The following is a 72,089-nucleotide window of genomic DNA, read 5'->3' on the forward strand; positions in this document are numbered from 1 at the left end:
CACCAATCGCCATTAACTCTTTGATAGCAATTTCCTGCATTACTAAGGCATTGATCGCGTATTCAGGCATTTGTATCTTAGGTCCTAGTGTACATATTACTTGTGCACAACATCCTCCTATCATGGAACATATGACAAGCAGACATTGTATACAACAACAGCAGAACAGAACAATACCAAGGATCACCATTAAGACTGTGACCATTTTCCAACCCCAAGATTGCAACAAATCCCAGAACCATGTACTTAGATTCCAATTTCCCTCTGGGACATGTACTTCAGTGCTTAAGGTATGCAAATTCTGAATTGCCTTAATTATGGTGGGGGAGGAATCGGGTACAAAAACACAACATGCAGATCCCACCATTTTGCATATTCCACCACGCTCAGCTAAAATGATGTCTAACACCATTCTATTTTGGAGGGCTACTAATCTAATTGCCTTTTGCTCTAGCGTCATGTTGTACAAAATAACAGTGGTCCTATTGATGGTTTTCTCTAATACCCTTACTAATCTTCTGATATCCTCCGAAATCATTATCTGTCCCCAGAATGGCACAAAGGACTTTGCAACATCACCCAAGACTTGTGAAGGAGTATCACCATTATCATCCCGCCTTGGATGAGCTCAAGAAACTTTGGTGGTTGTGGCAATATATACTCCTGGCAACAATATCCCCAAGTAACAAGTACCCTGCCAATCTCTGGGTAACCATGGATAGGCCTCATTGCCACAAACAAAGTAAACAGGATCTCCTACATACAGAGGTCTATCCTCACTAGTCAACACTGCAATATTCGTGCATCCCTCAAATGTACCCATTGGTCAGGAACCCTCTCTCTGTATGCAGAATGAAACAGTTTCTGGACTATGGTTGATAGTATAAGAAGGAGGCATAGCATCCCTATTACCTAAGGGAGCCATCTTGAAGGTGATTAATGATTGAAAAGGTTTAGAAAATCTGTCAGAAGGCCTAATAGAAGCAACATTGAGTTTGCATCTATTTGCAAAGAGGTAACATCCTAAAGGTGTTAAGACTTGTTTCTCAAATTCATTTAGATTAGTCCCATTAAAGTTCCAAGAAATACTGTCATTCCAAAAGCCAAAGAATAGTGCCCTGAGCGAGGCATAGCAAGCAGTAGTTAAAGGGAGAGGATGAATATACCAGCCTAGTCCCTTTTCCCCATGTTGTGGCAAATGCGAACACACCCAGCAATTCGTTTTGTTTACAATCGCATGGATAGCGTTCATAATTATTAAAAGAGTGTTATTATGATAACCTCCTCTGTGTTGGAGTTCTCGTGGAGGAAGAGTGTGCAGATTCACATAAGGCAAAGGCACAGTAGGGATGCTTGCAGTCGGTAAGAAATTATCAAGCGGATGCACACTTTCTAGATACCAAAACCCAAATGAAAATATGACTACTAAACAAACTGCTATTGTGACCAGTAACCATTTGGTTGTCGGGGACCATGACCCTTGATGGGCAGATTCATCATCAGAGAAGTGACCAACATTCATTTTCGTAGGAGTGGCTTTAAAATTGGGCTTTGTTCTCAGAGTTTGTTAAGAATCCTCTCCATTAGGCTTTTTTAGTTCATCCGTTAGTGGCTCCTGACCACATGGCCTATGTTGATTGAAGGTAACTTTGCCGGTCCCCACCTCTTATCTTTTTTCAACAGAAGAGTGATGAGGGACTGGCTCAACGATGGTCTCTTGTAGGCACAGCCAATGCTGTACAGTAAGTTCGATTTCGTGGTCGCAGATCGTACCTTAAGACTCCTTCTTAAGAATTTGAAGAAGAAGCAACAATCTCCCCAGGCCCCACTGGTTTAGGAAGGTCTTTCGTAGACAAAGCAGCAGTCTCCCCAGGCACCACGGGCTCAGGAAGGATTTCTGGGACGCCATTGGTGTTGATTAGAGTAGGCTGGTCGTGAGCATCAAGATCACCAATTCCCTTCTCCTTGCCTTTGTCGTAGGCCAGAGGAAAAGGAATCCTATTCACGTACATCGTGTGAATACAGTTCTTCTTGTCGGTGACTCGACCAGCAGTCTTTGTGGCCAATAGGACTTTATGTGGTCCTCTCCACTGAGGTGCGAGACACTAGGCTCTTTCAAAGGCTTTTAGTAGCACCCAGTCACCAGGTCGAAGTCAGTGACCTGGACCCTTGTACTTTACTTCTCGCACCTGTTGATGAATCAAATACAAGTTTTGAGTAAACTGGTCACAATATTCAGAAAGAAGTACATGCTCAACATCCTTTAATAACTTGGGTTTTGGCATCTTCCATATGTTGGCTGGTCTCCCCATGACAATTTCATAAGGAGAGAGCCCTGGCTTTGATTGTGGAGTCTTCCGCATTGATAACAAGGCTATTGGTAAGGCGTCAGGCCATTTCAAGTTTATATGAGCGCAAACCTTCGCAATCTTGTTTTTCAATATGCCGTTATGGCGTTCTAGAAGTCTGGCACTCTGATCATGCCTGTCTGAATGGAACCGTTTATCGATCTGCAATCCTGCACATACTTGCAGGATGACAGCAGTGATAAAATGTGGACCGTTATCAGACCATATGACTCTCGGCAAGCCAAACCTAGGACAATATTCCTTAAGCATGACTTTCGCCATTGACATTGCTGTGGCATCTCTTAGAGAAAAAGCTTCAACCCATTTACTAAAAGCGCAGATGACCACCAAAACATATTTATAATTTTGAGAACGCTCCATTTCGATAAAATCAAAATGTAACGCCTCAAACAGCATGTAGGGGGGACCAAAACTACCCTTTTTGGTGTTGATGTACCTTTGCTAATATTATGCTGTAAGCATACCATGCAACTTTGGACAAGACGCTCAGCAGTTTTTTAAATATTGGTATTATACCATACAGTATCTAACAATTTGCAAATCTTTTTGGCGCATATGTGTGTTGGACCATGAGCCATTGTCACCATAGCGGTAACACATTGGGTAGCATCCATTTTTGTTTTTCATTATCTACCCAACAACCCTCATCATCTAAACTTGCTGGACCCTCAGCCCACTGTTTGATTTTAATTTAATCTGGAGTGGCGTCAGCCTGAATTTCTTTTATGCAACCAATTCCTTCATCTATCACACAAGTGTTAGTGACCCCTTTTGTTGGTTCTAACACATACATTTTGGAATGCAAATCAGTGGCAGTCTGTTTGGCTATTCTTTCAGCAAAAGCGTTTCCTTTTCCCTCATCGTCCGTTACTTTCTGGTGTGCTGCGCACTTCATTATTGCTAACTGTGTAGGAAGCACAAGTGCTGAAAGTAGCCGACCTATTAGAGTGCCATGCTGTATCTTAGTTCCATGCAAGGTCAAAAACCCTCTCTCAGCCCATAGTGGAACAAAGTTGTGAATTACCCCAAAGGCATACAGGCTGTTCGTGTATATGTTCACAATAAGCCCTTGAGAAAGTTCACAAGCTCTAATCAACGCAATCATCTCTGTGTCCTGGGCAGAATTATGCGGAATTTGTTTGGTCTCCACTATAGTGCTTAATGTAGTGATTGCGTAAGCAGCAGTGCATGTACCATCCGGAAGTTTGAAGCAGAAGCCATCACAAAACAGCTCCCCTTGTGGATTCCTTAAAGGTGTATCGCTTAGGTCAATTCTGCCCTTAGTCTCTTGTTCTGTGGTATAGATGCAGTCATGTGACATTTTGTCACTGCAATCAATTTCTTGTGGAAGAGGCAATAGTTCGGCCAGATTTAAGAGCAGCATCTCTTAATTTGAATATGCGGTGCAAATAGAATCAGCTCGTACCTAGTTAGTCATGCTTTACTTTACTTTACTTTACTTTATGCTTGTTACGCGCCGAAAGCCCGCAGGCATCAGGGCGCGGCGGAGCACAAAGAGAAACCACTAGCGGTTTGTAACTTACAGTAATTTGCTGGGAGAAGGACTACGCAGCGTGAAAGAACCAGGCTGCACTAATTATTGGAAAAGTCTGTTTTTCAGGGCTTTTCTGAAAGTGGAATAGTTTTCTTGTTGTCTTAAATTAGCAGGGAGCTTGTTCCAATATTTGGCTGCCTTGAAAGGGAAAGATTTGCCCCTTCCCATTACCCATTTGGCTTCTGGGATATTTAGACGGCCTGTATCTGCTGATCTTAAACCTCTACAGGGGGCATACCAGGAGAAGTGCTTTTTAAAGTAGGCTGGCACCTTTCCGAAGAGGCATCTGTGGACAATCGTGATTGTGAGCCAATGTAGTTCCCTCCGACTATCAGATATATGGTCCCTTTGTTTTTTTCTTTTTAATGATGCGAACTGCATCGTTTTGCATGACTTGGCATTTAGCTAGCTCCTTTTTTGAGGCTCCCAGTAGCAAGGCATTTCCGTAGTCCAGGCGTAATAACAGGATCGCTCTGGCTACCGAGGCTGCATTAGCTTCATTGATATATGATCTAATAGCTCTTAGGAGGTGCAGGTAGTACAAGTTGTTTTTATATAGGTAGCTGACCTGTGCTCCTGATCCCAGTGAGGCTTCAACCATCATACCCAAGGTTTTTACCTTGGGTACCACTGGTATGGCAGCATCTTTGATAAGAAATGTCTTATATTGGGGCTCGGCTTAGACCTGGCTTGGTTTGATCCGAAAATCATTGGGCCTCATTATGACCCAGGCGCTAATGGGTTGACGGCGCCGTAAAAGGCTGCGGCGCCGTTAACCTATTAGCGCCTAATTACGAGGTCCCTTTGCGGGACCCGACCTTAACGGCTGGTTTTACCAGCCGTTAAAGTAGGGACCCACAAAGGGACCTTGGTGCTAAGTACGGTGCCGCAATTTGCGGCACCGTACTTAGCGCCTTCCCCATTCCCATTGAGCCCTGTGGGGCAAAAATGGGAATGGGGAAGGGCCCATGGTGAATGGGGAATTACTGCCCCGCCAACCTTGGAATGGGGCGGTAATTCCGCCATTCACCATGGCGGACCCCGTCATGGACCATGGTGCTAATAGCACCATGGTTTAGCGCCGGGGTCGTAATGAGGCCCATTAATTCAGTCTTAGTGTTGTTTAGGCACATCCAATGCCTCTGCATCCAGTTGTCAATGATATTGTATACTTTCTCGATCTTGGCGCTGTCCGCTGCATGGTCTCCTGTTAATCCAAAAATTAGCTGCGTATCATCAGCGTAATTGGTGAAAATCACGCCAATGTTTTCTAACAGCGAGCAGAGACTTCTTATGTAAAGGTTAAAAAGGAGAGGGGACAAACTAGCACCTTGGGGAATTCCAAACAATATCGGGGTTGCTTCGGAGAAATTTTCGCCCCAGTATATTCTTGCCATTCTGTCCTTCAAGAAAGAGGCCAACCAGGCCTGCGCTTTTGCTGAACACCCTACAAGTTTATCCAGTGCTGATTGTAGCAGTTGGTGGTCTACTGAATCGAAAGCAGCGCTGAGGTCCAGCAGCATGGGTAACCCAGTCTTGGCTTTCTCTGTCAATTCTAACATGTGTGTCTGTAGGTCTAGCATGGCAGACTCTGTGCTGTGAGCTGCTCTAAAGCCAGATTGTTGGTCATGTAACACGTCTGCAGTTTCCACATGTTTCTGCAGCTGGTTAGTGGCAATTTTGTCAAGAATTTTTAGGATAAAATTGGAGTTGGTAATCGGGCAGAGGTTGTTGGGGTCCTTGGGATCCAATCCTGCCTTTTTAACAAGCGGTGTGATAGTCACTTTTTTTAAGTCCTTAGGGACTACACCTTCTAGGAAGGAGGCATTGACTAGTCTTGTCAGTACCGGGGGGAAGAGTTCTTTGTTGTCCAGGATGATCTTAGTAGGGAGGGTGTTTTTTCTGCACAGGAGGTGGGTTTCATGCCTGACATTACCCTACATAGTTCTTCCTCTGAGACCTCTACAAAACTGAAACTTTCCCTTTCTGCGGATAGAGGTTTTTCCCCAACGGGGGGCTCTATGCTGGTGGTATCTCTGGCCAGGATTATGTTGTTCCTGGCTTTGGTTATTTTGGCGGCAAAACCCTCTTGGACCCTTTCACAGTCCTCTTTAGAGGGGATATGAGGAGGGGAGAGGATTTTGGGCTTTTCCATGTCTTTAAGAATATCGAAAAGTTTTTTAGTCGATTTTGGGGCTGCCTCGATTCCCTTATTGTAGTAATTGGACTTCGCCTCTCTGATTGCCTTCCGATACGTTTGATCGGCGCATTTCCAATTCTCTCTGTCTGCCTGAGTATGGGTCTTATGCCATATACGTTCTTTGGCGCGTTTAAGCTGTTTGAGGGCGTTTGTGTGTTCATTATACCATTTCGCTTTGCAGCTGTTTTCCCTTACCAGCTTGTTTTTAAGAGGTGCATATTTGTCGATCATCTCTTGCATAGATTTGGTATATTTAGCTAACATGTGTTCACAGTCATCATCTACTGAAAAAGATTCCCGAATCTGGAGCAGGCACGGTTTTAACTGTTCAGGTCCGATTCTTTTAAAGTTTCTGTTTGCGACTTTCACATGTGGGTTCTCTAAGAGCTTGATTGGGGAGATTAAAGTTATTTCCAAAGTCACTAAACTATGGTCCGACCAAATGCATGGCTCCGTCTTTATCTGATAGGAGAGCCAATTATTGGTAAAGACCCAGTCTAACTGGTTCCCCTGTGGTGTGGTGGGTTCCTTATTTACTATTTGAAAGGCCAGGTTATGCAAAGCATTTTCCAGGGCAATGGCCTCTTTGTCATCAGGGTTTCCTCTCCATTTGTTCATGTCCCCTACTAACAGGGAGGATGAGTTATCAGAGACCAGCATACTTAGCTGCGAACCTAATTCACTCTCAAAATCGGAGATCAGGGAGGGGGGTCTGTAAACCACAATAATGTTCAAGCAGTCATTGGGGTGTGGGTCAGCTTTAGTTGCATGGTATCCCATCCAATGCAGTCAAAATTGGCTTTGAAGAGATGCAACGCATCTTTTGCTATAACTGCTACACCTCCGCCTTGACCCAACTCTCTATTTTTGTTGTATAGGATATGTCCTTCTGGCGTGGCATTAATGCCAGTTGGACCAATGGGGCCTTTGCACCACGTTTCCGTGATGCACATAACGTCCAAGTCCCTTTCTAGAATGAGATCGTGGACACTGTGTGCATGCTTGTTCAACGAGCATGTGTTAAGTAACCCTATTTTCAACATGGAAACCTCCCGAGAGTGGGTTACTTTCGAATTCAAACCACTGTTCTGCATAGTACTTTCCAAAATTACCAAGGTGGCCGAGTGCTGGATGTTACAGTATAAGGTTATCAAGTTCCACTATTCTGACCATGAACAGAGCAAAAGACACTTGTCTCTAGGGTTAATAGCACGGGAAATGACAGGGGTTTAAGAGAGACTCACCTCACTTTCACCTCCTTCACAGATTGCAGCAGACTGTGCCTGCCCGTGTGCGCCGGCGCGTTCGCGCCGGGTTTCTAGTCAAAAGGAGGCTAGAGAACTACAATCCAGCTGGGGATTGTAGTTTTTCTATCGCGTGGAAGAAAGGAAACTTCTTTCTTAACACTTGTTAATGCAGGGGTCAAAAACAGATCAAATTCAGAACTAGGAGGCCTAGAGTGTTTCCAAAAATAATGCTGATTCGCCTGAAGTGCTGATGTGAGATGTTGCACCTGCGTTCTGTTTAATAGAACATCTACAGAGTGAGGTAGCATCACGGTTAAAGAGTGACCCAGAACCATACCCTCACTTTGTTTTACAGATGCAGTGGCAGCAGCAACAGCTCTCAAACATCTCGGCAAAGCGCTAACGTGGAGGAAAAATAACCGCATTGGTCGATTTGTACCCCCATGTTCCTGTGTTAAAACAGCCAAAGCACATCCAACACATTCATGCACATACAACACAAAGGCCTTTTCGTAATTTGGTGTGCCCAAAACTGGTGCTGAACACAATGCAGCCTTGAGCAGATCAAAAGCTTTCTGGCAATCCATGTTCCACTGTAAAGGCAAATAAATGCCCTTCTTTGTCAGTGCCAACATACTTTGTAAGTGCCAACATAGGTTTTATCATTAATTAAAAATGTGGTATCCACTGCCTACAGTATGAAGCCATGCCTATTAAAGCTCTGACCTCTTTCTGTGTATTTGGGACAGACATGCTAGAGATGCTTTGTATCCGTACAGGTGTCAGTCTTCTTCCCTCCTTCGACAGGAGGTTGCCTAAATAGGCAACTTCCTGTTGACAATACTGAAACGTTTTTTTAATGAAGCCTTATGCCCATGTTCTGCTAAATGAATAAGCAGCAACACGGTGCCCTCCTTGCAAGCAACTTCAGAATCTGCAGCTTGAAGCAAATCGTCTACATACTGCAACAACGTGCAAGTAGAAGGTAACTCAAGTGTTTCAAGCTGTTCCTTCAATGCTCTACTATAAATGCTTGTACTCTCAGTGTACCCTTGTTGCACACGAATAAATGTAAACAAGCGTCTCCCTAGGGTGAACGCGAACAAATATCTACTGTCAACATGTACAGGAATACTGAAAAAGGCATTATTTAAATCCACAACACTAAAATGAGTAGCTGAGGCTGGAATCATGGTCAATATTGTAGTAACATCAGGTACAATCAGAAACTGTGGGGCAACAACCTTATTGATAGCGCGTAAGTCAATAATAAAGCGAAAAGGAATCACATCATCCCCTTTCTTATACACAGGTAGAATCGGACTATTACACACTCTCCCTGAAATTTCCTCAATCACACCTATGTGTACAAAATCAGAAATAATACTCTTCAAAGCCTGCTCACCTTCAACTGAAATCTTATATCGCACAATACGCGGTAATTTAACACCTGGTTTCAATACAATTTTAACTGGTTCAATTTGTAAAATGCCAACGTCATTGTCATTAACTGCCCATAAACATGTCGGAACCTTATTCAATTTGGGTGGTAAAGGTCTAGACAAAAATTGTGGAAAGGAAGTTTGTGGAGGCGAAATGCACTACATCCGGAGAACAGTAAATTACAGCATTCAATTTTTTCAACAAATTCAATCCCAACAAATTTTTACCACAATTTGTCATCAAAGCAAATGGACATGAATCAGTAAATGGCCCCAGTGAAATCGGTACCGGCTGAGAGACCGGACTAACCACTGGCGTACCTGAGAACCCTACAGAAATGTTGTTCTGCCCTAACAGGTGAATGTCTGGAACCCGTGAATGATCAATAGAACACTTCTGTGCTCCTGTATCTATCAAAAGTAGATGCTCCCTATTCCCCGCCTTCATTTCAACATAGGGCTCTTTCTGATCGACGGGAATAGGTACTGGTTCCAGACTCTGCTTCGGGCTGTCATGGCAGAACAGTAGATCATCAAATGCAAGATCCTCAGAAAAATAGACAGTCGAAGGATTATCGAAAATGTTCCCACTATTAACACTATGTTGCTGACTAGCCTGTGAAGATGACTGTTGATTCTAAGCAAACTAACTTCTACCAGGTCCCCCTATCCCAGGACGGCTTCTGGATCATCTACCCATGGCACCATATGTGCTATTCGATCTCTGCTAAAGGATCGCGCATTGTGCTCGCCAATGACCTTCCTGTCTACAATAGGCACATTGGTTCATGTTTACAGGACCCAGTTGCGTATTACTCTGTGATATAAATTGGCCTCTAAACTGTGTATTCCCACCTCTGGCTCCTCTAGCGATCTACTGCAACAGTACTCTAGTTTTCAAGTCTCCCTTCTTCTTTTCCACTCTTTCCTTCTCTGAATTAACTCTATTTTCATAGTACTGAGCCATATGTAATACTTCAGATTGTGATTTTGCTTGCCAAGCGCTTTCAGAAGTCATTATCTGTGATTGAATTTCAGGCAATAATCTGCGTACAAACTTGTCTACAAATAGTCTTTTCCCTGACTCCGTACTCAAACCTTGGCCACTGAAGTCTCAAAATCATTGCTAAAATACTGAGTTACACCCTCTGAGTTCAATTGTACGCAAGCTGTAAGCTTGTCCCATATGATTCTTTTCTCGGGAACCAGAGTTTTTAATTTACCTACTATTCTGTCTGGCAACATCAGTATCACTTGTGGCGGTTTCTCACCAGCATTCCTTTCTCCGTCTGTCCGTACCAAGTTATCCAATGTATTACCCATCCCTGCCTGATCGTCTACAGTTCTAATCTGCTTCCATAAATCCGCAGGAAGGATCATGGGAAACAGCAAATCTATTTCACTCAGCATGAAAACTGATGAATGCAAGACAAATTCAATTTCTTTATAAAATCCTGTTGGATTCTTTCTAATATCTGGAATCGTTTGTCTAATGGTATTGACTTCCTGTCTAGAAAATGGGACATGGACAAAATGTGAGACATAATGTGCTTCAATGGTAGTGGTTGGTGTGCCTACTGCAGCATTTGCTGGAATTTCTATTTTCGGAACAAATGTCGGAGGAACCTCTCTCATTGGCAATTGAAAAATAGGCAATTCTGAACGCTTATTAAGCAACAAAGCTAAATCAAGTGACAAAGTAGTCAAAGCAGTATCGGGCGAAAATGCTCTCTTATAAATGACCAGCAAATCTGCGGGACAACAAACCTTTCTCTTCATAAACTCATCTTGTATATACTCTACCATCACCTGTAACACTTTCCTTTGCATTGCCGGAGCATACTGACTAAACGTGTCATGCACTTCAATGGGAGAAATTGAAACATCCGAAATCCATCTAAGAGCGTGTCTTGTGTAAATGCGCATTTCTTCACTCATTGGGTTCAGTGGAGGAAGAAATTGTTTCTGCACATAGGAGGCTTCCAGTCTATTACCATCTAATTCATCATACCTTCTCAACATGCTCATGTACTTTCTCCGCAGTGTCCCTTGAGCGGGCAAGGACATTCAAATCCCTCAACCTCTATGGGACATTCATGTCCGTCAAATAACTCCAAATATCAGCCAAATGCGTTGCCATTCCTTCTTTCAAAATAGTCTGTTCGGGAATACTTTCTTGGACAGAAATCGCAACTAAAACAGCTGATTCTTCACACTCTTCTATATATTGTTGAACCCATGTATACAATTCTCTTTTTCTAGCTTTAGATACTGTACCACAAGTCACTATTCTTGAATCAGCTCCCGCCCCTTCAATCTCTACAAGTAGAGCAGAACCACTTGGTAAGGAGTCAATAGGTAACTGAGGCAATACTACTGGAGGTGTAGGCAAAACTATGGGGATGGCAACTGTCGGGTGGGGTGGAAGTGCAGGAGGAGGAACAACAACAGGAAGAGGAACAACAGCGGGAAGAGGAACAACAGCGGGAGGAGGGGAAACTACAACGGGAGGAGGCGCAACAGCGGGAGTTGGCACATAAGGAGGAGGTGCAGTTGCAACAGTTCTACGTTCATTCAATAGTTTGATAATTAGTTCATCTGATGTATGAAAATCCTTAGACAGATATGTCTTCTGTACATCCAGTGAAAAAGCCCTTTCCATACTTCTAATAGATTCTGACTGTTTCTGTTGATCCTACAATAGTGCTTTTTCAGCATTAGTCATGTGCCTACGTGCATGCTTTTCTTTACTTCTGAGTTGCTGCATAGCTTCCTTTCTCCAATTTTTTATTGCATCAAATGCTGCAGGCCTAGCCTTTTTCTTCAACACTATAGATTCTAAATAATCTAAACAGCAATTTCAAAACTACCATAGACTGGCCACTGAAGTTTGGAAACATGTCTAGTTTGTCTGTGCCAAATATAATTAAATATGATACTATTTAGGCCGTACTTATAGTACATTAAACAAGCCGGCGACCCAATGTGTGGCGCTGGTTGGCCTTGTCCAAAAGATTGTCTATCTCTGCGGAATAATACTCTGAAACAGGATGACAATATCCCAGGCAGGTCAGATTACTGGTGTTACCTTGTGTCGTTTGTACTTACAAGTGCAAAACCGCAACCAATATCAGGATTCTTAGGAATCAGGCACGACTCACCTCATTTCAAAACAAAGGAGGTCCAATCGGATTACAAAGGATCGTTGTGGCTGGCCATTTCCGCAAAGAGCCCGCCTCGATATGGGGACCCTCGTCAAGATGTCCTCTCGAACTACTTGATCAATATCCAGCGATCGGATCGTGCAGTACTGTCGAGGTGTCACATCTCATACAAGGGGCCCCTTCACTCTCCGATCCCGGTCTGATAGCTGCATCTCTTTGCTCAGCGAGGTGACATCAATCTTGAGGGTCCCTATTCGGGCGCCATCTGAAAGACCAAAGGAAATATCGAGGCTTAGAACAACCAAAATCAAATACGCCAAACACGAGTTCAGAGTTATAAATATACTTTTTAATCAAAGTACAGATAGCTATTTGGCTCTCAAGCGCCTCGTAGTGTTTACCAGCAGACACCGTGAGGGAAGAGAGTGCTGGACATCACGAAGCATGAATTATTTATACACAGTCCCGGCCATATCATCCAGCCCTTCTCCAAGTTAATATTTTACAAGGATTCATGCCCAGTTCACATGACAAATAGAATAATATTGTCTTTAACTACTTCAAATGTTTTCCACTCTACAAAATACAATGGTTACAACTTTGTTCTGTCTGGTCATGTTGGTTCTGCACCTTAAAGTAAGTCCAGTTTCAAGAAACAAATTCAATGGATTTCTGCAAAGGCACATAGTTTTAGTTGTGTTTGTATAAGGGTGAAGCTATTGGCGCAGACAACACTTGAATTGAGGTTCAATTTGGCTCCAAGGTTTCTTAGCACAAGACAAACATTCTGCTCTCAGCAGCCTCAATGTTGACATAGTTCAAAGTTCAGTTTGCTATGCTACAGCCAAAAACACGGTTTAACATTTTAGGATAGAAATCAGGAGTTAGAATCAAAATGGCGGATGGTTCTAAGAACGCAGCAAAGTCAACTCTATTCAGGTCTGTTTAAGCGTGGTTTTCGGTACAAATGCGAATGCGCTTAGTTCATAATCAGACGGTATTATGCGAATATATTTTGACAAAGCAGGAACAAAGTAAGTATGATGAGCGGGCCTCCTTGTGGGCCTTGTTTGAATGGGCCAGCTCCCGCCTCCCGGCTGCATTGATTGGCTTAAGAAGCCATAAGAAACCAATGGGAGGGGGAGCAGGCCAGGCCAGGCAAGCAGGACCGATGGCAGAGAGTGCAGCCATGTTGGAAAGCAAAGCACACTGAGGAAAATACTGCAAGGATACTGGCAAGGGATGTGAAATCACCAGAAAGGACATACTGTCCTAATAAAGCAATCCTTGCCGTATGCTTTCAAATGCTGACAAAATAAAAGCAAAATTTGCATTTTCGTTTTTTGTTTTTCCTGCAAAATGCCATTGCAATAGACTATTTGTCATTCTTTTTTTTAAGAACTTTATTTGTGATTTTCCAACTGTTACAAAACAATCACACCCACATTAGGGCGTGTTCCCCATGCATCGTCCGGACCCCCACTCCCCCCCAGATCATTCCCTCTCTCAGTCTGTTGAATTGATGGTATGTTGATTCATCCTCCTCGTGTATCATTAAGTGCGCTGGCTTTAATTATTGGGCAAGTTAAGTCTCAGCGTCCTGGGTGCTGTGTCTTTCTGACGAGAATGATGTGTCCTCGTCTGCCTCGTTTATTAGGTATGTCATAAATGGGCCCCAGATATCGGCGGGGCGTGCGTGTTGGGGCAGTGTCTTGATGAAGTCAGATTCTATGTCCTGGCGGTAGAAAATGTCTGTCCGCCAGTTTGTAACCGTCGGAGCCGGTCCTCGGCCCCACGACATGGCGACTCTTCTTCACGCTAGAGTTAACAGTAATCCAGCTTGTTTCCTCCCTGCTGGCGAAAGCTGTTTTGTCATCCCAACAAGGCTACCATCGGGATCGGCCGTGTTTCCTCTCCTATGATTGATGATGTCATCTGCAGGACCTGGGTCCAGAATGGTGTCAGCTTCGGGCAGTCCCATGCTAGGTGTATGAAATCAGCTGTGTGACTTCCACATCTTTCACACTTTGCGGGTACATCTGATTATTGTCTGCTCTTTTTGGCGGGGGTGACGTACGTTTGGTGAAGGAAATTAAAGTGGATTTGCTTGAGGCATGAATTAAGAGCGATTTTTTGTGTTTGACGAAGGATAAATGTCCAATCTTCATCTGGGATTGTGAATTGGAGGGAGCTTTCCCATCTTGCTTTTGTGCGTGGGTTGGCTGGTGCTGTATCTATTAGGAGGGATTTGTAAATGGATGAAACTAGTCTGCCCTCGCCTTGTGCCTGGATCACATTATGTAATAGTTGCCAAGTTGGGGGTTGCTGTGGAAAGGAGGGGAATAGTGCTTGGAGAGGATATTGGGTTCTAAAGTATAGGAACTTGTCTAGGGGGGTGTCGCATCCTCTTTCTGTTGCTTGTTGGGGTGTAATGAAGGTCCCTTCACTTAACAAGTCGCCTAGAGTGTTTATCTGTAGCTTCTCTACCCATTGGTGAAAAACCTTTTCAGAGGTCAGAGGGATCCCGGGTATGAATTTTACTGGGAGGAGGGGCGAATATCTCACTTGAATTTTGTACTTTTGTGCGAGCTTCTTCTAGATCCCATAGGTCGCGAGGACCACATTCAAATGTTAAAGGGTACCGGGAGCTGACTGATAATAACCGCCCTCAGTAAGTGGGGGGTTGCCAGGGCACGCTCAATCTGCATTTGTGGTGTGATGAAATGTGTTGCATAGCAGTGGCTGAGGAACTGTGCTTGGGCCGCCCAAAAATATCGCTCTAGATCGGGGAGGGCTAGTCCTCCGCTGGATACTGGAAGTGTCAGTGTTGAATGAGCGACCCTGGCCTGTTCGCCTGCCCATAGCAGCTCGAGGACCAAGCTTTTGACTCTCTTTAAAAAGGATTGTGGGATCAGAATGGGGATGTTAGTAAAAATGTATAATAGTTTCGGCAGGATCACCATTTTGACAAGTGAGGCTCTTTCCCCAGGGTCAGCGGGAGAGACTGCCAGCGGTGTGCTTTCTGTTGTAGTGTTTTTGTTTTTTTTAAACTTCTTTTTATTGTTTTATTAACAAAGAGAAACAAATAAGGTTCAACAATGAAATAAACCCCCCCTCTCCCCAACCCCCCGTCACAGACCCTGTAGTCCTTCCCTCCAACTTTTTTCCCAACCATTCTGTCAGTTAAAGATGTCCAACAGTTTAAGTCTTTGGGGGCACCATTGTTCCCTGAATTCCCCTTTCAAGTATTCCAGGGTTTCCCTCCAATCTGCATAGAAGGCTTCCAGTTTGCTGTCGGCTGCGTATGTTGCCCATTCCAATGAGACAATGTCCCACATTTTCCTTAGCCATTCCTGCTCTGTAGGAGCCGTGGGGCCTTTCCACTTCTGCGCAATGAGGGACATAGCAGCCAATGTAAATATGACTTTCGCCTTGGTACATCCCCTCCTTTCCAATTCATTTTCCCGCCCGCCTATCCCCAATAAGATCTCCCGGGGTTCCTGGTGAGCCACTCCCCCCAGAGCCTGGGCGAGCATGTTCATGGTTACGCTCCAGAAAGGTCGTATAACGGGGTAATCCCACCATATGTGCGTAGCCGTGCCTATTTCCCCGCAACCCCTCCAGCACTCCCCTGAGGTAGCAGGATACATAGCGTGAAGTCGGGCAGGAGTGTAGTGCCACCCATACAGATATTTATACCAACCTTCCCGCAGCTGGATCACTTTTGCAACCTTAGGAATCTGTCGCCAAAGCCTCTCCCAGTCCCTCTGCTCCATTCGAACCCCAGAGTATCGCCCCCAGTCCTCTATGTAGGTCCAACTGACACTCGAGCCGGATCTCTCCAACTGTTTGTACAAATCTGAAATTAACCTCCTAGATCCCTTGTGGGTTGTTACGAATCTTTCAAAGTGGGTTAAATCTCTAGTCGCAGCTCTCCGAACCTCCGCAGACATAACCCAGTGCCTGATTTGGAAATACCAGAGCCTCTCCCGCTCCCCCAGGCCGAACTCCTGTTTGCATTCCTCGACTGTTTTCACCCCCTCCCCGGTGAACATGTCCCTCAAGGTTCTACACTCCCCCGCTCCCATGAAAGGAAAGCCCCCCTCTCCAGTCCCAACGAGAAGTCCTCATTATTAAAGAGCAGGGTAAACGGCGAAGGGAAGGTTGTGATCTCCCTCTTCTCTACCGCACGATCCCAACTGTCAACCACACTTTTAGTGATGGCACTCAAATAGAGGTGGGCCGGTCTCAGCCTGCGTGGGAACCACAAGACCTCCCCTAGGTGGTGTCGGGCAACTGCCCTAGCCATCTTCACCCAGTGCTTCAGGTAATCCTTCGAGAACCACTCCTTGATTACCGTAAGCTGTGACGCTTCATGGTAGCGGCAAAAGTCGGGGAATGCCAAGCCCCCCCTTTCCGTAGATGCCGTAAGTAACTGCCTGGACAGACGCGATCTCTTCCCACCCCAAACGAATTCCCTGGTCACCCGGTCTAGCCTCCTGAAGAAACTCTCAGGGACCCTCAAGGGGATAGCCTGGAATAGATAAAGTACTTGAGGGAGGATCACCATTCTAAGGACTGCCCCCCTACCCAACCAAGAGATGAGCAGGGCTCCCCACTTCCGTAAATCTTTTTGAATTGCTAGGAGAATCGGCTCGTAGTTTGCCCCGTACCACCCCACCAACGAGGGGGTTTTCTTTACTCCCAGATACCGCAACCCAGACAGGCTCCACTTGAACGGGGACATCTCCCTCATCTCCCTCGCTTCCTGAACCCCCAGAGACAAATTCATCAATTCTGACTTTTGGAAGTTAACACGCAGGCCTGAGATTTCGCCATACGTGGTTAGCAGGGCCATGCATGCTTGAAGGGACCCTTTTGGGTTAGTTAGTGTGAGCAACATATCATCGGCGAAGGCCGCTACTTTGTGTTGGTTCCTTCCGAAAGGAATACCCCTGATGTCTTCTGCCTGATGGAGTGCCAAAAGGAGTGGCTCCAGATAGATAGCGTAAAGTAACGGGGAGAGGGGACACCCCTGCTTCGTCCCCGCTGGAGCCTAAAAGACTGGGACATCTCCCCGTTAACCAGGATGCGTGATGTGGGGTTCTTATAATTAGCGGCAACCAGGTTTATGAAACCCTCTCCCAGTCCCATCCTGCCCATCACCTGAAACAAGAACGACCACTCCACCCGGTCAACCGCCTTTTCGTAGTCAAGTGCTAAAAGGACAGCCGGAGTGGCCGACTTACACGATTTCTCCACCAGGTGAGCGACCCTCCTTATGTTGTCGGCAGTTTGCCATCCCATTACAAAGCCCGACTGGTCTTGGTGAATTAGCGTGGGTAGGTGTTTTTCCAGACGCCTAGCCAAGATTTTCGTGAACATTTTTGCCTCTGTGTTGCTGAGGGCAATGGGACGATAGGAGATGCATTCCTCCGGATCTTTCCCTGCCTTATGAATGAGAATAATTTTAGATTCTTCCATCGTCGGGGTGATTCCACTTTCATATCCTAATTAATTAAATAGCTGCGTTAAATGTGGGACCAAAAGAGAATGCCTTGTAGAAGGAAGCGGGATACCCTTCAGGCCTGGGAGCCTTGTTACAGGGAAGGGATGCTATTGTCGCCCTTACCTCGTCCTCTGTAATGGGTCGGCCCAGCTCCTCGCCCTCCTCTCCAGACAGCTGCGGGAGTGGTAAATCCCTTAGGAACTCTTTCTGTGGGAGTGGAGCTGGGTGCTGGGAAGAGAAAAGGGGTTCGTAAAACTCCACCAACCTCCTCTTTATTTCATCAGCTCGGGTTAGTCTCCTACCCCCCTGGTCTTTAATGGCCGGAATTACTTTCTGTTCCCTCTGACCCCTCAGGAGGCGAGCTAGCAGTAAGCCTGCCTTATTGGCCTTAGCATAACATTTTTGGCAGACCCTCAACATGGCTTCTTCTTCCTTCTTAGTTCTTAAGATCCCGAGCTGACCCTCCGTGAGCCTGTACTCCCTGTATACTTTCCTCGTGGAGGTTTCCCGCATCCGGGATCTAGCAGCCTCAACATCCCTCTCGAGCTGAGCCTCCAGCCCCCTTAATGCTTTATTTCTTTCCGCCTTTAATGCAATGAGTTCCCCCCCTCAGAGTAGCCTTGAAGGCGTCCCATCTTGTGCTCAAACTCGTGTCCATGCAGGTGTTCCTTACAAAAAACTCCTGAGTCCTGCCCTCCAGCTCCCGCATATCACAGGATCCCTCAGAAGCTCCCCCGGGAATTTCCAGCCCCACACCCCCGGCCTTCGCCTTCCAAGCCAAGTCATTTGCACAAACTTGTGGTCGGCTATTCCCAGAGGGCCCACCTCCACCGCCCCTACCTCTCCAAGTAGACTGGCAGAAACCCAAATATAATAAATACAGGACTGGGTCCTGTGAACATCCGAAAGGAAAGTGAAACCTTCCTCATCTCCCCGTAACACCTGCCAGACATCCCGCAAGCCGGCCTCTTCCCACCTCTCCCTCAATAGAGGAGAGGCCGTCATGCCCGCCCCCTCCCCTTTCATGACGGGAGCAGTCCCAACACCTATCCCATGCCAAATTAAAATCCCCCATCAGAACCACTTGACCCCTCGCAGAATTCTCGAGGACGCTCAAGGTATCCCGCAGGAACTGATCCTGGCCCACATTGGGGACATATACCGACGCAATAGTGCAGCACGACCCCATTATTGTCCCCCTAACCATGATATACCTTCCATTACTATCTCTGAGAGTCTCTTGTAGCCTAAAATCGACTCCCCTTCCAAAGGCTAGGGCAATGCCCCCCCTCTTCATGGGACCAGACGCAAACCATATCTGCGGGAACCCCTTTAGGCGAAGCTGGCCTTGATCTTGCCACCTCAAGCAGGTTTCCTGCAAGGCCAGCACGTCCGGCTTGTGGGATCTAGTGAATTGCGCCAGTTTCGTACGCTTGAGGGGGTAGTTAAGCCCCCTCACATTATGTGTTAGCCACCGAAAAACACCGTCTGAAAATGTGGCGCCCCCTTCCACCAGCCCCTCGGCACTCCCCGGGTGCACCCCGGCCACCATCCTCCCTTCCTTCCTGGTGTGGGCCTTGGGCTTCCTCCTCCCCCCTCGGTCCCCGTTGGCCCCCCACCCACTATCCACTTGAGAGTTACCTTCCCCATTGTCTGCTGTGACCACCCCCTGTGCTGCCCCCTCCCTTCCAACCCCCCTTCCCACCACCAACTAGAATTAGGAACGAAGATCCGCCTCATATGAACTCTCAAACACCCCGTGGAAGGTGCCGCGCGCCTGCTGACCCGTTCAAAACCCGGAGAGCAACCCCTCCTGCGACTCGGCCCCCCTTGTGTCGCCTCCAGCTCTCTCTCGTGGAGAGCCCCTCCCCATACAGATACGCTGCCAGCTCCACCACGCTGGTGGGTTCCCCTCGTTCCCCCCTTCACCCCCTACCCTCCGAACTCCAACTTAGAAGGCAAACCGAGGCCCCCCACCCCCCTCCCCGGACTCACTTGTCCTTGCGTGTTCCAAGAGGTGCACTCCCGCCCCCCCAGATCTGTAAACAGCCTATACCCCACCACCCCCGATTTAAAAACTGCCCTGGTTCGACGCTGCAACATTATCCCAACCCAGACGCTGCTCCCTCCTCCTCCCCCGTGCACTCCCCCCTCTCCTCTCCTGCGGACCTCTCCGTCCCACTCTCTTCCTTGTTTTTTTGCCAGCTGTAGACCATGACCATGGTCTGCTACCTTCGCCTAGGGCTGAGGCTCTCGGCTGGGCTCCCTCGGTGGCCCCCCCTCCATCCTCAAGGTCCATGTGAATGATATTGGCCGACTCCTGCAAAGTAGTAGCCCTCCCTTGGACTCCCTCCCACTCGAAAACAATCCCAAATGGAAAGGTCCACCTGTACTTAATGCCTCTTCCAGTGAGCTCTCTGAGGGCTGGACCCATATTCCTCCTCTTCACTAGGGTGCTGTATGCCAAGTCCTGAAACAGGGCGATCTCCTGACCCTTGTAGTGCACTGGTTCCTGGAGCCTCACAGCGCGCAGGACCGCCTCTTTTGGGCGTACCACTCAAATGCGGCCAGGACGTCTCGAGGCCTAGCGTTGGGCCGCTAGGAGAGCCGACCCACTCTGTGCACCCTGTCCAACTCAATCGCTTCGGGGTCCCCCCTCACCCAAAAGCCCCATGAAAAGTCTCTGAATTTCACCCTTCAGGTCCTGATCTCCTACCGATTCCGGCAGGAGCTTCACCCGGATATTGACCCTTCTTGATCTATTTTCGAGATCCCCCACTTGGGCTTCTAAGTTACGCGTCGCCTAATCCAGACGATCAATAGCTTCCCCGTTGGCTGTCGAATCCTTTTCCACCTCCTGCAGGCCCCTTTACAGCAGGTCTGTTCTCTCCCCTAGCTGAGCCATGTCCTGTTTTAGCTCTCCCAGCGCAGCATTCAAGTCAGCTCTCATTAACTGAAACTGATCCTGAAACGTTTTAGCTAGGGTTTCTCCTAGAGCCTGCATCTCCCCTCTAAGGTCCTGTCGTGTCAGAAGCTCCTGGTCCCTCGCTTCCTCCCGGGCCGGCTGCTTCTTGTGTTGTCCATTATCGTCCCCTCTGGTATCTCTAGTGTCCATCGTCGACCACATGGAGGGGAGCATAGCCAGGGGGTCTCCCATGCACTGGCCGGACCGTGACGCTTTGCCCTTGGCCCTGGTGGGCATCAGGATCCTTGTGTCCTCAGTGTCCTTAGGGCCCAACAAGACCGGGCTGGATATATCCAACAGCTCCCTGATGCCTCTCAGCCCTCTCCACAAACCTCTCCAGAAACCTTCACTGCTGGCCACCAGGGGGGGGAATGATGCCACCCCCGCTCTTACCAGGGTCCCCCCTCCTCCAAACCCCTCATCATCCAGGGGGCTAGCTCCAAAGTAAGGCACCCGCTCCCCCCGAGGGCCCTGTCAAGTCCAGGCTGGCCAGGGGCCCAGAGGCCAGCCCCTCCAGCTCCCGGGGCTGAGCAGTGTCCACCTCAGAGCCAATGTCTCCCTGGGCCGTGGGAGAGCTGCGCCAGAGAAAAGAGAAAAAGGGAGAAATCCCTCCTCTCGCCTCCCACGGCGCGCCCGCTCCTCACCTCCTCTGGCAGTCGCCTCGCCTCAGGCGCAGCCGCTCTGGCACCTCCGCTCCCCGCTCCCTGGATGCTGGGGATCAGTGCCTCTTCCGCTGGTGGGGCGGTCCGGGCCCCGGGTGGCGCCAATCCAGAGGGATGCTCGGGTCTCCCCTCTGCAGGCTGCGTCGGTCCCCGCGGGGCTCCAAGCCGCCCACGCTGCCACTGCCGCCATCACGTTCCTGGGTCGGCCCTCCGAGCCAGCAATCTCCCCCGACGTACCTGGCGCAGCCGGTCGAGCAGGGGGTGTTCGTCGCCGCGGCCAGCAGCGCTCTCCTATCATGGCCAAGTGCACAGCCGGCACCGCGCTCGAGCTGGGGCCGTGGCACCTAGGATTGTTCGCCGCTTGGCCCCCGCACGCAGCCCCTGTCTTCCGCTGCTGCCTTATGCCCCCAGGGGTGGTGGGTCCCGAACACTGGCCTCAGGGTACGGGAGCTGCCGTCGGCACATCTAGTCGTTGCCGGCAGCCATCTTGGAATACCTCTTTTTTTTTTTTTTTTATTAAATGTATTTTATTTTATAACCACACAGTGCAACAGAACATAAATAGAACACATCAAGCCACAACAAAGGCCAAACAACAGATATGAAAAAGAAAAGAAAGAAAAAACAGAACAGAATTAACTTAACAATCCCCTTCCCTCCCCCCTATGAGCCTGTAGGGTGTCCACCATCATTGTCCGTTCCGTGTGGTGGGGTTCCGTCGCTCTCAGATCCAGCCGAGGTCGACCCCGTACTAAACAGTTCAGCCAATAGCACCTTCCATGCCGTGAGGGAGCTCACCTCTTCCTCCCCTCCCACCCTGCTGGCCTCCCACCATGCTGTCGTCTCGGCAGCAGCCCATTTCTGGAGGTCACGCCACCATACCTCCACCCGTGGCCTCTGGCAATTCTTCCATCCCATGGCTATTCTGCGTTTGGCAAGTGTATAAGCCAAATCTTTAAGCTTCTCCACGTGCCGAAGCTTGCGCGCCCTGGGGTACCCCCCAAGCAAACAGGCCCAGGCCGAATCTATCTTAAGTACAATGCCCCTCCCTGCCAGCTTCTGCGCCACTTCACTCCAGTAGGTTGCAATCACAGGGCAGGCCCAGAACATGTGAATCATATCAGCGTTCTCTGTGTTACACTTGGGACACGCCTGGCGCCCAGCGTCTCGAAATCTGGAAATTCTCAGGGGGGTCATGTATGCCCTATGCGTGATATATAGTTGTATCTGTTTAAACCTGGCATTCCTCGATACTTTTTTGTGGTACCCCAGGGCACGCTCCCACTGCCCATCCGCCATCGGGGCCCACATCTCTGTTTCCCATTCCAACCTCAGGTACCCCAAATCCTTCCCAACCTTTGCCATCAGCATCTCGTACAGCCTGGAGACCTCGTGCCCGCCCTCGGATGCGTCATACATAATCTCCAGCGTCGCATCCGGCTCGTCAGCCAATACGGTCTCGGGCCAAGTGCTCCGGACCTCCCTGACCACTCTGTGGAACGTCATGTATTGCCCCGCATGCAGCCCCACCCCCGCCTCCAGATCTGCGAACTCCGCCAAGGCCCCATCCTGCCAAATGTCCCCCAAAGTGACCAGCCCCACTGCCTCCCAGTATGTTCGCAGGATGGCCCTAAGCTGTCCGTCTTCCCCTGCCAAGGCCACCAGCGGCAGCTGCGGCATGCACGGCAGGGGATCCCCCATCATCCGGCAGGCTCTTCGCCACATGTTCCTGCCCAACGCTAGCATCTTAGGACGCCCCCTCATCCATGTGCTGGATACCCAAATAATCTCTCGCAGGTAGAAGGGGGAGCAGTCCTTTCCCAACAGTCTATGTTCCGGGGTTTCGTCATCCGAAAGCCACTTGGCCACGTACTGCAGCTGCGCTGCCACGTAGTAGGCCTCAAAGTTCGGCAGCCTCACGCCGCCTTTCTCATAAGCCTTCTGCAATTTCCACAATGCGACCCTGTTACGCGTGCCCTGCCATAAGAAATCTCTACATGCCCCATGTAGTCTAGCAAAAAACCCCTTGGGTATCATGTGTGGAATGTTATTGAAATAATGCAGCAGCCTAGGTAGCACGACCATCTTAAGCATAGCACCCCGGCCCATCATCGCTAAGGGTAGTTTCTCCCAAAACCTCATGCACTTCTCGATCCTCCCCACTGCCAATTCAGTATTGTGCCTGTGTTCCTCCCCGGTCGTGTGATATACGTCTATGCCAAGGTACCGAAAGGTGCTTGTCGCCCATGGGATTCGCAATACTGGCAACCTCTCAGCCGGTATCCCCACATAGCCGCCCAGCGGGAACAGGGTGGATTTCCGAGGGTTGACCGCTATACCAGAAAGCCAAGCAAACCTCTCCATCACCTCCAAGACATATTGCAGGTTCTCTTCAGGGTATTGGAGGTACAACAGCATATCGTCGGCATACAGGGATATCAGATGGCTCTCCCCCCCACCTCTATGCCCACCGGGTCATACTGTTGCCGGAGGTAAATTGCCAAGGGCTCCAGGGCCAGGATGTACAACATTGGGGACCAAGGACATCCCTGCCTGGTGCCTCTACCTAACTGCCACCTATCCGACACTACTGCCCCCATACGAACTCTGGCTAGAGGCGCGCTATATAATAGTTCGGCCCACCTCCTGTACCCTGGCCCCATTCCGAAGTGATCCAGTGCCGCCAACAGCCACGGCCAACGAACAGAGTCGAACGCCTTGACCGCATCCAGCGCCACTATCGCCATTTCGCCGTCTTTGCTACATCCCCATTCGACCACTCTGTGTAGGCGTCTATGGTTGTGGGTAATGTTCCTGTCCGGGACATAGCCCGTCTGGTCAGGGTGAATCAGCTTGCCTATCACTCTCCTCATTCTAGCCGCCAAGACAGCTGTTAGGATCTTGCTGTCCTGGTTCAGCATTGACAAGGGTCGATAGGAGCCGCAACCGTGTCCCGGTGTATTGTGCTTGGGGAGTGGCACTATGACCGCTTCCCTGAGTGATTCTGGTAGCTGTCCCAGCTCAAACGCCTCATTAAACATGTCCAGCATGGGTGGGAGTACCTCCTCCCCATACGCCTTATAAAACTCGCTGGGGAACCCGCCGCCCCCGGGGCCTTGCAAGTGGGCAGCTGTCGCACTATTTCTCTGAGCTCTTCCAGAGTGATCGGAGCATCCATCTCCTCTCGCTCTTCATCGCTGATTCTGGGCAGGCCTATATCCCCGAGTACTTCATCTATCTCCTCTCGGCTCCCCCCTTCCCGATCTTCATACAATGTTTGGTAGTATTCTGCGAATGCCCCATTTACCCCTTCTTGCGTATCGATCTCCGCACCCCCTTCAGTGATGACCGATCGGATCGGAGCCCTAGGGGTTTCGCTCTTATATAGCCAAGCGAGGAGCCTGCCTGTCTTGTCCCCACCCGCATGCAACCTCTCAATGTACTTCGTATAATTCAGGTTACAAAGTCTGTCCCAATGCCCAGTGCACCGCTGCTGCAGCTCAGTAACTACTTCCACATCGGTCCCACCCTTCTCCAATTCTTTTTCCAGCTCGATCTCGGCCTCTCGCAGGTCGGTCAGGATTCCGCCCATTAATCCCTTGGACTTCGCGATAGCAACTCCCCTCATCACCACCTTAAAAGCCTCCCACAAAGTACCAGCCGATTTGACACTCCCTGTGTTCGACTCAAAGTACGCGACTATCTCCTCCCTCATGTCCTCCTTGAATACCGGATCCCGTAGCGCTTCCGCCCGAAGGCGCCATGTTGGAATCCGTGCACGTGGGGGGCGCAGCCGCCAATGCATGATTAGGGGCGAGTGGTCCGAGAGGACCCTCGCCCTGTAGTCAATCTGTTCACACTCCGTAAGAATGTCTGGAGTGGCAAAAAAGTAGTCGAGCCTCGTGTGCAGTTGGTGCGGAGCCGAATAGTGCGAATACTGCCTCCCACCCGGGTGTCTCGCTCTCCACACGTCTACCAGGCCTAGATCCGCTAGCAGCGACTGCAACACCTTGGCCGCTGGGCTGGGCCTAACCATTTTGTCATCCGACCTGTCCTCCCTGGGGTTAAGCACACAATTAAAGTCTCCACCCCAGATTACTGTGCTCCCCATCCCTTCACCGAGTCTCGCGCACAGTGTCTTGAAGTAAGTCGCTGTGTCCTGGTTGGGCGCATAAGTGTTTATGATACAGACAACTCTACCTTCCACAATCCCCCGAACCATGGCCAGCCGCCCGTCCGACTCCACAACCTCCCCCAAGAGCTTGAACGGGACATGTGGTGCAACCCAAACCAGCACACCCCTGGCATACGCAGAGAATGTGGATCCAACCACTGTCCCCCTCCATTTTCTCCGCACCATTTCAAGTTTATCCCGTGTCAAATGCGTCTCCTGTAACAAGGCCACGTCTATCCTCTGCCTCTTCAAATACAACATGACCTTATTACGCTTCAGGTAGCTATTCAACCCTCTAACATTCCATGTCAATACCTTAAGGTCTCCCATGATTTATCCGTAGCTCCCACTTCCCCCTTTGGTCTGATCGCCTCCCCCCAGTCCCGACTACATCCCTTCTCAGTTTCTTCCCCAGGCTCACATAACAACTAACACCCCCCACCCCCCTAACCCAACCAACCGCCCAGCTCCATCCCTGGATCTCAGGCATCCCCGTGTTCGGTTCTCTACGGAAGCCCCCGTAGAGAACCCGACAGGGTGTCACACCCCACACAGTGACTAACCTAACCACACACTGGGGTACGAATAAAACGGCCCTCGGATGCCCCCTACACATTTATATCCGCGCTCGCGGACCATGTTCGCAACAGTTAAAAAATGCATCCCCATCACAAAGTGGCAAAGACTATATTCCAGTCCAAATGTTCAAAGTCCGCCAGGCCCACTGTTTCACTTAACTCTCCCTGCTCCGTCCGCCGTCTCCTGAGGGCAGTTCTGCGCATCGAGCCATTCCATGGCCTCCTCAGGGGTGTCGAAAAACAGCGTCTTAGCCTTGAAGAAGACCTTAAGTTTGGCTGGGTAGAGTAACATATACTTGAAACCGGCCGTCCGCAGGCGCCTTTTGACCGCCCCAAAGTTCATCCGACTGCGCTGCACTTGTAGAGTGTAGTCGGGGTAAGCAGAGATGGTTGCCTCCCCTCGCCGTATGGTGCCCCCTTTACGAAAATGTTCCAGAATCTTCTCCCGGTCTTTGTAGTTGAGGATCTTGGCGATCACGGGCCTGGGCGGATTACCCGGCGGTGGCCTTCTGATCAGGGCCCTGTGTGCCCTCTCCACTGCAAATCCCTGCGTTAGGGCACCTCCGGTGATCTCCTGCAGCAGCAAAGTCTCAATAAAATCTGTGGGATTCTGGCCCTCAGCTCCCTCCGGTAGGCCCACAATCCGGATGTTGTTTCTGCGGGCCCGACCTTCTGCCTCTTCAGCCCTGCTTTCCAGGTTGCCTACCCTCTGCACCAGGGCATGGATCTCTCGTTTGTGCGCGGTGCATTCCGCCACAGTCGGGCCCATCTCCTTCTCCAGGGTCTCTGTGCGCTCGGCCAGGGTTCGCACATCTTGCCTCAGGAGGTTCACGTCTTCCTGTACCGCCCCGACCTGAAGTTCCATCGCAGTTTTCAGTTCGGCCACCGCAAGTTGGAGTTTGGTCTCCCATGTCGCCTTCAGATCTGCGATCGCTGCCAGGACCTCCTGGTTCGTTCCTCCTGCGGCCATCTCCTTGGGCTGGGCCTTTTCTTTGCTCCTGGTCCCCTCGGTGCCAGGCGATGTCTTGGCAAATTCGTCGAGCGTGGGCTGTTTATTCTTCGCCCTCAGGAGCTTGCTCGTCATATCTTCGATCAGGAGCGTCCCTTCGATCTCGCTTAGGCCCCAGGCCTGGGGGCACTATGTCCCCCCGTCGCCACACAGTTTCGGCTACCTCCAGTCAAGCTTGCTTTCGCTGGATCGCGCTGAACGTGAACTGAGGGAATCGCCTCCAGGATCCGGTCCCCGATCCTTTGTCCCAACATCAAGCGACGGCAGCCATTTTGTCTGCCGGCGGAGCTCCGACCCAAAAACTTCACGCGGCTCCTGAGTACACAAGCGCTGCACAATCCGTATGAGAATGCATCCACATGTGCAGCCGAGCTTCGCATTTACAGTCATCACCGTCTATGCCACATCGTAGCGGCCGTTGCGCGGATTCAGCCGGATAATGTTCGGATCAGCGGGAGCTCCCGTTCAGGCACGTCCTTTCACATGGCGTCCAAGCCACGCCCCCCTCTTGGAATACCTCTTGTAGTGTTTTTAATACTACTTCGTATTTGTCTCAGAATACGTTGAGGTAGCTTAGTGACATCAATATCGCTAGGTATCGTACCCGTGAGGTCTCCCATGTGAAGTGCTAATCATCAGTGAATGCTCTGGTCGCCGGGGTGAGCGGGAAGATAATAGATTTAGTCTGATTGATTTTTAAACCGGATATTGCCCGAAATGTAATTACTTCTCTCATCACTGGGTTTAGGTTTTCACTGGGGTTGCGAATGAATAGTGCTACATTTTCCGCATAGAGGGATATAATCAGCCGGTGTGGGCTGATGTTGAGCCCTCTGTGGAGTTGCTGGGATTGGAGGTTCGACGCTAGGGGTTCCATTATTAGTGCGAATATTAGCGCAGACAGCGGACATCCTTGTCTAGTGCCTTGTTATATGTGGATTGTGGAAGATCTTGCCGAGCCCTCCAGTATGTTTGCTTGGGGGTTTTTATATAGCAGGGAGGCTAGTCTAACGAATCACGCACCTAGGCCCATCTGGGTGACCACTGCGAATAGGAAGGGCCATTCTGCCTGAATCGAAGGCCTTTTCGGCATCAAGCAGTACAGCGACAGCCTGATGAGTAGGGTCAAGGGCCTTGATAATTCCAAACAGCCTCCTGATGCCAAATGTCGTACTGCGGCCGGGCACAAAAACTGCCTGATCCACGAGCACGAGGGCAGGCATCAGCGGTAGTAACCTGTTCGTGAGTATTTTCGCTAATATCTTGTTGTCGAGATTTAGAAAAGATATGGGCCTGTAGGATGTGCATTCTTCTGGGGGTTTTCCAGCCTTGTGCAGTAGTATTATATTGGCCTCGCGGGAGGACTGTGGAAGGAATCCCGTGTCTAGTGCCTCTCCGTACACCTCTGCTAGAAGGGGGGCTAGGGTATTGGCAAATGCTTTGTAGAATTCTCCCGTTAGGCCGTCGGGCCCCGGGGCTTTGGTGTTTGGAAGGGTTTTTATAGCTTCTACTATCTCGTCTGAAGTGATGGGTTTGTTGAGGGGTTCACACAGCTCTCTCTCCACCCAGTAGAGCTCAGTGTCATCGAGGTATATTTTTAGGGTGTCAGTGTCTGAGTAGTTCTTTGAAGAATACAGGTTTTGGTAAAAGGCTTCGAATTCTTCGGCTATTTCTTCGTCATTGTGCACAAGCATGCCTTGTCTGGTCTGTATCCTTTCGACTATCGTCAGTTTTCTGTCTGCGTTCAGTAGTCTTGCGAGGAGGGCAACTGGCTTTTGGCCTTCGTCGTATTGACGGACTTGACTGTTTCGTCTAAGGAATTTTACCTCCCGTTCTGCTGTGGATCTGAATGTTTTCAGCTCTTCTTTAAGTCCTGCTTGGGAGTGTGGGTCATTCGTGGTGGAGATTTTAAGTTTGAGGTGTTTTAGCCGTTCCACACTGGAGGTCAGTTCCCGACGGATCAGCTTAAGGATGCCGTTCTCCTTAACCAGGCAGACGCCTCTTATGAAACATTTCAGTGTTTCCCAGATTGTGCTGATCGAATCCATGGTTCCCAGGTTTTTCTCTAAAAATGACGAGATTTCATCCTGGAGTTCTGAAGCGAACACTTGATCGTGCAGGGACCCGGGTTTGAAGCGCCAGTGCAGTAGGTGGGATTTAGTGATTGATGGGCTGCAGACAAGGGTTACCGGGGAGTGATCTGAGAACGTTTTAGGAAGGATTTGACAGGGCCCCCATCGGAGTGGACACCTGGCCGAGATGAACAGGTAGTCAATTCTGGAGCTAGTGTTATGCACTGCTGAGTGGAACGTGTACTCGCGCTGCTCCCAGTTGCTGTGTCTCCATGCGTCTACGAGATCATAGGCTCTACTTATTTCTTGCACCTGGAGGCTGGCTTTGGAAATGGTCGATGTCGTGGTCCGTGACTTGTCTTTCAAGGGGTCTAGGGTAGTGTTCAGATCGCCTCTCCAGATGATTCTCGTGGAGGTTTGTGCCGAGAGGTGTGTGAGCACCCAGTCAAAGTTGTTAGCACCATCTGTATTGGATCCGTAGGAGTTAACTAGGGTGATCTCTTTGTCAGCTACGATCCCTCTTACCAAAAGTGATCTGCCTTCAGTATCTTTCACAGTGTTTATCAACCTGAAGCCTGTCTTACGGTTGATCAGGATCGCCACTCCTCTGGTATACGACGAGAACGAGGAGAAGTATCTATGGCAGCCCCAGTGTCAGGCCCATTGGTGTTCTTTTTCAGGTAGTAGATGTGTCTCTTGGAGCATGGCTAAATCAATGTCATGTCTTTTCAGGTACTATAGGATCTTCCTGGTTTTAGAGGGGAGGTTGCCTACCCGAATTTTCCATGTGGCGACTTTGAATTATTTGCTTGACTTGCGGGTTTAGGCTGGTGTTGTTGCTTTTGAATTGAGAGGTCGCAGGGTGCCGTTGACGGCTTCTACAGCTGAGTACGGGAGGTTTCCATAGTGATCGAGAGAGAGGGCATAGTGCTGCCTGGTGGTCTGGGGGGTCGGCGCGGGCGGGTGGCTCAGGGGTGCAAACCCACCCACCTTCTTCAACTTCCTTCCTTACACGGGCAACCCCCAACTCGCCCGTTTGTTTGTTAGAACAGGGTACGGACCGCAACAGTGCGCGTCCGTTACCTGGATTCCCACCCATTAACAATAAACTATTGAGGTAACTCTTGCTGTGCAAGGGGTGCTAGGGGCTTCCCAGGCTGCACGGCCTCGGAGTGCATAATGCCTGTGTTTATTTTGGTGTCATAGCTGCGTTTCATTCATAGGACTTGTGCCTTCGATCTTGAGTCAGTTATGTTGGGTTTTTGTGGAATCTTTCCCCCTGCGCACCTGCCTGATTGGCACTTGGTCCGGGGTAGCCTGCACGGTCCAGGAATTTGTTTGTTTCCTCCGGTGTCTGGAAGAAGTGGACTTTGCCACCTGCCGCCGGGCTCCGCCAGTCTCTCCGGAGTGGTTGCTGGAAGATTATGGCCTGGAGGGGCCGGTGTCCATGGCTCCCATGGCTCCTGGGCTCCTCAGCGCACCACCCCTCTCACTGGTGTGGAGAGCGGGAGGCGCCGCGGCCGGCCCTGGTGGAAAGAAAAGAGGGGGGGCTCTGGGGGAGATCGCACCCCTGCGTCTCGCTTCTCGCCTCCCTCCGCTTCTGTTATTGATCGGGTCCACTCCTCTCGGGCGTGAGCCGCGGCCTGCAGGCGACCGCGACCGTCTCTGTCGTTGGCACCAGGCCACGATGGTGTCTCAGCGAGGGAGGGAGGGGGGTTTCTCTCACCGGTCCCAGGCTCGCCCAGCCTGTGCCTCCCGGGAGTGTTTTAGAAGCAGGTGGGACTCGCCAGTCAGGTCGCTGCGCGGCCTCGGGCCGTCACTTGATGCTCCCCGGTCCTCTGAACTCCTTCGATTGCAACCAGTGCCGGAGCAAGACAGCCGCATTAGGAGTCACCGCTTTTCAGTTTTGACCCCAGATGTCATGTGCGAGGGTAGTGACTCGCCTGCTGCGTTGGTAGTCCGTCGAGGCGGCGGGTTACCAAATTAAGGAGGATTTTTCAGGATTGATTTCGGGCGTGCGGGAGCTCGCTACGATGCAGCCATCTTGGTTGGCCCTCTAGCGCCATCTATGACTATTTGTCATTCTGATTTGGAAGTTGGGTGAGAATAAGTGTATTGTGGGTGATGAATACAATGTTAAAGCGATCTGATGATTTAAGGGCTGTGAGTGTAGGTTGACAAAGATTGGCTATGAGTTAAAACATTTTCACTTGTACCAAGGAGAGCATCATCAAAATGCATTGGGTCTGATGGGAGCCGGCAAAGATTTCTGAAGCCCAGACACTATGGAACTTCTTCTGTCCTGGTGGGACAGAAATAGAGCTTTTAATAAAGTGTAAGGTCTTGAATTGCATCCTGAACTGCATTAACGTTGGTGTGGTCTGGATTGTCACTGGGATGGTGTTGCAAAGGCAGGGGCATAGCAAGAGATTAAATGTTTCCTGTTTTTTGCCTTGCGTGCTAGTTTTGGCTCTCAACAAGGCGATAAACAAGTTTGTCTTTACATAGGTGAGGTTTCTAGAGGAAACAGTCGATTTAACTGGTATTCGGGTATGAAGAGGGAGACATGAATGTTGCCCTTGTTGCACCGGTCCCTCTGTCGTCTCGATGTCACAGAACCAAAGGTGTACATCGTTCCCGGTCCTTCCTCCCAAATCACTGATGTAACGCATATGTGAGAAACGTTATTTACTCAGACAGCCATTTAGACCCTTATCCCAATTACGTGGTTCTATGTCATATTTCTGCTTTTTGTAAGTAGCACAAAGAAAAAGAACAATTTATTTCGGTCAATTAAGTGCGGTCCTCAAAAAGATGAAAAAGCACATGGCAGGGTTTTTTTATTTTATTTGGAGGGTTTACCCCTGATCCCCCATTTGCTCCTTACCACCCGCCCCCCCCCACAACCCCACTGCATACACGCACAAACACACAATCATCTTCATGCTGTGCAAAATATGATCCGTATTTCAGATTTACTTTATAATTAAAAACAGTTTTTTAAATCTATGTGTTTAAAAATTAAATAAATTTCGTGCAATTTCATCCAGAGCGCAGAGTGTACCTGGCAGGCCCCACCCGCATTCACATGACAGACTCCAGCTGTCAAGCTCAAAATGGCAGGCGCAACTGCAAAGCAAGATAAATGCAAAGCAAAAAAGTAGGGGATTGGTTATTGCGGGAGGGATATGGGGGGGGACTGATTGATGTGTTCAAAATTGTTGCTCCACTGCTTGTATGTTAAAATAATAGGGCAGGTAGGTTTGTGTAACACAGTCTGTGGAGTAGCTGTGTTGTCACTCCAGCTGACAGACTGCTCCATTGCCTAACACGCGCTTGCTCACGTTTCCCGCCTGTTGGCCCCTGCGTGCACTCGTGTGCGGCAGGGGCATGGCAGATCACTTTAGAAAGACCACTCTGTGCGGCCACAGAGCAGCTTTTCTAAAGCAATCTTTTTTGTATTGACTAATAGAAAACTATATTTTGCCTTAGTACCTGATGACGTTGTTGAAGAGATACATTTGCAGTCGATGGAGCAAGTAGACTGACTGTAACCACGCAGAAGACTGATGATGTCACGACTAAGACAATGACATAGATGCGTTAGACATGAAGCACATATGCATTCCTGCATGAAGCTACGCAGACAGTTAGATTACATTGCTTTTAGACACAAAGACACAAATTGCACAAGAATACATATTAACTGCTTGCTGACAGTTAACACAACTAACATGAGCAGCCATGTAAATAACAATGGATGCCACAGCCACATTGAAGGCACTGAAAGGGCTCCAGAAGGCAGGGAGATAACCCTGAGACACTGATTTCGCAGAGGAGCGCAGACCAGGCTTTTATTGCTTCTATTGTACACAGCCTTGACAAGGATACCGACGGAGAGAACGCTTCACAGTAGCCGAAGAGATAGGATAACTGCATGTGTAAAGCCGAAAATCCTCATAAATGCAAGAAGGAAAATTAAGTTTGTGTTCCCTCCACACATGACTTGAACCTAGAAGACAAAGCCTATTCATTCGAGTCAGAGATAGACTGTTGTTCCCATCCAACTGAAGGCAAGATGAATACATGCCAACCCTCCCGATGCAGGCGGGAGACTCCCGATTTTTATGTGAGAAATGTTGCTATTTTTCACGTTCTCCAGCCTAAAATAATTGCAGCCGCAATTCATTCTAATGGGAAACTTTATGTCTCCCGATTTCGCGGACGAAATCTCCTTCCCAGGTGCCTCGGAATGTTGGCATGTATGTGATACAAAGGTAATACCAGGTTGAAAGCCTAAAGTTCTGTCTCAAGGCCTAGACAATCGGAGATGGTGACTTGTTGAGTACAAGCAGCACCTGTGGGGTTGTTCCGACACCTTAAACAGCTGCTCATGGGCTGGTAACTTTCCAAAGCGCCAAGGCTGAGAAGACCCTTGATAACCAATCCCTACCCACCTTCCACGCTAGCTCACACTTTGTTGCAAGGCCCAACGGCAGCGTGCTAACTTGACATGCCTGTAGTTGCAACATTATGAGGTGGTCACAGGAAAAGCCACCAGATACAGTTTAGCCGATAAGGTCACTAACCCCCTATGCATCCTTTATGTAGTCTACCTGACTAATCAATCCCAAGTTACCTTAGGTTTTTGCAATATATCATTCATTTTGTGATGTCACATCGCCTTAAACGTTCACAACAAGCCTGAAAACTATGATGAGAGAAAGTGTGTGTTGTCCATAACTTGACCCCTGTTTTCAAAAGCTTTCAATAAACAGTAATAGTCATATTTTTGGACTCTTTCATTTCATTCTTGAGTGCAGAGGATTTCCCCTGGCTCAGTTCCTCTTGCTTGAAATGGGGGACATTAACAATCCCTCGCCTTACTTCAGGTAGGAGGGTGCCAGTGCAGATGTTTATGATACTCTGGAAATGAGAGAGACATGGGTGCAAGGAATGTCATAAGGAAGGACTTTGTTACATCATCATGTTAAAAGGCTACATTCAGTGATCTGAGCATGTTGTGTAGGGTGCCAAAAGTGAGGAGTTTGAATAAGTGGCATCGGAGGATGTTTGGTGGATGTAGGAGGTTGCCTTCTGAGAAGGATTATGAGAGACTGTGATCATGACAGGTGAAATGTATCACCAAAGGTGTGCTTGATATTGGATTTTTAACAGAATGGGTGATGATAGGGGGTGAAAGTTGCAGCGTTTGACCACTTGAAAGAGGGTGGTACTTTAATTGTCCAACTCCAAGCAGGTCTCAGTGTAATAATAGGTTCTCGCTTTAAAATGTCTGCCTTGCGTGTGGTTTTTGATGATTTGAAAGCTGCCTAATTGTCCATTGTCAAAGAGGGAAGCAAAGTGTTTTTAGATTTTCTGATGGCCATTTGTTGTTTTTTGTACCATGGCGCTGATGGTTTGCGTCTGACTTTTTGAGTTATGTTATGTTATGATGACTTATACCACGCACCGTTATCATTTGCATGGTTTCCAGGTGTTCATGTGACTCTGTAAGAAAGAGAAAGAGGGCAGGTGGGTTAGTGAAGGAAGAGGCATAGGATAGAGGGTTTGCTCTTCTGTTGATGCTTGCAGAACCAGGAGAAACTGACATCTCTGTGTATTGGCTTTCTAAGTGTGCTTTGATTGTGTGCACTGACGTGTTGTGACCGGAGGGATGTGGCCCAGTGTCTGGGATTGTTCGTTGTTTGCATATGTTTGTTGTGGTGGATGTGTGGGTTGTGTGTTTCGTGTGTAGTGTGACTGGCACTTTATGACATGTGTGGTACTTGGGCGGTATGCGGTAGAGGAGCAGGAGCAGGGGTGTTTAGTGCAGTGGCAAGCTTCAGCGTGTAGTATGCTTTCAGCACAGAGTCAGGATTAAGAGGGCAGCAGTACCCTATTCAATAACGTTGTATACCTACACTTCAAAAAAGCTAAATGCAATGCATTGGATAACCTCAAAATTCATCTAGGTGCAATACATTGGCTAACCTCAAAATTCATCCAAGTGTAATACATTGGCTCCCTCAAAACGCCTCTAAGTACAATATATGTCTGTTCTCAAAAGTCTTCTAAGTGCAGTACATTGGCTACCCTAAAGAGTCATCTATGTGCAATACATTAGTGCATATTCGTGCGTGAATGTCAGGTGAGGAATCTTGAGTACAGACTGTGGAGGAGGCTTGTGTTTATTAATCCGGCCAACAGAAGTATTACATCACCCACTGGTAGCCAAAGAAGTTGTTGTGACTATGAAGCTGAAGATGGAAGGAGAGCCAAAGCCCTCATAAGTTATCATGCAAAACAGATTTGCTTTTTCCAGTGATAGGAAGGACATGTCAAAGACCTGTGACCTATCAGGAGTTGGCCAGTGTCCTTCCACAGGTATGCAGTTGTTTCTGCTCTAGGACAAAATCACTCATCATTCTCTGTGCCCATCAATTGTACTCTTGCATCAAGAATCACAATGATATCTTTTCCTAGGAAGAACAATGTAGAGTCTCAAAATAAGTTTGTTCTGCACTAACACGAGGTCCTGGGCAGGCTCAGAAATTGTTACATTTTTCTATAGTTTATTTATTTTTTATAGCATTCACAGTTGAACAATTCTACAAAATGTTCAGACACGCATCATCACCAGATACTTCTTTTTGAGGATAATATAATGACCATTGCATAATAAATATTATTCCCTCAGTAGTATAAATTATTCAGTGATTGCAGCAGGATATGCATAAAGTAGCAGGACACATCTAGCAAATGCAGACATTACATCATCCCTGAACATCGCTCATGTGTGTTTGGCAGCATTTAAATCCTTGTGTGGATGTATGTGATTTAGTGATTTCTTTTTTCTACTGGCAGGTTCACTTTATCAACTCCTTTTTCTGCGGATTCTGTGACCTCATCTGCTCTTGGCATTTGTTTGGAAAGGCTGTGAGCTTTTGTTCTTAGCATGCTTTAGCTAGGAGCTTGTGTTTCATTTCATTGTTTTACACTTCAACACCTACAGCCACTGTCATTAAGTAATTGTGGATTGAACAAGTGTCCATGTATTTAGATCGCAAATAATGATCACAGAAATCTCAAAGTTGCAACACGAGTTGAATGCGTCAGAAAATTGCTGACAGCCGTTTCCTACATTGCTGCAACCATTGCATTAATGGACCCGGGAGTTCTGTGTGTCACCTTTTGCGCCCCCAGTATTATCATGCAATGTTGCCTCAGGATGCTACTTTGATGGATTTTTTTTAAACAGCTTTCATCTGTAGGCTCTTTCACACGTCCTGTTTACTCAGCAGTAGTTGGCAGAAGTACCCAAACTGCAGAATATTTTTGATTGATTGATTTGTTATTTATTATGGGCCTATACACAAGTGTTTCAAGGCGTAACCAGGCAAGGGAGGGGGAACAAAGGGAGGACAAGACAAACGATCTTACTAGGCCTAGTGTTATTTAGATCGTGCAAGTGCGCAACAAGAAGTGTAGGGGAGAGGGCACTGGGCAAAGTGCACCCAGAGCAGCAGGGCCCTGAATTAAGTGCAAGAAAGGCTGAGACTAAAGGGGCCAATCCCAGCTCGGCAGTGCAAGGTTAGCAATGCGGCAGCGCGAGGTGGGCCAGGCGGCAAGTACAGGGGTATTGGTCACGGGGGGGGGGGGTGCTGGTGTCCTGTAAGATTCAGAGAACACCCCGAGTAGCCAGTCAGCAGATGGAGCAGGAGCAGGGGAAGGTTAGGGGGGGAGAGGGAGCGAGAAAGAAGAGTGGAAAAGACAGGTCTTCGGGAGCTTCCGGAACTTAAGGAGATCTGGCCGAAGGCAGAGAGAGGCAGGGAGGCCATTCCAGAGGGAGGCACCTGCAGAGGAGAGAGATCTACCCACAATTCTCTGCCTGGACAAGCGACTCACTCACAGAGAATTAGATGTAGACGAGTTTAGGGCTCTAGGAGGAAGGTACTTATTTTTTTGTTTGTTGATAAAACATCTTTTATTGTTTTACATCACATCAAGACAACAACAACATGTAGGGACTAGCATGTCTTTACAAAGTTCAATCATTAGCAGAATCGTTATCAATCACCCATAACATTTCCCCAAGTCTTTAGTGCAATTAAACCGTATCACCCCCGCTGCATCTAGCGGGATCTAGAGTCCTTCCTCTTCCCACCTCCCCCATATCTTGTCCGCTTTTATAGGGCAGCCTCTGGCGGTGTATATTCTATGTTCTATCCTTGCGCATATGTCCATATCCAATGCCCATTGCTCCATTGTTGGGGACTCCGGGGCTCCCCATTTTTGCGCTATATTGCGCTTCATCAGTCCCGCCACTGTGTTCAAGAGCAGCCTTTGCCATTTATTAAGAGCAATCTCGTCCGGAACACCCAAGATGAGAATCTTTGGGTCCAGTGGTATGCGGCACGTAAGGACCTTATTAAGTTCAGTACAGCATTCATTCCAGAAGGTGTGGATTCGGGGGCATGCCCAAAGAATGTGAAAGAAGGTCCCCTCTTCCTCTCCGCATCGGAGACAGTTCGGGTTCGAGGCTCTCTTCCACCTATATAGTATTGTTCTGGGGTAATAGACTCTATGCAAGATTTTTAATTGGACCAGCTGAAGCCTGGAGGAGATGGCCACTTCTCTTGGATGCATTAGTGCTTGGATCCAGTCTTCTGGGTCTATCTCCCCTACATCCACCTTCCATTTGGCCCTTAAGCCCGTCAGTTCAGGTGTGGCAAAGGATGTGATAGCATTATATAGGATGGAGGTGCATTTGGTGGGGATGAAAGCTGGTAGCATGTTGCGCTCTATTGGTGTATAGTCTGGGATACTGGCGTTTACAGGTATATGGTTTCTTAGTGCATGGGCCAGTTGTACATAGTGATATCGCTCGGTGCCCGGGAGTTGGAATTTTTGCTGGATGGCTTCAAACAAGGCTAGTTCCCCCTCCTCAAGAATATCTTCAACTCTCAGAATCCCGGCCCTTACCCATCGGGGCCACGGGTCAAGCCTCTTTATCTCGGACAGATTGCTATTTGCCCACAGGGGTTGTGCCGTGGTTATTCTGTTTTCCCACCCTACGAATCTGTGTGCCTGCTTCCAAACAGCAATGATATGAGTCATAGTCATTGGTGAGGGGGGTCTCGGGAGGGTTTGGTATAGTAATTGCTGTGGGTCGGTGCCATGCATAGCGGCAACCTCAGCCCTGATGTGGGGGAGTTCCCTGTCTCCGTGAAGTAGGTCATTGACCACTGCAAGTTGTGAAGCCCAATAATAGGTTTGGAGGCGGGAACCCCAATCCCGCCCTCCCAGATCGATCTTTGGAGCGTGGTTAGCACTATCCTCGGCTGGCCTCCACCCCATATAAGGTCCCGAAGGAGGGTTTCAACCCGATCAAAGTCGGAATATGGGATCTTTAGTGGAGCATTCTGTAAGACATAGAGAAACCTTGGTAGAGTCATCATCTTAAAGAGTGAGGCTCTTCCCATGGGTGTGAGGGGGAGAAACTTCCAGTGGTGGACGTCACTGACAAAACGGTCAAGGACCGGTTGAATGTTGTGTGTTGTATAGTCAGTGAGGTTTGTTGTTGCCCAGATCCCTAAATATTGAAAACCTTGCAGTTCCATTCGGTACGGGCAATCCTAGGGGTCGACCTGCGCATTGCCCTTCACCGAGAAGAGAACCGATTTCCCCCAATTAATTTTAAGCCCGCTAAATTCTCCGAAGTGGATAAGCATTTGTGTTACTATAGGGCAGGATCGGGCTGGGTCCCCCAGATATATCAGGAGGTCATCTGCGTACAAGGAGATTCGGTCCTCATGCCCTTCAGGCCATCTGAATCCTGTCCAGTCTGCATTTTGGCGGAGCCAGAGGGCGAGAGGCTCAATTGCCAGGGCAAAGAGAAGGGGAAAGAGGGGGCAACCCTGTCTCGTGACCTTTCCCAGAGGGAAGGACCGGGAAGGCCAACCATTCACCCTGGCCTCCGCTTGAATGTTCGTGTAGAGTCATTTTACCCATCCCAAGAAGCCGTCGCCAAACCCCATGCGTCTCATGATTTCCCAGAGGCTGTCCCACCTGACCGAGTCGAAGGCCTTTTCAAAATCTATTGCCAATAGGGCAAGAGGGGTATTGATGACTGGGGCCCGTTCTAGCGTCAAATGGAGCCGACGCAGATTCATTCGAATTGACTTGTGTGGCATAAAGCCACATTGATCCGGGTGGATCAGGGTGTGGGCCACTGGCTGCAGTCGGTTGGCTAGGAGTTTGGTGAGGACCTTGGCTTCACTATTAATTAGTGAGATAGGCCTGTAAGAGGTGCACATTTCCGGGGGTTTATCAGGTTTGGGAATGACCACAATGGTGGCTTTGCATAGGTCTGGTGGGAGGGTGCCTTGGTCGCGGGCGCCAAGTAGCATTTTGTAGAGGGGGGTTGCTATTTTATTCCCTCCAAGCTTTTGCCAGGCTTTGGCCGGGAATCCATTAGGGCCTGGTGTTTTCCCTGTTTGGAGTTGCGCTAGGGCTTTGGCTATTTCGGATTCAGAGAGATCGGAGTCTAGTTCCGCTCGCTGTTGTGCTGTCAGTGATGGGAGTATTACATCGTCTAGCAGAGTCGGGTCGAGTGGTGATGTCGGGGCTCAATATAGTTCTGCATAGAATTGGGCGAAAGCCTCTGCTATTTCGGCATCCGTCTGGTACCTCTCATTACTCGGAGTAACGATTTCCCGAAGTAGCGTCTCCCCTCATCCCTTCTTTCAAGCCAGGCTAGCATTTTTCCTGCTTTATCCCCCAGTTCGTATATCCTCGCTCTGGAATCCCAGTGGGCTTGCTTGGCGTTATCCAGCATGATATTTCTGAGGCTCTCCGTGGCTAGCTTAAGGGATCTTTGGGTCTGCGGGGTAGGGTCAAGAACATGCGTGTTTTCGGCCTGAATCATTTCTCCCTCTGCTTCTATTATTTTTTGGAGTCTCTCTCTCTTTTTATTCGCTACCCAGGAGATTATTTCCCCATGCAGCACTGTTTTATAAGCCTCGCACACTATTACTGGGTTGTCCACTGCCGGTTCATTTATATCGAAATAGTCATCGGACACTTCCGTAAGGCGGTCAACCAGTTTGGGGAATCCAAGGTGGTAGTTGTTTAATCTCCATGTTCTAGGAGGGGTTGTGGCGTGCGTTCGTATTTCTATTATTAGGGGGGAGTGGTCCGAGATTCCCCGAGGGAGGAACTCTGCGGATGTCGCCCTATGTAGGTCTGTGTTCGGGAGGAAGAGGTAGTCGAGTCTGGAGAGGGAGCCGTGGACACCTGAGTGGAATGAGTAACCTTTGTTTTGTGGGTGTAATTCCCGCCACACATCGCGGAGTCCCAGGGCGGACACAAGGGTAGACAGTTTCGTGGGGGTATCCGGGTTGCGCCCTCTAAGGTGGGTACGATCTATGGTATTGCACATACCATCATTAAAATCTCCCCCCAGTATCCACCGATCTGACTGGTGTTTCTCCATTAGAGTGGTTAGGTCATCCAGTAAGTCCTGGCCCAATCCGGATGGGGAATATATTGACACAATGGCCAGTGTTTCCCCCCAGAGCGAACCCAGGATGAATACGTAGCGACCTCGTGGGTCCTGTTCCACGACCTGTCGGGAGAGCGGGAGTCTTTTGTGTATAAGGATAAGGGTGCCCCTGGATCCCATTGTGTACCCCACATGGAATGCGGCCCGGTAGTTGGTTCTCTGGAAGAGGGTGCAGTGTGTTCCCGCTAGGTGTGTCTCAGATAGTAGGGCCACATCGGAAGTGTCTATTCAATAATTGCCTAATCAGGCGTCTCTCTTCATTCAAGAGCCCATTCCATTCACATTCCAGTTGAGCAGCTTGAGGGATCTGGGGCGGTCAGCCGGTGGTGAGTGGGGTTGTGTTTGTGCCATCTAAAACTCGTGTCGGTGGGCTTGAAGGATGTCTAAGTCGGGAGAGCTGCCTCCCATTGGTATGTCTTGTGGGAGTAAGATCCCGATACATGGTGTTGCAGGGTATAATATGTACAGGGTTGTGTTTGGGTTGTTGTTTGAGCATGCTATAGTCCCGAAATAACAAAACATCATGAAAACATTCCCCTCCACCCCCTCCCTATACTCCACCCCAACTTGAAGTACCTGTCGCCCGAACATTGCTGATCCTCCAAACTCTAGGGGGTCAGGTCAAACTTTAACTAATGTCAGGAACAATGGGGAGGAGAAACAGTCTGCCCCATTTCCTGCGCCGTGTGGTCGGGTTTCTCATGTTGGAACAATCCACACAGCAATGAGCCAGGTTCGAGGAGCAGCGTGTTGCTGCCTAGCTGTGATCCTTGATGCTCCTTTGGTGTAGGATCATCGCCTGCTCAACTTTCATTCTGGTTCGCCCCCTGTTCCAGGGCTTCTGGTTCCAACCTTCCAGGTTCTCTTACGGGGGAGGGGCTGTCCCATCCGGGCCAGGGTCTCCCTCTGTGTCTCGCCGGTCTCGCATTCCAGTCGCCTTCGATGTGCGTTTCCGCCCATTTCCATGCCTCCTGCGGCTCGGTAAAATGTACTGTGGATCCCTTATGATAAATTTTAAGCTGTGCTGGAAAGAGCAGCCCATATTTGACGTTCATAAGGGCTAGCTGTCTCTTTAGTGGCTCAAAGGATTGCCGAGCCCGTTGAACCTCTCGGGTGTAATCAGGAAAGTATGTGATTCGGGATCCGTTGTGGGTAATTGTCCCCTTCGACCGTGACATCTGGAGGAGGGTGTCTCTGTCCCGGTAGTTGAGCAGTTTAGCGATCACTGTGCAGGGTGGGGCGCCCGGGATTGGCCTCCCTGATGGCATCCTATTGGCCCTCTCAACCGAGAAGAATTTGGAGAAGGAATGGGGTGCATAGATATCTTCAAGCCACTGTTCTAAGAATAGCTCCATGCTGTGCCCTTCCTCGCCTTCTGGTAGCCCAAGAATGCGCACATTGTTGTGGCGAGACCTTCCCTCTCCCTCATCGACTCTAGATTCCAGGGTTTTCAGGTGGGTCATGGCTTGTGACAATTGTTGGCTGACTCCCCTGATGTTGTCTTCTGCTTCAGAGATGCGATGTTCCGGTTCTCCTGTCCGAGAGGTGAGTTTTTGGAGGTCATGGCGTAAGAAGGAGATGTCAGCCGCGATACTGTCCATTTTAATCTCCATGGAGGAGCGCGAGCTAGCAATAGCGGCCATCACGTCCCTCAGTGAAAGATTGTCCTCGCTTGTGGGAGATGTCGGCCGCGTCATTTGGCCATGGGTGCCAGAGTGGTGGCGACCGCGTATTGGTCCATGCTACTCTGCGTGGACATTTTCTTTTGTCTATCTTTGCCCATGGCCCCGGCCGCATGGGCTCCGTGCCTCACTATTGTAAGGGCGTTCCTTGTTATGGTTGTGGAGGTAAATTCAATAGCAACTGTGGTTTCGAGCCCCGGAGCACTCCCTCCCTTCCTGATTCCAATCTTGTTCTAGTCTTCAGTACCAGTATTCCCGTTTCAATCATCCCTTTACTGCAATTAGGACTCTCGGGGCTAGTGGGACGTTCCCCAGGTGTAGGGTAGATCCCCCGTTTAGCAGCAAGCACTGTGGGTCGAGGACAGCGGGTCCTGAGGGAGTCTTCCGCATAGTTTATGTCTTGGTGCATCTCCTGGGGGGGAAATCAGGCCGGTATGACCCGTCATGCGCCTAGCGGAGTTCACACATCGCGTACGGGAAGGGTCTCTGGTGTGCACCCGGTGGGTTCCTCCCCAGAAGTATTAAGGTGGGCCCCCGGTCGAGGGCACACTGTTCATTAGTTTCAGAAGGTCTTTTAATCAAAAAAACGTTTGCTCGACCTGGTACCGTTCCCATTTGTCGCGTAACAGTCCTCTGTCCCCTCATCCAGTGCAGCTGTGGGTTGGGGGTCACTGCGTCCGTAGGATAGGGTCCTGCACCCCTCCAATTTCCCTTCGGTGTCTATGGGGGGGATGGGGGAGTCGTGCTACTGCTTCCTTGGAAGACTTACTTGGTGCTGGTGTCGGCAGCAGCGTACGCTTCCCACCGCTGAGTAGGTGGATAGTCCTTCGAGGTGCTTCCTCCGGGGGGAGGGGAGGGATTCCCCTCCCGGGTATTGGCCATTTCCACGGCCCTCCTTCGGTGCAGCGCTGCGGCACTTGCGATCATCACTCAGAGCCTCCCAAGCAGTGCTTCCGGCAGCTGGGCCCCAGGGCCGCACACAGCGGGTGGCAAGGCTCCTCTATGGCGCAGCGGGCCCATTACTCGTTGCCCGCCTCCAGAGGGCACCGGAGCCGCGGGTCACGTTGCAGCGTATCAGGGGAACAACTCTCCCGGCTGGGCACCATGCGGCGGTTCGCTGAGTGTTCTCACCGCCGTTTAGGCAGAGGATCTGTTTGTGTGTGCCGGCTAAATCCGCTGCACAGCGGCTGTCCCCAGAATGCGGGCTACTGAGAGCAGGGCAGGGTCCCTTTCAGTCCGCTGGGCATCTTTCTATTACGCCGTGGGGGATTTCTCAGGGATTCCGCCGAGTTGTTGTACCTAGCTCGGCTTCCAGAAGGACCAGGCGATCAGAAGTCGAGTCGGATCATTTGTGACTCTTATCCACATGAAAAACCCAGGATATTGTTCAGGATCTGTTTGGCGCCCGCAGGAGCTCCCTGGGCTCACGTCTCCATTGCTCGCTAACTGGCCACGCCCCCCAAGGTACTTATTTTTTAATTGTATTTTGATTGTTCATTTGTAATGCGCAAGGAGTGGTTTCTAGGTGCGGGATCGGGGTTTGAAACCTGTGTTGCGCTGCGTTGTCTTACTTCCAAGACAAATGCGTTGCCCATGAACTTCCTGGGGCCACGGCCCCAGGAAGCCTTGTGGACGATGCAGAAGGTCTAAACTTGATCCTTGCAGCCACCGGGATCTAGTGGAGGGATTTCAAGGCCAGAGAGATATGGTCCCTGGGCTGGAAGCCAAGGATACGTCTTGCAGTCCTGTTCTGGATGAGTTGAAGAGGGCGAAGAGTAGAGTTAGGAAGATCGAGAAAGAGGCTGTTGTAGTAGTCCAGCCTAGAGAGAACCAGGGCTCTGAAAACAGTGTGCTTCTGGGGGAAGGTGAGAAAAGGGAGAAAACCTCTGAGCTGTAAATGAGCCTTCTTGGCAAAGTCTGTGATGTGTGGAAAGAAGGCGAGAGTGGAGTCAAAGAAGACTCCAAGTTTTTTACCTCACAATAGGGTCAGGGCAGAGGGCCCAAGGAGGAAGGCCAGAGTGAGAGGAAAAGTGGGAGCAGGAATCCCAATGAGAAGGATCTCAGTCTTACTGGCATTAAGGCAGACATTGTTAGAGGTGCACCATGACTGAATAGCAGATAGCCAGTCAGGGATGAGCGAGGAGGAGGCTGAGGGTAGCCTGAAAGAGAGCTACTTGTCATCTGCATAAGACTGAAAGTTAGAGGAAATGGTAGAGATCGGGAGGGCCAAAGGGGCCAGATAGACATTGAAGAGCTAGGGGGAGAGGATAGAGTGCTGGAGAACACCATATGTGGAGAGAGAGGTGGTGGAGAGAAAAGACCCAAGCTGAACCTGTGATGGTCGGTCCAGGAGGAAGGAGGTCAGCCACGGCAGAACCAGATCTGTGATTTTGATCTAATCAGTGTGTATTAGCGAAACGTGCTACTTTGGCAATCATTATACACATGCCAGGCTCAGACAGGCCAATCGGACAATAGGGCAATGCCCTAAGGACCAAACCAACATGCTAATGTGGGACTGTTTTTTGTCCAAAGTGGGCCAGTTTGATGAACCACTTCCACCAAACAATATTACTGACCACATTTTTTTTAATTCGCCATTTTAATCAGATTGGACCAAAAACACAAGGTTGTGTAGCACAGAAACAGTGGGCCTCATTACAACTCTGGCGGAGTTGCATTTTTTACCGGCACCCGCGAATGGGCAAGAACCGGGTCATACCGAGTTCGGCAGACCCGGTAATTGCCCATTCGCGGGTGCCGGCAATAAGGGACTCCCCATCCCCATTTGGCCCCATAGGGCTGAATGGGAATGGGGAGCTTGGATGCACCGGCACCATTCAGAATGCTTGTGCATGCCCGTAGTATGGCGGTCTGGGAACTACGGTACCGGTATGCTTACCGGTACTGTAGTTCCCGGACCGCCATGCTCATAATGAGGCCCAGTGTGTAGTGTGAAATGGAATGAATTGCGATTGTGGGCCACTTGTGTCTATTTGTACCCATGATTATTTTATGCCCCAGTCCAACCCCATCACAAACCAAACATTTTCTTTTGGTATTTATTTGTTATGAATATTTAATGTCTTAGTCGTAGGGAGTCACCAAATATGAGTACATCTTATTTTGTCTCAACAACAAACCACCTACCTTTGCAGAGAGGAAATACTTGGCATGTAGCCCTCAAAGCTCCAAAGTTACCACCTTTGAGCCGGTCCTTGCTTTTCTACCAAAAACACTCCTTTTGCATTCTGACATTTGTAGCTTAATTGTCCTCATATAGTAGGAGCCTACTTCTAGCATATGAAGCACTGCTGGCAACAAAAATAGGACTAGCTTAATGTGTGACATGACATGGCTTCATAGCCATACATAATATGAAAAGCTGCTGCAGTTTGTGTTTTGATAATATAGTTCTATAGTACCTTTATTTGATACACATTTGGCACTATGGGCCTCATTACAAGGGAAACGTTAAAAAATTCGCCTCCAGTACTGTGCCCCTCAGTTACTGCGACTTTGGGTGCGCACAAAATACTGACTCCCATTATTGAACCCAAGCAGAGCAAGGGTTTTGGGGGTGTCCCCTGCTCCTCTTGGGCTCAGTAACGGGAGTCAGGGGTTGCAGGATCCCCCCCCCCCCGCTTACCGTAATGTTAAGCAATGCTTTCTCTTTTTTTTAAAAAAGGACCCTGCAGTGTCAGTAACGTGGGAGGAACTGATGCTGCAGGGTCGGAAGAGAGACAGCGGCATACTTCACTGTGTGTCGCCGAAAAGGTAAGTGGTTGGGGGGATGCAGGTATGAGGATGCAGGGCACAGTGATCTATGTGATCACTGCGCCATGTCATAATGGGAATCAGCAATTTCATAGTCGACATTCTGGGGGCGCAGTGATCACATAGATTAATTGCAAGAACGGTGGTGTGGGAAAAAACAGTGGTACCACTGCTTTACTGCCACATTACTGCACCGCCGTAATTCATCTTTGGTGGTAAGGTGGAGGATTTTCCTCCAGTAAAATGGGAAATCCCCATTGATTCCCATGGACTCCAAAAAATAGGGACTTATACCACCTGCCACCACTTGTAGACCTGTGGTAAATCTGCCAGACCAAGTGGTGGTAATGGTAAATTCCATTTGCCAGTATTTCAGCAGATTTACCACTGAAAAACCACCAACCTTGTAATGAGGCCCTGTTACTGGTCCCATAATGTCCTTCTTTTTGTTTTTTAACACAGTGTAAACCTTTTTATTTTTTTATTTTTATTTGTATAGCGCACATCAGCCTGTGGGCATCGCAGCACTGTTACAGAGGGAGGAAAGATACAAGAATACATACAAGGTGTACACAGTTCATATGGTTACAATGAACATGTGTGTTCTTGACTGCGACAAGGTAGATTACACATAGTACAGTGGAATACATATACATGTAAGAGTATGTTTGGTTACAGGGGGCATGGGTACCCATGGCTATGGGGGAAAGTACTCATGGCTAAGGGAAAGGGGCACAAATAGGGTTATTCAAACAGCCACATTTTTGAGATCTTTGCGGAATGCAAGGTGAGATGGTTCATTCCTGAGGGTGGGTGGCAGGCAGTTCCACTGTCTGCCAGAAATGAAGGGGAAGCTGGCACCTCCAGCCCTGGCGCGTTTAACTCTGGGTACAATGAGTCGGTGGGAATAAGGAGTTCTGATGGGTCAGGGCGAGCCTGCACTGACTTTTTTCAAGGATAGGTAGGGGGGTTGTATGATTGATGCATTTGTGTGCGATGGAGCGGGTTTTGAATAGGAGACGTTCTTTAACAGGAAGCCAACGTGCTTTACGTCTTGTTGCAGTGATGTGTTCTCTTTCGGGAATGTTGAGGGCAGCTCGGAAGGCGTTGTTTTGGATAGTTTGCAGTTTCATCAAGTTTTTTGAGGATGTACCTGGGAAGAGGACATTGCAATAAGCCAGTCTTGAACCTATTATTGCTCTTGCGATAGAGAGGTAGTTTTTTTCGGCAGATAGGAATGGTCTGGTTGCATTAAACAACTTAGTTTGGTATGCTGCTGAAGAAGCGATGGCGCTGACTTGTCATGACATGGATAGGGTGGAGACAGGGATTTGGATGTTGTCCATAGTGAAGGAAGAGTAATGGTTGTTGAGCTTGTGGAGGGTTTCCTCGGGACCGACCAAGAGGATTTCTGTTTTGTCCCTGTTAAGGCAGATCCAATTGGCTGCCACCCAAGCCCGAATGGGGGAGTAGATTGAATTGATGGCCTTGGTATCTGTTTCGTAGTTTCCAGAGAGTGGGGGAAGGACTTTGGTGTCATCAGCATAGTTGGTGTAGGCTATGCTGATGCAGTCCAAGATGTCGAATAGTGGATTGGTAAAGATATTATAGAGCGGGAGAGAGATACAGGATCCTTGAGGGAGACCACATTGAATGACATGATCCAGGCTGTGGCATTGTAGGAGAATAGTGCTGAGGAGGTGAGGGGATGGTACAGAATTCTGTGGTCTACTAAATGAAATGCAGCGGATAAGTCTGGTAGGAGGAGTAGGGCTGGCTTGACTGCGTCCTTGATCTCATCCAGCTGATTTTTTAAGTCGAGCACAGCTGACTGTGCCGTGGTCTGGGCAAAAGCAGGATTGTCAGAGATCAAGTAGGGCGTTGGATTCCAGAAAATGTTGAACTTGAGAGTATGCGGCTTTGTCTAAGATATTGTAACAGGAAGGGAACTGTAGTTATGGGTCTATAGTTGTTGGGGGAGGCTGGGTCCAGAGGAGGTTTTTTCAGGAGTGGCCTGACCCATCCTTCCCTGATGCATGGGGGGACCAGTCCTGAGGTAAAGGAGGCATTAATGAATGCTGTGATGGGAGGTGCCAGGGAGGTAGCACAGTCCTTGATGAGCATGGCTGGGCAGTGATCGCCTTTGCAATTAGATGGTTTGAGGTGTTTGATGAGAGAGATGACCTTGGGTACAGAGACGTCCTTGAAGGTGAAGGGACGTAGTCCTGGGAAGCGGGGATAATGGTGGGTGTTGCTGGAGGTGAGGAGAGGGCATTCTGGTTAGCTAGCATTCTGCTATGCAGGAGGTCTAGTTTGTTAAGCCTGACATCTTGGATATTTGAGCACCAAGCTTCGTCTTTGGAAACAACCTGCACGGTGGGTGCTGGTTATTCTAGCTCCATGAAAATGGTGAAGATCGCTTTAGTTCCAGATTTTGCATTAGTGATTCTGGTGTTGTGCAAGGTGGTTTTTCCTAGGATGATTGCCTTTTTTATATCGGGCAGCTATTTTGGTAAATGCTAATTTAATAAAATCTTTAGGGTTGACTTGCCAGGTGGAGAGGGTGGTGCATTTCATAGTTCAGAGTTCAAGTAGCTCTGGGGTGAACCAAGAGTTGGTATGTCTGACGGTTTTAGCTTATTTTGCTGACAGTGGGGCTATGGAGTCGACTGCATTTTTCTTTACTGAGTTGTAAATCTCAGCTAAGGCTGTAGGGTCATTGGAGAACGGATGTCTAAGGGCAGGGTCATCTAAGTATGGTAGTAGCTTCTCTTTAGTTAGCTTACGTGAGCTCCTGGCTAGGGCGGGCAGTAAGGGAGTGGTAGGGGGTTTAATTTTAGTTGGAAAGGGGATGGAGAAGAGCATGATGTGGTGGTCAGTCCATGGGCACGGGGGGTTGGATCTGATGGACGGGGAACAGTTATGGTCAGCTATCCAATCCAGGATGCAACCTTTTATGTGCTTGGGGTTGGTGATCGACAGTTTGAAGCCTAGTGTGGCTAGCGCTTTGGCAAGGGATTTGGTGTGAGGATCCTTTGAATCATTGAAGCCAAGGTTCAAATCTCCTAGTAGGATAGACTTGGATGAGGTTTTTAGGTTATCGGATAGGAGATGGAGTAGGTTCTCTTGGAAGTTGGCTATGGGACCAGGAGGGCAGTAAAAAATATGTATTGTAATGGTGCAGTTCGGGGAGATAGTAAGCTTGGTGAACAGAATGTCACTATTTCCTTCGAGGGTGGTGTTAAATTGTCGGAGATGGAGGTAGTCTTTAGCTATGGGGGAGACTCCACCCCCTTTTGTGTGTTGGCAGTCCTTGCGGTAGATATTTTAGGCTTGGGGAAGGGCAAGAGAGATGGCGGGGCCATCGGCTTCGTGGAGCCAGGTTTCTGAGACGGCTAACAGGTCCAATTTGTGCACTGTGAGGTCACAGACTTCTAATGGGTGTGCTGGGAGGGAGCGTGCATTGATGAGGGAACATTGGAAATGGGTCGGGTGTTTATAGTCTTTCTTTGGGAGGTGGATATTGGCTGCAGCTAGCGGGTTGAAGCCTGGAGGTAGCAGAGTGCAGGGGTGTGCTGCATAGGTCAGGTCGAGGCATGGCTATAGTTACGCATGATGTATTAGGCTTGGAACCTTTTACAGTAGAAGGGGGGTTGTATGTTAATCTGCAGGATGGAGAGGAGGAGGGACGGTGGCCAGAGGCCAGAGTATTGGACTTAGAGGGGGCACATGTACTGAACTCAGACTGAGGTTGGCGTCTGGCTAGGGCATTGGGAAGGAACCATGTGGGTTGTGGGAGGATAGGGACTACAGCATTACAGTACAGCACTACTGTCAAATCACAACCCTGGAGGGCTTGGAAGCATTGGCGGATCAGCTAATGTGCCACCATGTCTTCACAGAAGCTTCTTCTGTGGTCTAGTTTCTTTCCAACATGGCCGCTCCTATTATTTATTTCCGCCTTCCTGACGGAACTTCGCGTTGCAACCCTCACGCTAGCCTTTTGTTCGGGTAAAATGCTCTGTTACCTTGCCTCCCTCTTTTGTCCTCCCTGTCCTCTTCTGCCTCTCCCCACCTCGCTCTGCTTGTGCATTCCACTCCGCTCCTCACTGTTTGCTCCTGCTTGCTTTGAGCTCTGCCAACTTTCTCTGCATTAAATATCCTTACTTAAAGTTAAGCCTTCCAGGCCTTTTCTTACTTCAGTGAACGCTACCGATAAGTCACATGCATTCTGGACTATTATTTCAACCCTCGTCAGACTGCACCACGGGACTCCAGCATTCCAGACAACTGTTTCTATCCACGTCAGACTTCACTAGGTGAAACAAAGGTTTTTTTTAACATCCAGGCTTTTTCCCCTTCTTTTTGGGCTGTCCCCCTGGGGTTCCTCGGACCCGGTTTACATCACCACTCGGGCGCGGTGGCCTCCAATGGGGACAGACCCTACCTCCACTCTGGTCATAAATCCTTCAAAGGAAAAGAGAAAAAGAAGAACAAAAAGAAGACTGCAGAAGAGGGTTGAATCACAAAGATCTGTGAGACTTGAGAGTTACAACGTTTTTCCTGATAACATTACTTGAGCCATTATCGTCCTACATAGCACACGGCTTACCTTTAGTGTACAGCAACGGGAAGCAGAAGAGCAGCAGAGAGCCTCTTCTCTTGGCTTGTACTGCTGCCTTCAACTGCGGCTGGCTTCACCGTCCGGCGATTCCGGACTTCCTGATGATACGGAGGCAACAGCCAATCATGGAAATTTGCTAACCCAGGCTGAGTTTCCATGGTGGTGTCGATGCACGTGGTGGCCATCTTAGTTGATGCTTGTGTCTACTGATTAGGTAGGCTCAATGGGGATCATCTAAGAAGGTGGGGGCTCCTGGAGGGGACGTTGGATCATGGAGGCGCAGCGGAGCGGCAGAAAGCTCCTGCTCTTACATTGTACTGCTGCCTTGTACTGTGGCCGGCTTCACCTTTCCAGTGCTTTCTTTTGTGCACTTGAGAATACTGCTGTTTGTTTGTATCTTTGTACATTTTGCAAGGGAAGTAAGACTTCTGCTCCTCCTAAGCTCTTCTGGTGTGCTATGACTCACTCATGTCTACACAAAAAGTCAAACTGTTGGCTTTGCCAATGTTTTTTGTATTTTGCCATTACCTGAGGAAAAGGCCCATTTGGTTCTGAAAGGTAAAAGCCATTAATATGGAGTTAGCCTAAAAAATGTATCAGCTCTGCAACATCCTGTGTTTTTTAAAAATCTTTAAATAAAAGAATAGCATTAATATATATACAAGCATACTGTGAGGTGTGGGATGTTTCAACCCATGCATCCAAGCCCTGCAACATCACCGTGCATTACTGGCAGCGGAAACATCATAATCGCCGCCGGAAAGCATGCTGCTCGCCAGAAATCATCCCAAAATGCGCAGTAAAAATCTGAAGGATAGGTTGCCATCTTCTTTTGCCTCTGTCAGTGTTAATACAGGAGACCATTGCCAGACCCCATCCTTCGGCTGCACACAGAGCAAAATCGGTGCAAAGGAATATAGAGCTGTTCAAAATCCGTTTTATTTGATGTCAAAAATTGCTAAAATCATGGCTCACCAAAACCACTAAAAAGGTCCCACCTCCTTGTTGGGGGGTCAACATCATTCTCCCGCAAGAATCTACATGAATCTGAGGTCCACAGAAGTGTATCTATATTTGAACAAAGTATATTTTGAGGATTGCTTACTGGTAAAACAGCTGTCAAAAATAGGTGCAGTACCGGTGCTTGCCACCGACTGGCGCTGGCGATCTAAATTCTGACAGGAGCCATGTGTTTCAGAGGCTAGATATGCCAAGCAAGAGAATTCCATCAGAATGTCATATAGAGTGCCACACATTGACTTCATGTGGAAAGAGACTTGATTACAGAAATGTTGCTTATTTTCAGTTTATGATGTTATATTTTTTCCATAGGGAACTCTATTGCAATTGATCAGAACAGTAACCTGATGTAGCTAATACTTCAAAAGGCTTGCTGTCCCGGGAATCCTTCACACTTGGGGACTCCACACCAGAAGACAGGATATCACATGGTCCTGTTGATTAAGAGGGAGGAGATTTTCCCTGCAGCCTGGAGGAAGGAACAATGGGGGCTTTGGGATGAATAGAATATGCTGATTTGAGGTGTAACTGTCAACACTGCTCTGGGAGAATCAAGACATGTGACCATCTGACTCACCAAGCTTCTAGGGGCGGGCCAGACTGGGTTGTGGATTTCATATTGCACCAAATATATGTTTAAGGAAAATGCTTCTAAAATATTGTATCAAGCTGACAGAAATGTACAATTTTGAGATTCTTAAAATGACACCTTCACTTACGGTTTAAGACTAAGCTGGATGCTGTGTGATGTTCTGAGGCCAAACCCCGGGATTTATTGATATTGTAGACACTGTGTTTATGCTAGAAAAATGAAAACCTACTGTAATATGCCCAGAGAGGGTGTGTACATCCGTTTAAGATTCGGTGCAAAACCAATATTACGAAACCAACTAAAATTGTGGATAAGTTGTCATTTCTGAACCCAAGCTCTTAGAAAGATCAGGGTTAAACCAGATACCTGTCTAAATTAATATGTGATATGTACATGTATTCTCAACAACTTGTGTATCTGGGAAGCATGTTTGATTATGAAAAATTGATTTTCTTGAGAAACCAAAGGGGAGTGTTCTTTCCTTCAGCCATAAAGATGATACCTGATGACTCATTCTGACTCACTACTCCCTTCTCCAGTCAGAGGACAGTAAATCCTTTAACCTATCAGGATCCTCAGAGGGTTGGGCATAGAAAGTCAGCCTCCACACCCCCTTTGAGAACACATAAAAAGAGACTGCTGAGACCCAGATAGAGACACTCATTTTTCCGTTACTCATCGATTCCTGCGCAGCACTATGCCGGAAGACTCCAGATCCAGATAGTATCCAGACAGAGACTCCAGACTTCAGATCCAGACATATCCAGACTCCAGAACCAAACTCTAGAACCTATAATCTAGAACCTTGGAGAAAAGAGGCCTAATCCATGAGCTGAATCCTTCTCAGCAGGCCCCAGGATCCAGCAACCTAACTAAACTATTCAACAGCCGGGAGAGCTGTTTTGCTTCTGTCTTGAACCCTGTGCCAGAACCAGACCCAGAAAGCAGAGCTGTATCCAGAACCTGTCAGACCCAGACCAGACTGCTGTGCAGTGCCGATAGCAGACCAGAGGCCACGCTGTGAGCAGAACCAGTGCCTGACTGTCCGGTGGCGAGAATGCAGTCCAAACCTGACCAGATCTGTGACGAGGTCCATTCTATTCCAAAACTAGGAGTGAGTATCCAGTCTAAGAACTGTACAGAACCAATCTCTTAGTCTAAAATAATCTTATTTAAACCATTTCAACCTGTCCAGAACTGCATTTAGAAATCGTGTGTCCATTCTGTGATTTAAAATCTGTAAAAGCGCCATCTGTCATTCTGAAAATCTACCTCCACAAAAACTACCGTATCTTTTGAACCGTCCATATCTTTTGAACCGCACGTCCTAGAAGCGAGATTTAACTGTCATTTTAAAGCTAAGATCCTCAGCTTTCCAACAAACCCAAAACGACATTCCTTATAGTTTTTCCGTAATCGCGATATAAGCACTTGGAAAAAGTGCAGCGAATTGAAAACTAGCTCAATTTCACCACATGTTAAAAATAGCTGTCTTTTGCTGGCAATTGCTGAATTTCGTTTTCAACCTGATAATCATTCATGAATCATTGCTAGTGTTGACCTGTACCAATTCAAAGTATCTATCACCTACCCTGAATCTCCTTTAGTGAATTAAAATCACTTTTAGCATATTTTTCACTTCATTGCAATCACATTTAAAAGTATTTTTGCCTGTTTAAAAGCATACCGGGTTTCTCTAAGCCTGCTGGGGGGAACTGGAATTTGAACTGTATTTTGATTGTATTCCTGAAAACTGTGTGCTCTCCTTTCCATCTATTCATATTGCATAAAGGGGGGAGTGAGTTGTCACAAGGGAAAAAGTGATCATATTATCTCTTGTTGAAACCATATCAAGTTTATTTCTGTGCTGCATTCTTTCCCATCTTGCTTTCCTTGAACATAAAAGTATTCTCTGCTACCTTATCCTTTCTATACCAACTCCTCATTGATTAAAGAGAGTGTGCTCTTGTAATATTACCCATTGTTGATCACTATTATATTCATAAGTGTGTTATCAAATATTATTTTTCATAAAAGTGGGATAGATATATATATTGTTTAATTCTTCAAACAAATATTTTAATTTGCAAAACAAACCTACTTCTTGGCTCAGTGAGGTCAGGGGATTCAAAGAGAGGGGCGTTATATAAGGGTTCATCATCCAGATTTAAGAACTTGACATAAAAATATATAAATAAGGGCTTCCATTGGGCATCCCAGACTAGGCATTGACTTAGTTGGATTGCTGGATTGAAGTCACTTACAGAGGAGCACTTCCCCTTTGCATACATGCACATAACTGTTGCTTTAATATTCAGAGGATGTATGTTGCCTGAGCTGTTTTATAGAGTTGATCTCTGTAGAAAGCACTTATAACATTGTCCAATGGTGTAAAAAAAGTGTTGAAAAAATCCTGACCAACGAAAGTACCTATAAAGTGAAAGAACATAAGTAAGTAGATGCCTGAAACTTCTAAAAGATACTCTTTGAAGCAAAAGGCAAAGCAAGGGGGAAATGATAGCTGCATGTGACTCTACTGTCAGTTGTGTTGGGCTTGTGTCCTTCCACCTCCTCTAGCACTCTCTCCTTCTGAGTGTGTCTGCGACTACACCAGTTCTGATGGCAGTCTCTACCGTGTCCTGGAGCTCTCAATCTACCAATTTGAGGTCCATGGAAATATTGCAGCAGTGCAACTAATCACATATAGTCTATATAGCTTATGATTTTTTACATCATCTGCAATTCATAGGTGGGCCCCATTCAGTATTGGCAATGTTGAGGCATGATGGGAGCTGTAGGCTAAAATACCTGGAAAGCCACAGTTTAAATAAAGCTGCTAATCAATGAATTGTGGCCAAATAACGGCACGTGAAAAGATACAGTAGGGTGTAGTCAGAGCACTGCCCTTTGCACTATATCCAAAAATACTGCTACAAAGAGAAACCCTATTCAAACTGTCCACAACATGCACTGTCTTATCATGATGGCCGAGTAAGGGCACTGCTTATCAGAATGAAGGGTCCACATGCAAGGACTGGAATGCGAAATTGTGTTGTGTGATGGAACATGTGGCATGCATGCACAGACTGTCTATCGAGATGATGTTGTTACAGGCAATACATCCACATATCATCATGATTGATACCTTTGTCCTTTGCACTTGCAGGTGACTCTGGATACCCCAAGCTTACGTGGCTAATGATTCCACTGAGGAATCCCCAGACAACACAGGAGGTCGCATACAACCAGGCACATATACGGACTAGGGTGTGCGTTGAGCGCACCTTTGGCCTGTTGAAGGCTTTCTTCCGCTGTTTATACCACTCTTAAGGAGCCATTATCTATAGGCCCGGTAAGGTGGGACAGATTGTTCTCGCATGTACAATGTTGCACAATATTTGCACACTGGGGAACCTTCCCCTCCCCCGTATGTGGACATGCCACCCCCAAGGAGGGTGACAGATTGCCTGCAAGTGCTGTGCATGCAAGCACTGACAAGGTAGAGGCCACAGAGGGGTGCCTGGCTCACCATCTCGTAACACTTCCTTTGCACATTTGTCAATTGTCAATTCTGACATTAGACACTTGCACACAATAAGGAATGCCCTAGCATTGATTCAAGTGAAAATATCTTTATGTAAGAAAGTGCAATGCGTAACACCCTTCTCCAAAACAGCATCCCCCACCCCTGGAACCCACCCTCACATCACTCCCTCCAAAACCCACCCTCACCTCACCCTGCCCAAAAACTCACCCTCAACTCACCCTCCCTACAAACCCACCCTCAAATCACCTTCTCCAAAAACCCACCATCACTACACCCTGGCAGTGTCTAACTGTCACTTTCTGTGCCTCTTGGCCATGGGGCTCTTCACTGGCTCCTTGCCAGTGGGGAGGTGCTGTGAGCGGTGCCTTGGGGCACCAGGTAGGGATCCCTCTGTGGGGGTCACAGAGGTGGAGGGCTCTGACCCCTGGACTCGCATGAACTGCAGGGTAAGCTGCAAACATTGGTGTAGGTTTGCGACGGATGTAGCCTCTGTGTGCTCCCACACCCTCTGTCCCATTGCAGTAATGGCGGCAGTGGAATGACTGAGTGACCGGGACATCCTGTGGCTGCAACCCTGCATGCACTCATGCATAGCCTGCATATCCTGCAGCTAGTGACCCGCCAGAGTCTCAATGGAAGCCTGGCACTCTTCAATCGCATGCAGGCGGACACATATGGATGACACACTGGGCACGGGCAGAGGTAACAGGCTGTGTGGAGGGCCAGGGCTGAAGCTTGGAGATGCACCTCCCACCTCGTGCTCCTCCTCATCCCCCTCATCCTCATCTGTGGTGTCCACATGGGCCGTGCCATGATGGGCCTGCAGCTGCACTGCCCGTAATTGTGAGGAGGTTGTGATGGAACCCCAGCGTCTTTAGGCACAGCAGGGACAGCAGCACTGTGTCCCATGACAGGTACTGGCTGTGGCATAGTGTTGGTGGCTTTAGTGACAGCCGACTCACCAGCCTGGCTGGTTGAGGGGCCACTGAGTGCTGCAATAAGAATTGTGTCATCCTCAGGACTTCCTGTCTCGAGAGGATAGCTCAGGGGTAACCTGCTCACCTTGAAAGCAAGACAATGCAGAGCAACACAGGTTCGATCCCCGGGTCCTCGCTTAGAAACCTCTGGGTATTAAGCGCGTTATTAATAACCTATCATCATCATTATCGTGTGTCCACAGTGGTGGTAGGTGGAGGTGGTGGCATTGCAGCCCTGCCCTGTTGTTTGCTCCTGCTGACAAGGAGTCTGGCCTGTGCAGGGGTGGGGACAGATGATGTGCCTGCAGTGGAGGGGCCGGGGCCGTCACTGTCCGTGGACTGGGTTCCTGTTGGGAATAGAATGACAAGCTGTTAGTCATCTAGCAGACATGTCTGCTGGCTTGCATGACACTCATGCAACATTTTGTGCGTCCCAGAGATGGACATTTCATGTGGTTGGCTTGGGTGGTATCGCTAAAAAGAGTTCTGCTACTACCAGGTGGTGGTAGTGCCTGCTGCTGAGGGTGTACACGGTGCATGCATGTGCACATTGCCTCTTGTACTGCCAAATTAGTTTGTTGTTTTAGGTGCAGTGAGGCTTCACTTTCCAACATGGACTATCTTGGCACACATTGGTGATTCGTATGCGTCCATGTGTTGGCATGCACGTTTCGACTAAAATGCATGTGCATTGCTATGTTTTCCAGCCTCCCATGGTATGTGTGTGTGCTCACTGGCCATTTGCTGTGACTGCCATGTGTTGAACCATTCCTGTGCCCATTTTGTGCATTTATGCTGGGGGACGCATGCTTTTGGACACGACATTCACATGTTCAAGGTGTCAGATGTACTTACTGCCATTGCAATGGGTACTTGCTCCGCTCTCCTCGCTCCCTATCCCCTCTATGCCCTCCATCTGGAGGATGGAGCTGGCTGTCTCCTCCCAGGGCAGAAGGTGGAGGGGTTCCACCGTGCCTCCTGATGTGCCAGTGCTCTCCCTCCTGTGTCTGGCTATGAGGCGTGGACCCTCGCCTTTAAGTGGTCCCAGCACTTCCGACACTCCTTGGTGCTACGGGGTAAGGTTCCCACTGCCATCACCCTTGCCAATATGCCAGCCCTTATGGCTGTCTTCCTCTGGGCAGAAGTTTTTTTCTGTCTGCTGCTGAATAACTCTTTGGCATGCTCCACCACTGCGTCTGCCAATGCAGTTAGCTCAGCCTCTGTACGTTTTGGCTTCCGGAGCCAGAGGTCTGGTAGACAGTTCTTTCTTTTTTTTAATGTCATAATGTTGCCATAACTCTGGGGACTGGATGCCAGCAGGAAATGGGTGATTGGGGGTGGTTTGAGTTTTTAAAGATGGCCGCCACCGAGCTTCCTGCTCCGGCGATGATGCTATTTCCGGCGATGATAATACTGGACGGTATGGTGGCAGCAACAGTATTACAGCATACTTTTGTCTGTATTACCGGCCCACGGCCATTGCCACAGGTAATACCGCCAGCCGGTATAGCAGCTGCTGCCAGGGGTGTGTGTGCGCATGCCTGATGGGCCATAATAAATCACTAATTAGGCACTAAATTGCGCAAAACACACTCATACCTCACAATTTACATACAAAGCACGTGCAATACCAAACTTTAAACATTCAAACAAACTAGGCAACTTGGTAAAGCATATTAATATGTTGAACTCTGTAGCACCATGTAGAGGTATGCCTATCATCACAGTCCATTCATTCCTCAAACACCAACTCAAAATCACATTACAAAGTGCATAGAAATGCATGGAAAATCTTGATATCACACACAAAGGACCAGAGAAAAATGGAGCCCAGGGACAGCAAAGAATAGCATGGCAGTCACCACACTATAGTTAAGCTGCACCTCCTCAGAGGTATTCTTCCTTTCCTCTCCTTCCCCCAGAAGCTCACTGTCTCCGGAACTCTGGTTCTCGCTGGGCTGGACTGCTGTCTCAGCCCCTTTCTACATCTGCCTGCTTCTACTCTCCACCCTCTGCAACTAATCCAGAATAGGACTGCAAGACTTGACCTTAGCCTCACGCCCAGGGATTGTATCTCTCCAGAACTGAAATCTTTGCACTGGCTCCCTGTGGCTGCAAGGATTAAGTTCAAAACCCTCTCCATTGTCCACAAATCCTTCTGGGGCCTCAATACCTCCAGCTCTCTCTTCTTAAATATCTTCCTCCTCAAGCTCTTCGCTCATCCGCCTCCAACTTCCTCAGGGTCATTCGCTTCTCCAAGCAAGAGGTTGGTGGTAGATCTCTTCCTTTGGCTGGGGCATCCCTCTGGAACAGTCTCCCTGCCTCCCTGAAACTTGAGGAGAACCATCTCCGGTTCCGGAAGCACCTCAAGACCTTCCTCTTTGCTTCTGCTTTCTCTCATCCTCTCCCCTGCTGAACTGACTGATACTGCACTGGTCACCTGGCTACCCTCTGATCTTGGGCCCAGGTCCCCTCCCCAGCCAGCTACACACCTATACTGCCTCCTGGGCAACCCCTGCACTTGGGGGCTGTTTCTGTATCCCTTCAGTACCCCCAGCTCTTTACACTTGGTGTCTGCACTTACCCCTGCACTTGCCACTAGCTGGCTGCACTTTTACCTATTGTACCTATTGTTTTTATTCATTCTATTTATTCTTTACTGTTGATCCTATGTATTGCACTGCTCCCTCCACGCTTCTCCCGCACTTTCCCCTTCCCCTGTCCTGTGCACTTGCGCGATCTCAATGTCAACTGGCCTAGTAAGATCGTTGTCTTTGTCTTCCCTCTGTTCCTCCTCCCTTGCCTCGTCGCGCCTTGAAGCACTTATGTATAGGTGCATTATAAATGCCATATCATATCATATGTTGAGTACCATAGGAAATCCTAAAAATTATTTGCTAATAGCTTTTGACTTGTACGTCGGTTTGGGCTGAAATTCTTTAGACAATATTGTACGCACAGGCAATTCCACCCCTCTACCCTGATTGAAAACTCTGCGATAATCCATTTAAAAATAGAAAAGTTACTTTTGGCCTAATCCCCATTCATTTTCCCATACAAAAAAGGGCAATGTCTGCTCAAGTGCACAGCCAAAACCGATGAATGGAATTGGACAAGGTATGAAACAACTTGAGAACGAAGCATTGACTTGCGTGCCGCAGGGGACCTGGGTTTATGGCGTCCAGTTATTGTTTAAATATTTGATGGAGAAGGGGATTCCCCCTTCTCCAAAAATTATAGCGATATCTCCCATGGTACTTTGCAGCAGTGAGGCTTTTCACAAATGAAAAAGATGCCACCTTTTATTTCCAATGCAAGAGGTAACCGCGGTTATACTCGCAGCTACCCGAAATCAAAAAGGCAGAAAAATGCCATTTGGATTAGAAAAAAACAATTAAATTGCATCAGGCTGATGATGGGGAGGGGTGTGGGGGATGGTAGGGCTACCTGTGAAATTGAGGAGTTGGAGGAGGAGCCAGGGACACATTTAAGAGCATGGACGATTTCCCGTAGCTACGGTTATTCGGCAGGAGATCTGCTGCTACAGCAGAAAACGCAAGCGTGCATTAAAGTGCATCACATTGAAAAAGCAAGTGTTGGGGGGAATGGGAGAGGGCTGGAGAGGTGTGGAGGCCTTGAGGGGACTGGGGGAGAGGGCAGAGAAGCATTATTTTTATAGTCATTTTTCCTGATAACCGCCGGTATCTAAAAACTACAGATAACCGCGGCTAACTATAGTACATAGCTATTATACACATGGTTATGGAGAAAACACCAGTGTCCTGATAATATTTTAAACAATGGACTCAGCACGGGCGAAGGCTGGTAGTGTAAAATATACATTGGGCACGCTCGAAGGCTGAGGCCACTGGGCATGGCCAAAGGCCATGGCAGGTGGCTTGGTAATGTTGTAAAATAGACACTGGTCACGGATGAAGACCCTGGCTAGTGTGCCAGATACACATGTATAATAGCCACGGCTGAAGGCCATGGTTAGTTGCCTTTTAATGTTGTAAAAAATACACAGTGGCGGTTGATACGTTTTTTTATTTGAGGAGTGTAAACATTTCCCATGAATATGCAGGAGCGACCCAGAATAGCAATGGAGCGCAAACCCAGCCAGGGGGATTTAGTGTGGGTTCTTTCCCCAAGAAACCTTTTGAAATAATTGGTTAAAAGGGCCTATTTTGGAACAAACTGAAAAATTGGGTAAAAGGACAAACTGTTTACAATCAGTTTTGCTTTATAAAGCAAGGAAAAATCCATCAGATGCCAAGCCACTAAGAGATCCCAGAAGCATTTACCAACACACTTTCATGATACCTTTGCCCACTTCATGCCATTATTCTTCCGGTGTAGAAAAAACATGTTCATGCTGGCTGTACCCATACATATTCACGCTGTCTGCACCAATAGATTCCAGTATCTCAACATAAGAACATACTTATGTTTTCTTTGCCCATAATGATACTATAAGAATGCTGGTTCATTTATTTATTTATTGTGCGATTATATATCAAGAAATCGTGTTTCAAACCACCCACAGGGCAAAGGTGAGGGAACATGGGAACACATGCAAATAGATTAAACTGATGAACAGGAAAGGGGCGGTCCTATTAGGCCTTGTCAGCATTCAGAACGTGCAAGTGCAGGGAGAGAGAAAAGGGGCAGGAAAGAGGGTAAGTGCTAGGAGCTCCAGAGAGGGAAGTGCTAAGGAGTCAGTTGTGTGCAACAGTAAGTGCCTGGTAGAGATCACTTGGTACAGAGTGATCACCTGCCAATAATAAGTGCAGGCCTGTGAACACACAACCCAGTTGGTGCCCGAAGGCAAGTGCTCGGATGGGGCAGAAGACTGAGGGCGATTCGGGGGAAGGCCAGGACCAGAGGACACATAAGGTCCCAGGCTACCAATCTCAGCGACTGTGGAGTATTAGCACGGGAGTGAGAGGGGGAAGGAGGAGTTAAAGTGGAACGTTTTCAAGAGCTTATGGAATTTGAGGAGTTCCGGCTCAAGATGGAGAGAAAGGGGGTGGCTGTTCCACTTAGAAAAGCACCTGATACGCAGAGAGTTTGACTAATATATGCCAGTCTCCCCACACAGAAAATACTACTGTTGACTTTGCCTGGAATGCTAGTAATAAAAAATGCCTTGCCACTGTAAGAAAACATGTCCATACTGACTGCACCAATGTAGGCCAGTATTGGCACATAAAACCACTCATGGTGACTTTGTTCTTCATGCCAGTATAAAAATGCCATGATGCAGTAAGAAACCATTACCATGCTGGCTGCACCAATGTTGCCTCCCCTCCCCCAATCAGAGACCCACTATACAGGGGGCATAAGTGTGCCCCTACGAACATTTATCTCTGCAGGACCCCAGCCTTCACTCCCAATGGACTGTGCAAACCTGTAGAAGTATAGCACACCCTCCCTTGAATGGCCCGTTGGTTGTGTGTGCTGAGGTACTAGTACAGTACCTTTTGCTCTCCAACTTCTCTCACTGCTGGTACTCCCCCATCACCCTCCCTTTCTCTTGTCCATGCCAGCTGCTAATAATGACAATACAATGATGCTTTTTTGACATGACTAGAGTACTCACATTGCCAAAGCTGAGTTATACATACACCCAGAGTTGCTGATGCCCCTCCACACCCCCTGATTATGTTGAAATATGTAGTGCTCACTAAACATTTTTCACCTTCAGTAGGACACCTCTGTTAGCTAATTTGACTCTTCCTTCTATCATTTCGGCTATGCCATGGCTCAGCCATATCCTCTTGCATGTTTGCGAAAAAAGTCGTGGGCAGATGGGGAGGCCACCAGCCACCAACACCCCGGACAACATGGAATTGCAGCCCAATTCAAAACACACTGAAATAGTCCTAACCATACACACCATAGTGAATACCTCTGCGCTTTGAAGCACTGCTTTGCTAAAATGGCTCTATTGCTATTTAATGGATTGATGTCCTGTGCAAACACTTGTTCCATATAGTATTAGTCATTTTATTGGCATACATTTCATCTACTCCAGAAACAAAGAGATTTGGCACTTTATGGTTTTGAAAATCTTATCTGCAGTGTGGGCACAGATCTCAGCAGCAATCGCCTACCACAGTGAGCTATCTGTCCTGCAACAGAGCATGTTCTGTTATCTGTGGATGACTAGTTAGTGACCAGGCACCCTTTTAACTAATGGCTGCTGCAGGAAGTCGAGGTGCTAATATGTGATTTTATTTTGTCACTGATGCAGCTCTTGTCTTGAGTTTAAACCGGAAACAGCGGGGTCATTTACAGTCCTCCAGCACAAGACCCCAGCCCTGGACGCTGATGCGGATGGCTAACAACGACCACTAGCCAGATCGGTCCTGCTCAAGACAGAGAGGCATTAGTTAAAGTAATCACATGAATCCTTTAAGTTAAATGACTTATGTGATGTCATTCCCCTGCAAAGAAATGACGTCAGTCGACATAGCGGTGTAATGTACAGCACAACAGCATTTTACATTTCTCATTCACATCATTTATACTTTTATGAGTCAGGAGTCGAATGACACATACATGTCCATAATATGTTACTTCGAAATGTAAGTGCACTATGCATTACATCTCAGTCACATTTTGTTTTAAAAAGCAGCACCGTTCCGTAATGCTTTTGTTTACTGAAGAAAAGTATGAAGGAAAGATGCCGCTTTTAAAAGGTGAGTTTATGCGACAGAGGCAATACGCACTTGTACAGCAATTCAAATCTACTCTCCCAGACATAAATTCAGCACAAATTAGAAACATTTCCAGTGCTGCCAACAAAAATGTATTTTTCACTTAACTTATTTAAAGTCAATAATTAATCTGGACGTCCTTCATGGCTGAAAGTTGTATTTCCGCCTGTTTCTTTCCATCCACGGCTGACCAGGCAGCCACAACATGAGCTTCTATTAATGGCCTGCCATATGTACTGTGTGGGTGAGGGAGGGGACTTTTCTAGAGAGCCGAGTCATTAAATCCAAACTCAAATCACTAGCTGAGGGAGGGTGGGCACGTGGACTGGATAACAAATCCTGCCTGGTGCCTCCCTCGGCTTGTGACATCACTCAGCATTAATTGATCCCACCTCTTATCCTATCTCTAACATAGGCTGGGGTGTGGTCAGCACATTGTAACCCCACTGCAGCCTGTATGAGAGACAGAATAGGGGGCTGGGTGAAGTGCAATCTATGCCTTGGGGCGTTTCAATTGTACCGCCCCCAGGCACAGTCTGAGCCTGACTTTTATCTGTGCCTACCTTGCACTATTGTCCTCTATTTTGGTCAACAATTCTAAATTGATTTCATGGCATCACTCTCATCGCAACAAAACCCCTGAAATTCAGTGCATTTGGGAAGTCATGACCGGCTTAACTCCTGCATTCCCGTTACAAAGCCCAAAAGCACATATATATTATAAGAGAAGGGATTCACAATAACATACAAAATGGCCATAAGGCGGACATAGCATTTAAGAGGACATCAATGGGAGTGCACCAAGTTAAGCTGGTCATGACTTCCCAAACGCGCTGAATTTCAGGGGTTTCGTTGCGATACATCTGGTGAATTTAAATAAACTTTAACTAACGTTTTTTCAGTGAAACTAAATATACAAATATATATATTTATATAGAGAGTGATGCCATGAAATCGCATTAGAATTGTTGACCAAAATAGAAGGCAATAGTGCAAGGTTGGCGCAGATAAAAGGGATAGACACAATACTTACCTATTGCTAAGGCAAACGGTTGCAAAATGTTTGTGCCTCTGCACCATCAGCATTCTCAACACAGATCGTGGAAGGCAGTATGCCCTGAAGTCTTGCTGGTGGCTCACGCATAGAGGTCGAATGGGCATTACTTCACAACGAAAGGCACGTACACCAAGTGGAAACGTCTTCCATTCAACGATGATCAAGGCAGGATGCCCTGAAGTCTTGCTGGTGGCTCACGCATAGAGGTCGAGTGGGCATTACTTTAGAACGAAGGCACGTACACCAACTGGAAACGTCTTCCATTCAACGATGATCAGGATCTTGCCAACGATCGTTACCACTTTCACCAGATTCATTGTGTTTTTGCTGGCTTTCCCTCATGCATTTCCACTTCCCTGTACTCTGACTCATACAGGAAGGCTTTAATACTGACCATTATGTTGAAGGATTGAAGATAGAGAAAAAAAACACTGTGGGAGGATAATAATAGTATTTAAAGTAAATTAATGCATTGAGTTTTCTTTTTAATATGGCAATTATATGAAAAGTGAAAGAAGACACAGACATGTTATGAAAACTTATTGTGCAACAACAAAAGCAATAGGCTAAGATGGAAGGTAGTAAATGGCACATGAAACAACTGACTGATCCAAGAATACTATTTATATCTGCTTTTGCAAAAACATTTGTCAATTAGGTAATAATTATTGAAAGGCATAAGTCAGAAGAACTTGTGTTTGTACGTTTTTGTGTTGTATGCGATGCAGTTGGTACCTCAACAGAGCAAAAAGGAGCCTTGGTGGCTCTGAATGAAATAGACAGACGCAAAGGCAAGAGAAACTTCAATGTTGTCTGATCAGAAAGGGTTTTTTGATATTTATAGAGTAAAAAGGCATTTTGTGATTTGCAGGGAGACACATTAACTCAATTCACATAGAGGATTTTTGCATGAGATATGCACTGGCGTGGGGACAAGGGGTGTAACCTTAGCATTTGCTTCTGCTGATGTCAGCTGGAGAGGCGTTTCGGCCGCTTCTGGGGTTTTATATGGGGAACAATGGAGGACACAATAGACACAATAGAGGACACAGTGTGGGCAGCGCATGCACATATATGCCGCACTGTGGCAAGAAACACAGAGGCATTATGGGGAGATACCCATCTTTATTCCCCGCTGCAGGGAACTTCCTGGGCTTTTCAGTGCGCATGCAAGCCCCTCACGGAATCTCATTGGGTGTCAGAGCTTCCTGCCTCCATTAAATTGTGTCCTTTCCGGGACACTACATCTTCCCCTTCGAATCAAAAAAGAAAAGTCACTCACAGTTCTGCCCCTTCACATCTCCTCAATTAGCCGTACTGGTCTCCTGATGCATCAAGTCGGCCGGGCCACTCACTCCTCCTGCTCTCCCTCCTTCTCTTCTTTTGCGGGCTCACCAGTTGGCACAGCAGCATCGTTCTCTTCACTTTGTTCCTGGTCTTCTTCTCTGTACAGCTAAAGTGAGAGATATTTAGCATGACCACTCTTCTGGGAGAGCGAGCAGTCGCCATTACCCCGTTAACATGGGAGCTCATCAAGTGTTCAGGATCAAACTTTGAGTCTCCTTTCTTGTCTTGTCTTCGGCACACAAGTACTTGTCCCCCACTTGCAAGTCAGAATTCATAGCTCAGCTCCTGTTATCCGTGTAATCCTTCATGCCTTGCTTCCTGCGGACATCTGAGTCTCTAATCTGTTCTATGTCCTCACTCAAGCCATTCGCCAGGTGATGAAGTCTTATCCATATCCGTCTGCAAAATAGTAATTCTGAGGGACATTTTCCGGTCGTGCCGTGCAGCGAGTTTCTATGATCCCTCAGCATGTTGCAAATTGCCTGGTTGAGAGACATTGCTGCAGTTCGTTTTGTTGGAGAACCCTCTTGAGGCTGCTCATAAATCTCTCCACCATGCCGTTGGCCTGGGGCCATAGTGGATCAACCTTTCTGTGGTGAATGCCCATATATTACATGAACCTTGAGAATTCCAGACTGCTGAAGGGAGGACCGTTGTCCGACTTTAGGACCTCTGGGATACCACATGCTGAGAATATGCTGTCTAGCTCTGGTATTACAGTGCTGGCTGCAGTGGACGAGAGCATGTGCACCAATGGGAATCAAGAATATTCGTCCATGATTACGAGCCAGTATTTGTTGTCTCTGAAAGGGCCAAAGAAATCGATTGCGAGGTGGGTCCATGGGCACTCTGGCATTTCAGACATTAGTAGGGGTTCAGGATTGTTGGGTCTGGAGGTGCTCTGGCACAGGTCGCATGCTCTGACTATGCTCTCCACCATTTAGTCTATTCCTGGGAACCACATGGTGTCCCTTCCTTATTTTTCGTAGATACTACCCTGAGATGACCTTCATGGGCTAGATCCACAACTTGTTGTCACAGGTCTGTGGGGAATACTATTCAGTGTCCTGCCATAACGAGTCCTTCTGCTGATACTGCCAATTCCTCTTGTATATTCTTAAATGCTTGCAGCTCTGCCTTGTAGCAGCCTTCCGCTCGGATGCATGTGAGATCTGTGTCTATCCATCTTCTGGATTTAATAAGTTCTTACACTCTCGTTAGCATGTTACCATGCCTGGTGTGCTCCAGGATGATCTCTAGCGTGATGGGTAAGAAAGTTGGCATACTCCTCCGCTATGGAGTCATTGGAGGATGGGTCTGATAAGGGGTGGCGAGACATAAAATCTGCAGGGTTATATTCATTTCCGGGCATTGGGAAGAATGGTAAAGTTGAAATCCTGTAGGCGGAGGCCCCATTACTCTATTCAAGGTGGAATCTTGCTATGGGAACTCCCATAAATGGTCACCAGGGCCTGATGGTCTGTTACAATTGTAAATGGTTTCCCTAGAAGGAACATCTGTAAGTGTTCACAGGCCCATACAACGGCAAGCCCTTACTTCTCAGGCTGTGAATATCTTGTCTCCACCTCGGACAGGCTCTTGCTGGCATATGCTATCACGGTCCTGGGAGATTCTCATCCTGGTTGATGATGCACCAGAATTGCCATTAGTCACTTCTGCGCACATATTCAGATCAAAATATGCCATGTGTTCTGCTGAGGTAATGTTTGATTTTATCTGCGTGAATGCTTCTTCACATTGTTCTGACCATTGAAATACTCTACACTGCTTGGTGAGTTCTCTGAGGGGAGCGCTGGTGGCAGCAAAATCACTGAGGTACCGGCCACAGTAACTGGCCATTCCTAAGAACGTTCGAACCTCACTGACGTCTTTGGGAGCTGAGATTTCTGAGATGGCAGCAACCTTGCTCGGGTCAGGGCTCATGCCCTCACGTGAGAAGGTGTGACCTTAAAACGTGTGGTGATACTTGTGAAATATGCATTTCTAACTATTCAAAGTCAGACCAGCCTCTACTAGTACTGTGCATACCTGTTGGAGGGCTTGATCATGTTGTGCCATGGTGGCCCCGAAAACCAGAATGTCGTCAGTGTACTTGAAACAGTTATTCACATGGTGGATTACCCTCCTCACACTCTCCTGGAATATCTCTATCGCTGAGCAGATGCCAAAGCTAAGTCTCTTATATCGAAAGCGTCCAATTAGCAAAGATACCCATGGAGTGGGGCCATCTGCGGGTTCTATTATGTCTTCAGCCAGTAGGGTTTGTATCTCCTTTTCTAAAAGTGGCTGCAGATGAATTGGTATCCTTCTCGGGTGTTGAGCCACTGGTGGTACACATTCATCAATATGGAGTGAAATGGGGTCTCCTTTGAGGCATCCCATTTCCTCAAATAGAGCCGGGAAAATTTTATGACTGAGAGCCCATGTTGCATGGTGTAGGTTACTGCAGCAATTCTCATTTCAAGGGTAGTGTGGTGGCAGAGTAGGTTGTTTCTGGGGACTTCCCCTTGTAGTACATGAAACTCGGCTTGCGCACACTTTTCCATGTATTGTAGGGTTGTGATGTATTTTCCATGATTTTGCACAGGTCCTCTTGCGGCCCACTGGAAGAGTTTCAGATTGGATGGCTGTAGTTGTGGGGGAGACGTCATCTTGCAGTACTCTAACAGGCACATGATGTTTAGGGTTGCACCTTTGTCAATGAGAAACCTGGCTGGGTGATTTCCCACCAGCAGACTGATATCGCCCTCCAGCTGAGGTGTGGTCCCTTTCATCATGTACATGTAGTCATGATGGTTGACCTCTCTAGGGGGTGACAAGGATGGGGACCTTCCGGTAACTTGCCTGAAATGTCTGACAAGGTCCCTCCTTGCACCCGCATCTCTTCTTGAGCTGATACCACGTGGGCACGATTCTGGTTTGGAGAATGAGGGAGCCTATCCTGGTGATCGTCTTGGAGGAGAGTTGCACACAACTGCTAGGTGGTTATCTTTGCCACACTTGGTGCACGTTTGTCCAAATGTAGGACATCTGACGCCTTCCATGTGAGGAAAGGGGAGGCCACATCGATACATCTCCCAGATCATGTAGGCCCCGTGGGTAGATTTCCACTCACCTGACGTTCTCGAGTCGCTGCCGCAACTTTGCATTTTTTACCCCTTCCACGGGTCTTGGTGGTTTCAATTTGAGAGGCTTGAGTGTCCGCTCTGGACTCTGTCCTAGCCAGTTGCAGTACGGTAGCGAGTGGGAGCGGCTCCCGGAGCAGCTTCTTCCTGAATGCTGAGGAGAGGCATCCTCCTATTATTCTTAACCTAATGGCCTCTTGGTTTTTAAATGTGTGGAATTCACAGTGTGCCACCAACTTGCGAAGGTGAGTCACAAAAAGCATCCATGGACTCGCCAGCCATCTGGTCGAGGTTTGTGCTTGGCGCTTCTCTGATGCCTGCCTATGTTTTAACATCATCCGTCGGGAATGTGTGTATGAGATCTTCCACCTCTTACCCCACCTGGTTCACTAGCAGCCTCCTGGTGAATTTGTCAGGCTCATTTTTATCGTGAGCTTGTAGGCAGCTCTCGAACCTTCTTATCCACCTTTCCCACTGAGGCCCCAGGGCTTGCTGGTCACCCATGTAGAATGGCCCAGGCTGGCGAAATGCTGCTGCGCTGTGCACATCTTTCTCTGCTGGCTCACCTTCCAACATCTCGGCGGCAGGTGAATCTCGTCACACTCGGGGAAAGTGGTGTACTGCTTGGCTCCTGTCACTCCCTCAGCTTGATCGGGCACTGCTTGTGGAAATGGCTGTCCTTATTGGGAGAGAAATCCCAACTTCATTGTTGGCTTCTTCTGGGGTTTCATGTGGGGGAACACTAGTGAACACAGTGTGGGCAACGCATGCACATGCATGCCACACCGTGGCAAGAAACACAGCAGCCGTTATGGGGAGATAACCATCTTTATTCCCCGCTGCGACAAACTTCCTGCCGCGTGAGTTTTCAGTGCGTATGAGCGCACCTCATGGAATATCATTGGGTGTTGGAGCTTCCTGGCTCGAGTTATGAGTTAGCAGTAGGAACATTCTCAACTCTTCCCCTATCAATGGTACCTGAACACACTGACATCTGGGGCCCCATTCTGACAGTGCCCCCACGAGCAAAATCGCCCAGTCTTGACATGCTGCATTACAATATCTTAACATCATTTTGTGGAACATTGCTGGTATCCAAAGCAAAATGGAAGACTCATACTGTACACTCGTCTTTAGAAGCCTTTGAAATGATCTGATTCCAGGAGACCTGGATGACTGAACATCCACATAAAATAGGATTTTCGAGGTTTCATATCCCAGCAACAAAAAAGCCATAAAGGCCGCCAGAGCGGGGGGCTGTTAATGTGGATTTGCATTAAGGTAAATTCTGCTATAGAAATTGTAGAAGCAGGGTCAAGAGATGTATTACATATTAATATATGTTTTCCCACTGGGCACACAGTTACATTGTTTAACATTTACGTCAGATTCACTGTCCACGGTCAGAAATGGCTTTTTCTAAATAAACTCAAGAACCGTATTTAAGAAAATTGTCATGTGCCTACACCTGAGGACGCCCAAACTATTTTACGAGGTGATTTTCATGATCAAATAGAACCTTTGCCTTCTACTGGTAGTATAATTGAAGAAACAGGTGACTTCTTAGGTATTCATACCCTCGATTGTCCTTCCTCTTAGTCTTTATATCCCCATGCTGAGGCCATAGTGTCTTTCTTATTTACCCTGGGCTTATTTGGCTGCAATGGTCCCCTTGCGGTGGAATGGCCACCAGCACCAGTTTTTAAGTGAGCGATCCATTCTAGTAGAACAGGCTATGTTTCTTAAAACTGTCGCATTGGTACATTGCCAAGTCATTGAAGGTAATTTCTAGGGTCGATAGTGATCATTACCCAGTCTGTCTTATTCTAGACCCAGTTCAATATTTTTGTGTGAGACCCTTGATGGATACACCATGTACTGGTGTATCATTAAGCAACAACCGTAGGAGACTAAAGTGGCCCAATATTGACTATCCTGCCATAGCCCTGTTATGATGCCTTAATCCCTTCTATTGAGCACCTTAGTATCGAAATGGCCCACAATCCATTTTTGGCTGAACCATGTAATTCTTCTTCAGTGGGAAGTATTTCCCCTTTTTTGACTAAACCTGTTCACAGGTTATGCACACTGCCATGACTTGTAGCTCTTCGTATGATAGGGACTGTCGATTGTCTAAGGCAACTCTTCTGCTGAAAGAGATCAAATCAAATAAAAATCCACACAGAACCCACTAGCTACGTACTTCTTACAAAACCCTAAAGGAAGAAAAAGGCTGCATAGTTTGATAATTGGGAATGCCTTATTAAATCTCAAGATGGCAGTGATTCGAGTAATTTCTAGCACCTTATCTCTAATTTAATGTTAAAAAAAAACAGGTGACCATCATGATGCTGAAATATTCATTCCGCAACACGGGCGATCTAATCATTTTAGAGAATGATATAGTCATGATATCGAGATACACCAATTACCACTATGGCACAGACCCAAAACTTGGTATGTCACAACATTTCGTAGATTCAAGTCCTGAAAGCTATCGACTTACAGCAGAAGGACAAAGCACCAGAACCTGATAGACTTCCAATTGATCTTTTCAAAGATAGTTTGGATCCCAATTTTAACATGTTTTCCTATTGTTTATGCTTGAGCAATAATGTCCCAGCAAGTTGGCGCATTGCTGAAATTGAACCAATTCCTTAGAAAGGTGATCACTCGTTAGCTAGCAATTACAGACCCATTAGCCTCATCGCAGCTTAGCAAAGGCTTATGGAAAGATGTTTCTCAACCGATTTAAAAAAATGGGCAAATGAGAATTACATTCTCTGTCAGCTACAGGCGTCATTTATACACGAAATGGACACCACTGACCAGGCCTTTGTCTTTTACTAATCATTACTAAATTTATTTGAAAAAATCCCTTGTATTTAGCGATTTCTAAACCACTTTTGATTCCGTGAAACAAATGTTATTTTCGCACTTGTTAGAAAAGTTGGAAGTATCCTTTGTTACACTGCAGCTGTTAGATTTGTCCCAAATGGTGAAACTACAGATCCATTCCCAGTACCCCCTAACCCCTTCTATTTCCTTTGTATATTACGACTTGGTGCTAGGCATTTCTGGCTGTG

Source organism: Ambystoma mexicanum, chromosome 1q (genome assembly GCF_040938575.1).
Source record: "Ambystoma mexicanum isolate Mex_15411 chromosome 1q, UKY_AmexF1_1, whole genome shotgun sequence".
Classification (NCBI taxonomy): domain Eukaryota; kingdom Metazoa; phylum Chordata; class Amphibia; order Caudata; family Ambystomatidae; genus Ambystoma; species Ambystoma mexicanum.